General features: G+C 39.5%; 2 protein-coding genes across 2 annotated transcripts; one reads left to right on the top strand and one right to left on the bottom strand.

The window, feature by feature from the left end:
- The first annotated feature begins 25,242 nt into the window (after positions 1–25,242).
- On the top strand, positions 25,243–57,945 carry LOC150076341 (uncharacterized). The gene is made up of 5 exons (XM_090387326.1): positions 25,243–25,267; positions 47,784–48,025; positions 49,634–49,754; positions 55,473–55,602; positions 57,304–57,945. The coding sequence occupies exons 2-5, from the start codon at positions 47,815–47,817 to the stop codon at positions 57,943–57,945; spliced, it is 1,104 nt and encodes a 367-aa protein (XP_090243452.1). The 5' UTR covers positions 25,243–25,267; positions 47,784–47,814.
- Positions 57,946–63,510: 5,565 nt separating this feature from the next.
- LOC150076340 (uncharacterized) lies at positions 63,511–66,403 on the bottom strand. The gene is made up of 3 exons (XM_090387069.1): positions 66,382–66,403; positions 65,766–65,836; positions 63,511–64,238 (listed from the first exon to the last, which is right to left on the bottom strand). Exons 2-3 carry the CDS (start codon positions 65,824–65,826, stop codon positions 63,700–63,702), a joined length of 600 nt encoding a protein of 199 aa, XP_090243195.1. The 5' UTR covers positions 65,827–65,836; positions 66,382–66,403; the 3' UTR covers positions 63,511–63,699.
- Positions 66,404–72,089: the final 5,686 nt, after the last annotated feature.

The following is a 72,089-nucleotide window of genomic DNA, read 5'->3' as shown; positions in this document are numbered from 1 at the left end:
TGTCACAGTAAATCCACATGCCACCCTAAATACATCCAAAGGAGTGTTGTCTGAGTAGGACTTAATAAATGTTACTGAAGAGGAATTAGTCCAAGAGCTACAAGACCAAAAATTTGTACAGGCAAAGCGAATTAAAATCAAGAAAGACGGTGAACTGGTTCCGACACGCAATGTGTACTGACCTTTTCAACACCAATCCTTCCAGCTACAGTTAAGGCTGGATATCTGAACTGGCATATCCGACCTTATATCCCCAATCCCCTCAGGTGCTTCAAGTGCCAAAAGTTTGGCCATGCTCAAACAATGTGTGATTTCTCGAACTGCGGATCCAAGGAACAAACACAGACAGACTGCCCAGTACAAACACCAGTATGTCCAAACTGTAAGGGTAACCATCCAGCTTACTCAAAAGTCTGTGAAACCTGGAAAACAGGAATGAAGATACAGAAGTACAAAAAAGAAAACAAAATGCCTTACCAAGAAGCAAGGAAACAAGTTTTGCTCACTGTACCGAAACTCACATATGCAGATGTAACACAAAAATACAAATCGGAAGAAACTCAAATTGAAGTGTCCATACCACCAGCCACATTCATTTCCGACAAGGGCTCTGGCTGTTCTAGCGAGTTCGCAGGAGTCCCCTAAAGAACATGTAAAAGACCAAGCAAATAATACCCCAGTCACCGTTCTACCAAATATTACTCCATCACGTTCAGATACTGAGAGTCTGAGAAATCTTAAACCGCAAGACTCTAACCGCAGATATGGAAACCGATGACAACACTAACATTGATGAAACCGTCTTAGAAATACATGCTGAGGAAGATATGGATACTGCACGACCCACTTTCCTGAGTAAAGATAAAATAAAATTGGAATGCTATAAACAGATTGGCTCTAAAAAACAGTCAGAAACACTTTCTATTTCAAAAACTAAATAATGGATCATTTGATTCAATGGAATTGTAGAGGCCTCCATAGCAACATAGACGATATTCACGATTTGATAAATCGGCATCATCCAGTAGGCATCTGTGTACAAGAAACGAATCTCTCTTCACAAGTGGCACTTTCAGTTAAAAACTATACCTTGTTCAGGCAAGACAGGATCACTACCCATGGTTCACATGGTGGTGTAGCTATATTCATTGACAGTAAAATCCCTTCCAGACGTATTCCTGTACAAACCACTTTAGAAGTAGTTGCAGTACGCCTTGTTCTTGGCACGATGCTTACTCTTGTATCCATATATATCTCACCAAATCAGAACTGCTCGATAACTGAACTAGATGATCTTATCCTACAACTACCCTCTCCTTTCTGCATGTTGGATGATTTTAATGCGCATCACCAGTTATGGAGATCTTTACAGACAGATAACCGGGGTCGCACGATAGAGGCTTTTCTTGTAAAGCATAATCTCACACTGCTGAACACAGGCTCCCACACTTATGTCCATTTTCCAAAAGGCTCCATCTCTGCTATAGATCTGTCGATATGCTCACCCAAGTTATTTCCAGACTTCGATTGGAGAGTTTCAGACCACCCATTAAATAATGACCATTTTCCTATAATCTGTAAGCTCTGCACAAGAACAAACTTACCAGTAAGCGGTCGAACTAAATGGAAATTCTCAAAAGCTGACTGGAATAAATATGCATCCAGCATTACACTAGATGATGATAAAATTATCTAGCATCACTCCATAGATAACGCCGTTATACACATCACAGAACAAATTTTGGCAGCTGCTGCTATTACCATTCCTCAAACTTCAATTAAATGATCCAAACATACAAAAATTACTGGTGGAATTCGGCGTGTAACACTGCTAAGGGAGAAAACAATAAGACATGGAATCGGTTCCGAAAAAATCTAATCAATCACTGTCAATCTGATTATCTACAATAAACTTGAAGCCCAGGCCTGTTAGGTCCGGCGAAAAGCTAAAACACAATCCTGGATTCGTTTGCTTCGCCTGCCACTAAAGACACAAGTGCAGGACTAATCTGGCGGGAAATAACATGCCATAGAGTTTGCCGAACAGTATCAACTCCAGCTTTACAGACTCTTGCAGGCACCATACCACTTGACTTGCATGTTGTGTTTAGAGGGCTTTGCTTTTACATCCGCAAAGGCATTTCCGTGGAATTTCAGGGAATCATTGTTAACCCTCAGACTGATCCCAAAACTGAGCGAACCAGATGCTGGAATTTGTTAGTGAATACCTGGCAGAATAGATGGAATTCTACCGAAAAAGGAGCTATCACCAAAAACTTCGTTCCCGACGTAACTGCACTACTTGCATCATCCACCAGAAAATGGTTTTCACCCTCACTGTTTACCTCCTACATACTAACTGGGCATGGTTCGCTTAACGCAAAACTCTACCAATTCAGACTTTCCAATACAGTCTCCTGTCGATGTGGGCTACCGGAAGACTCTCCTCACGTACTTTTTGAATGCTCCATTTACGATGATCTAAGATCGGCTCTTAAGGCAACAGTACCAAACTTGTGTCCCGGAGGTGAGAAGATACTCATTTCTGTCAACAATTTCCAGGCCCTTCAAACCTTCTGCAATGCTGCTTTTAATCGCAGGAAGGCTCTCAACCTCAATGTTAATTCAAGAAATGAAACTGAAAATGCATCATAAATCATAATACAACTGTGCGCTGCCTCGTCGTCCTGATGACGTCATATACAAAATTGTTGTGGCTTTCAAGAACACACAAAGATTTTGACAGATGCTGCACTTCTCTGACTCATCCTTTATCAAGACTCTCTTCAACTAAACCTCTGCTCAGTGATACCGTCATCTACCAGAGACTTCTGACACCACTCCAGATTAACAGAATTCAGAATTATATCTAGAACTTGTTCCTGCCGATCATGATTGAATGACATTACAACTTCTGTTTGACAATACACCTTTTCTCTTTGTGGACCACTTTGGGCAGCACTGCATACAGATGTGGGCAAGAAATGGATAAAGATTTTATTTTTATTTTTTTATTTTTTTTTTTTTTTTTACTTTATGCTATTCTCATCCTTATTTCTTCGTCTTCTGCTGTCCTTTCTCCTGGGAGTGTGTGTGTGTGTGTGTGTGTGTGTGTGTGTGTGTGTGTGTGTGTGTGTGTGTGTGTGTGTGTGTGTGTGTGTGTGTGTGTGTGTGTGTGTGTGTGTGTGTGTGTGTGTGTGTGCGTGCGCGCGCTGTTGCCGGCTTGCTGGCGCGGGGTTCTTTTGAATGGCTCCAAATCCTCTTTGGACATTCAGTACGTGACTGTTGAGGTTGGCCATGGTTCTTGCGCAGTTGTGGCCTACCTCCCCGTGGTGTAGACGGACACTGGGCAGGCTTTCCAGGTGATCGCCTGCCTGGTGACAAAACGGCCAGAAACAACTAAACAACACAACAACACACACACTGCACGAACATAACGTTACACACATTTCTGGCCTGTTACAGTGCTTTCTGTAACCATCACAGTGTACAAAGACGGAGATGAACTTTCGTTCAGGTGCCGTCCTACATAAGATACTATACATGTCTACATGTCTACATGCCATAGAGTTAAACTTTTCCTTCCTGAAGTAACCTACATCAACAAGCAACGTTCCACTTGGTTCTTCCCTAACGTCTATGCTTCCTTCCTATTAACTGGCCACGGGTCCTTCAAGAGACGCCTTCTAGAGTTCGGCCTAGTCGAGGATGCCCTCTGTACCTGCGGAGAACCTGAAGACTGGGATCACGTGATGCACTCATGCAACGTATACTTAGATCTAAGAATCCAACTACTCCTAGACCTCCACACTACATCACTTCGGCCAGAAACCAAGTTATTGGAATCTAATGATGCCTTCCGTGCACTGACCAGTTATGCCAACGAGGTCTTTCGTCGTCGCTGGCATCACCTGCAACTCCCGAACACTACTCCTGGATAACCTCCTCTAGACAGCAACTGATACCCAGCACCGGAAACTTCCAGACATGAAACTGCAAATGGCAGACAGCCCTGTCGACGCCGTTCCGTGATTCTCCATTGTGACGATCCTGGACTCTTTAATTTGAACTTTACCTATTCTCTTCTTCCTACCCACAATCTTTCTCCAGGACTCCCACAACTGCATCTAGCACTCTTCCTGCTCCGTTTCGCCTGGGAGGATGCCTACGCTCTGTCATCCTCGCTATCTTGTCTGTCTTCCACTTTCCTGTCTCTTCTCTGCTCTTTCCTTGGCCTTCCCCACTCTCGCTCCTGCAAGAGTGTGGACGGCCCGTCAGATGTCTTTTACTCCCTGGTCCGGCTCCTCGTGCCAGTGGACGGATGCTGGGAGGCTCTTTCCTGGTGATCGCGCCTCCCAGTAACGAAGAGGCCAGTCAAACAACACAAACAACACACTACTCACACATAACCCACACTGACTGGCTTTGCTATGTTAACAGAGTATTTAACACGGATTTGTGGGAAACCACGGGAACCGCATAACAAAAAACACTATGTCCACTATGTCCACTATGCCATAGAGTTAAAATAGCTACGTTTCGGGCTAAACTAAATTCCATACAACGCATCATGCTTCTTGGTGTTCTAAGAGTGTGCAGAACGGTGTCCACTGCCGCGCTGCAGGTGTTGGCCGGAGCGCTACCCTTGAATCTACATTTGTTGTATCGTGGTTTTTGCTACCGTATTAAGAGGGAAATTCCTACAGAACTTTTTGGTATAGAGATAAATATTCACTCTGACTGCAGAGGCGAAAAGAAAAGATGTATGAATGAAATAATCAATTTATGGCAGACAAGACGGGATACCATACCTACTGGAAGAGTGACCAACTTGTTTATCCCGAACGTGATAAACAAGTTGATAAAAAGTTGATAATCTGAATGATAAAAAGGTTCGCAATTGGTTTACACCTAGTTTACAGTCGTCATTTTTGTTAACAGGGCACGGGTCAATGAATGAGAAATTATATGCATTAAGACTAAGTAACACGGACCTTTGTTTTTGCGGGGCCAGGGAAGGCTGGCGGCACATACTATATGATTGTCGAATATATGACAATGCCAGGACAGCGATACGTGAAATTCTTGAGAGTATAGCTCCAGGAGAAGAAGCTATATTTTTAAGAGACTGTAGTAAGTTTCAGATGCTCCAGGTATTTGCTAAAGAAGTGTTTGAACTAAGGAAAAGTATGATTCCAGTGATAGGAGGTTGATCAAATCCATCTGGCTGGAGGTATCGAGTGTTTGGATGCTGCCGTTCTTAATGGTTGCACAACTGGAAGATTTACTCTTTTTTTTTATCTCTCCCTCTCTCTTCCCCCCCCTTGGTTTTTCCCCCTTTCGCTTTTTTGTATGTATGTTTGTATGTATGTTTGCGTATACAGGGCGATTCACTACCAGTGCGACAAAATTGCGGGAGGTGTGGGGGGGGGGCACAAAGAGGAATCGGAATCACATAGCATTGCAGGGTCTTAAATGCCTTCGTCATGCTGTAGAGGTCGCGTGAACAGCGATCCCTCTGGAAGTCAGCATTTGCGAACCGTTTCTGTTGAAGAAACCAAGTAGCAAAAGTCCTCCGGAGTGGATAATCCGCAAGCTCCAATGATTGGACGCGTTGCAGATGGTATGAACTCATTTGGTTTGTTGACAGTATCCTCCATACAGTGGATTGGAAAATACCCAATCGTTGGCCTATCGCTCGAGTACTCGTACTCGGATTGCCTTCTGCAAGACGTAGGGCATTCACCTCATTGTCTGGCGTCCTCGTCGTTCGCTCTCGATTCATGGTACCTCTCGTCAAACAGTCTCACGTAACCTTCTGTACACACGTGCGAAAATCGTATGATGAGGAGCACGCCTGTGCGGGAAACGTTCCTGGTACAAGCGCAGAACGGCGCGCCCGTTACAGTCCGCAGCTCCATACGCGAGGTGCATGTCGGCCAGTTCAACGTTTGAATACTCGTCCATCCTGCTGCCTCGGGAACCGGTTCGCAAATGCGGACTTCCAGCGGGATCGCTGTTCACGCGACCTCTCGTTCAACGTCCCTCTATCGCATGACGAAGGCATTTCGGACCCTGCAATGCTATGTGATTCCGATTCGTCTTTGTGCCCCCTAAACCTCCTGCAAGTTTGTCTCACTGGTAGTGAATCACCCTGTATACTTAGTATATATATTTATTTATTTATTTATCTTTTTTTTTTTTTTTTTCGTTATCTTAGTTAATTATTTTTATTCTTTCTTTTTCTTCCTTTCGGTTTTTTTCCCCCTCTGGAGTGGACCTCCAGAGAAGGAATTTTTTTTTGTTGTTGTTGTCTCATACTCTGAGACCATACGTGTCCCATCTACTGGAACAGGCCCACCTTCCCGTGGTGTGGACGAGTATCCAGAATCATCTGTCAAGGTGATTGATGCTTCTGGGTAGCCAAGTGGCCAGAACATAACAACAGAACACACACAGAATACACACAAACCTCCGTCACACACATATCTGGCCCATTTGTAGTGATACTGTTCTTCACAGAGATACGAGGCGGAGCTGAACTGACGTTTTTGGAGCCGCCCCTTACATAAACACATGTCCAAGTCCACATGCCTTACTGGAAAGATTCCATCAATTCCTTCCTCAATCATCAACTATTAAGGACAGGAGATAACCTTTCCCAAGGATATTGCAAACATCCTCGCGGAATCTTTTGTTTACCACTCTGCATCAACCGCATATGATCCAACTTTCCTAAAAGCCAAATCAATAGCTGAAAAATATAAAATAAATTTCAGAACGAAGTCAGCCCTTTCTTATAATTAGAAGAATCTTTAAAAAAATCAGCCAATAGTGCATCTGGTCCAGTAGTATAATGTTAAATATACATTAGGTAGTATATTTAACATTATACTACCTAATGTTAAAGAATCTGAATAAGAGAACTCGTTACTCTCTCCTAAAACTTTTCAACCGAATATTTGTCGCAAATTACTTTCCCCGATCCTGACGACATTCTGCAGTTCTACCCATTCAAAAGCCAGGAAAAGACCAATCAGACCTGCATAATTATAGACCAATCTCTCTCTTACTAGCTGCTTAGGTAAGACTCTAGAAAAATTGGTACATATTCGCCTCACCTGGTATCTGGAAACTCAAAGTACTGTGAACAACGATCAGTTTGGATTTCGTTAAAACAGATCTACCCTGGATCTTACGATAAAGCCTGAGACAAATGTGCGAAATGCATTCATAAAGAATGAACATTTGGCATGGTGAGCTTAGATATAAAGAAAGCCTTCGAAACCACGTGGCGTCATGGCATCCTTCGTGACCTACATGCCCTAGGACTAAAAAGACCTTTACCAGCATTAATTCAGAGCTTTCTCAAATATCGAACTTTCCAGGTCCGTTATCGAAGTACAATCTCCAAACAGGAGGAAGGAGTCCCACAAGGGTCAATCCTCAATGCCACACTCTCCGCAGTTAGAATACAGACTCTAACAACAACCATCCCGAATTCAGTAGAAAGTTATCTTTCTGCAGATGACCTCACTATATCCAGTCACTCACAAAATATGTACTCTATTGAAAGGAAACTCCAACTATCAATAAATAAAATACAATCGTGGATGTGACAGAATGGTTACAGACTATGTCCACAGAAAACATTTGCTATAAACTTCAGCAAGAAGCGAAAACTGCACCCTGATCCTGAATTGCGCCTGGGAAGCCATGATATTCCAGTCAATGATAACATTAGTCCCTAAATACCATTCAACACAATGCCCTAAGAATAGCTCTAGGTGCCTTCCGAACGTCGCCAGTCCAGAGTCTTTATACTGATGCACATGAACCTCCATTATCCTTTCGGAGACAGATGCTGCTGCTGCTGCTGCTTACGTACGCAGACAAACTTCGGAGTATGCCCTCACATCCCATCTGGCCTTACATGTTTACTCTGCCTTTCCAAAATTTCTACAGAAATAAACCAAATGAAAATAAACCTGCTGGAATCAGATTGAAGGATGTTGCACAGAATTGGAGTGTCCCACCAGACAATATCCACCCAGACACCGGAGAAATGGAGCCTCCATGGTCCACTTTCAAACCTTTATGTGATGAATTTTTCGGAAGTGGAGAAAACAAGCGTTGGACAATCAAAACAATCAAAATCAAGCAGTTACATTCAACTCATGCATCAGCAAACACACACTGTCTGAAAATATATACTGATGGATCCAAATCTGATACAAGTGTAGGTGCTGCAGTAGTTCTTCCCACTTGTGTTATCTCTGAAAAACTTTTCCCTTGTTGCAGTATTTACACCGCTGAACTCCATGCAATAAAAATGGCGATCGAACACGTCAACAACAGGTCTAATGAAGAGATAATAATCTGTATTGATTCCTTGAGTGCAGTAACTTCTTTACAACATAAATGTCCGACCTCTCATCCTATTTTGAAATAAATCGGAGCACAGTTAATTAATCTCACAGAACATAACATAGAGGTAAGGTTCTGCTGGATTCCTGGGCATGCTGGAATCCAGGGAAACGAGAAAGCAGATCAAGCAGCAAAAAATCCGTCAACCCCGTGTCTTCTCTTGCCTCGATTCCTTATATGGACTGCAAACTCATCATAAAACAGTTATGTATTGACCAATGGGCATCAGTATGGCAGAAACAAACTCAAACAAACTTCCAAATAAAGAAAAAGCCACATTACTGGAAATCTAATTCACGATTAAACAGACGAGAAGAGGGTGTCCTTGCAAGGACACACATTTGGCATTCCCATCTGACCCATCTCCACTTGTTGACAGGTGATGGACCTCCTCACTGCCGTCATTGTCCCGCCCTACTAACAGTGAAATATATCCTCCTCGAATGTCTCCAAAATCATGCTGCTCGTTTGATAAATTTTAAATCAGCTTTAACCCAAAACAATTCATTAGAGATGAACCATATTCTCAGTGATGACGCAAATCTGTCCAACTTATTTAATTTTTTAAAAGAAACTCATTTATATGAACTTATCTGACACATGAATGGGAAAAAAAAAAAAAAAAATTCAATTGCAGAATTACTGTGACAGGCACAATTTGGCCTTAGTTGCCCTTGTGCCGATAAACTTCCATTAAAACCAACCAACCATCTCAAAGTATATTGGGCATTCAGTGATCAGGTGTTTTACTGTGAGTTGAGTTTGACAGTTGCTGCATGGTCCCGCCAGTGGAGGTTGTTGTTGTTGTTGCTGTTAGTACTGGCTTAACGACACAAGAGCTACTGAGGCCAACTTGTGTCTGTTCATGATTTATTTACAGGCAACGTATTGTCATAGATGTTAAATTACAGTACACTGGTCTACTATTGATATACGGACACCCTTCCATTGATAGGAGGTTACATCGTACCTAAGCGTCATGTGTCGGACAACTATAAACATGCTCATAGGCATTCGAGCAGATAGTAGTACGATTGTGAATGCAAGATGACGTGAACTGCGGATTTAACGGACTTACAGATCTACGTTACATTTCAATGTCACCAAAGATTCCTAAGTCGACGATAGGTGATGTGATTGCAAATGGAAGCGGACTAATGCTGAAACCGTCAATAAACGATCCGGAAAAACCTACGAATAATCATCCGCTCGGAAAGTACGTCGCTTTGTCACAGCACACACACACACACAGTCCCTCAGTGAGGAAACATGTCAGCACCAGTACAGTGCACAGGACTCTGCATAATATGGGTTACAACGGTAGTGCAGCTGTCCACAAGCCACTAATCCCCCCCCCCCGACTAATGCCAGACAGCGTCTAGTTCGGTGTAAGACCCGCCGTTCTTGGACCGTGGACCAGTAGAAAGCTGTGCTTTGGAGTAACGACATATAGTCTACCAGTCTGACGGCTCTGACTGGATGTGGTGAGTGCCCGGAGAAAGCTATCTGATGAACTGCACTGTCCAAACAATGAAGTTTGGCGGAGGCACAGTAATGTTCTGGGACTGTTTCTCATGGTTCTTTGGACAAACCCATGAATTCTAAGGTCTAATTAGTCGTCTTGGATAATATTTCTTTGCGGCAAGACAGGCCAATACCTGTATTAGCAGGGCGACGCTTCACGTCATACAGCTTGCATTCGGACGGACTGGTCTGAGGACACGAGCGTCGAAAAGTTGGGTCTTTGGGTGCGTGTGAGAAGAGACTGCCCGAAAATCAGAGCTGAACTGGTCGCCGCTTTGAAGGCCGAATGGCGGATAATATTGGAGGACATTTGTAAAACTGGTGGAGAGTGTTCCATGAAGACTCGAGGCTGTCATAAAAGCTAAAGGTTTCAGCACACGTTATTAGTTGTACTGTAAATAAAAGTTATTTGTAGATATGCAGATGTCCAGATATTACTGGTAAGTCAGCATATTAACTTTATGTAACTGTTCTTATCATCCGGAATTATTTTGCTGTTTCTTTGAATGAGATAAGTATTCTGTGAAAGATAATTGTCTTAGCTGCAATATGGGCTGTCTGAAATATCCCACTGCTTTTCAGCTCTTGAAAATCGATAGGAGAATAAATTAGGCTGTTATGCACAAAACACGAAATGCTTGATGGACTTCCAATTAGCTTTGCTTTTAATTATGGGAATTACTCAATTCAGACCCAGCGTGATTGAGAGATAAGTCCGGAATAGGTGTTACGTGATCAGGGTAAGAATAGGCGCTTAGAAGAGACAGAAAGGTATAAGGATCAGTGGCAAAAACAAATTGGATACGATAAAAAAAAAAAAAGAAACGATATAGTCTTGCTGTAAAATATTTAAGCTTGTATGTTATTCCAAAGAGAGCTAGGATTGATACATATTTAAAAAAAATAAATAAATCATAAAGCAACTTTAAGTTATTGTCACTTCCTGCCAGTGGCATAGCCAGGATTTTCTGTCAGCAAGTACATTCACAAAAAATGGCGCCAATTGCCTAACGCTAAAAGGCGTCACAATACCAAATTTCAGCGCCAGGGGTTACAATGTACCTGGCTACGCCACTGCTTCCTGGTCAGGTACTTTAATCTCATTCCCATCTTTCTGATTATACTAACCATGCGACATTGACTCTCCTTTGCATTCCCCATCCAAAAAAATCTATTCCGTTCCCTGTTGTCATGTACAGTCACCATTCTCCAGTGATAAGATGCCACGAAGTGATACAGAGCAGACACGTGCTGACAACAAGATTAATAATTCACTTTTATCTCTGTGTGTGCCAATCGATCACACCTGTCTTAGACAGTACGAACTTCGAAGCATTTCAGTATGACGTCCTAGTACAATCAACTTGATTACAAAGGTTAGTCACGGTTAAAATATACGAAAATAGTAACAGTATTTCTGGGTATACGTGTCGTGTGTTGCTTTAAGAAATATCTCATCAGCAACCTGAATGTCCTGTCTGTTTAACTTTTATACGGAAATTTTTTAATTTATTTATTTCGTTAAACAAGCTCAGTACCAACGTGTTGTAGCTGATTCAAATCCTGTTAATGGACAGTGTTTGAAACCACTCAGTATTGCAAAAAAAAACATGGCCGCCGTTCACTATTGAAACATAGCAACTCACTGCCGAGTCAATCAGACATGCGCAGTTTACAAAAACGAAATTATTCAAAGAGGCGCTGTATATTAATGCAATAATGAACCAAGGCTTGTCATGGAAGCTTGGTAGAAATTTCCTAAAAGATTGTCAAAAACATCTCTGCTTTAGAAAAAGAAAAAAATAATGAAATAAAAAAAGAAACATAATTTTCTATCGATTGCCATAAGTTTTCATGAATTCTAATTGTTTAATAAAGGCATTTTCACAGAAAATGTTTTGGGACTATTTTAAAGTCAGACAGCACATTCTGCATAATTTACAGAGCCAGAAAATTAAAAATAAATAAATAAAACTGCACGTTCTCTGTTCTCGAGGGTACTTCAGTGATATTGTACTGATGTACATGTTTAAGTGGGTTGGTTCGGAAGTTTATAAACCATAACTACCGTTCTTTTGATTTTACAGTTACTCTGTTGTACATCGAATACTGCTTATCTGAGCATAAAACGCGTTATGAGTATTGCGAGTGTCATGAACTTTCTGGTGAATGAGTCGACGGAAAAGGGGAGGGGACAAATGTTTATAGCAGGTGTTTGAACCAAGTGTCCGTGCATAAAATTATGCAATTTTACCTACTGCGTTTTAAATACATGTGTGTATACCGATTAGTAAGTGTTATATTTAATTCTATATGAAGCCTCTCCTAACAGCTCCAACTCCTCTACCTCACACGCAGCATAGATGCGTCTAAGCGTGCCACCTGTCTATCCTCAAGTTGAGGGAAATAGAGAGTGTGAGATATCTGTTTGGCTTTGATGTTGCTTGTGTTACATTATTTGCTATCTTATCGAGGGTTGAAGTTCAAGCGTCGCTTCAGAAGTAGCAGGTATTGACAACACACAGAAAGGCTGGTAAGTTTGCTTATTATATAGAAAATTAGAAAATATATAACTTGACATGTCTGCCCTTCCACCGTCACTTTACTAATGATGTGAGCATTCGATCCTGGAACTCATGCGCAATGTAATTTTAAAAGGCACTGCTTTCTATAGATGTAATTATTTCTAAAGTATAGTGTGCAAAGGGGAGGCGTTCCTCTTATCAAAGCGGTATAATCGTAAACCTGGAGTTGATCATGCATGGTTTTGAACAATACGAGGGGTGATTAAAAGATTCTTGACTTGACGTAGAAGGGATTTCAATGTTCGCTTAATGTTATAATCTTTTGCAGTATTGTGTACCAAATATTATACATTGGACTAATGCTGCCTAATCTATAAACTTTCGTGTGCAACCTACCAACGAACAAACCGAAAATAGAATCCTGCTACGAATCGTTGGTCGAATTGTCAGATATGATTGTTCGCATTCTGTATTTATTCATTCACCCATCTAAAACTGAGAAAGGTATCTACGAGACAAATGTCAAAACATCTATCTTGAAGCCTGGTCTATCTTACGACAATCGATGAATTGGCATGAGTTCATCTCGATCGTGAGACGTAAATATCTTGCAAACTCCAGCCCTCTTATTTCTGAACCTAAGAAATTTCTGTAAACAAAATCGCATTTTCAACTTCCTGGGCTGCTCGAGGTCTGTAATAAGTAACCATTACCAGAGCTGTTAAACGCTTAACTTGGATTCCCTCGCCACCCAAAAGTAACAGGCAAAGTGATAGTTCAGGACGTTGCAAAGTTATATTCATGACTATATGCCTATCCACAATTCGTTAGCTGTCAGAGCAGTAGAAATGTGACACCCTTCCTCGGGTGCATAAACTTAACTACTCGATGATTGCCGTGCCGTGAACGCCTGGTTATACAAAACATACCTCCCCCCCCCCCCCCTCAAGTAGTTTCCAAGCTTTGAAGCACCGCCAGTTCAATTTATTTCTACTGGAGTAAGTCATGGGGGAAATTTAAAAGATTTTCACTCTAAATTAAATATCTTTTAATTAATGCAATTAAAATAGAAGCCTCGAGTGACGTAGCAAATTATATTCACGCATCTAATCATCAGACAGTGGTAAAACTGAAGGGTTCCGTTAAAAGATCATATAATTTGTTTGATAAAGCCACAGACTCTGATTCGTTCTTTTTACGCCGAAACACTAAAGAAGCAATCCCTTAAACTGTCAATTAGGTTGTCTGGAGAAGCCACGCAGATATTGAATCATGTTTACTGAAAAGGTGGGAGGAGGGTTATAAATCTATTTATTAGCCTCCTCCAAAATAAATAATCCATTTTGACTTTTAAAATAAAACAATGGCTTGAAGAATTAATACTAATAAAAAATGACTTGGATTAGGTGAAGATGCCCTACAGTAAATACTAAAAATATTCAATAACTTTCTTAGTTTTAATGTTATATAAGTATAGTATAACAAGGTTACGTACATCGTGCTAATATGACTCAGGTGTCTTCTAACCTTACGAAAATTAGGTTTGAATTACCTTTACCATTATAAGTCCTATAGTATGTAATAAATATTGTTACATATTTAATAATAATATAATAAAATACTCAAGAAACATATGGTTGCTCAAGGAAATAGAAATTTAACCTTTGCATTTTTTTATCATTGTTTTTAGTTTGGCTTTATAGAGTGAATACAAACGCTTTAAAACATGTTTGTAAAAATATATTTTCTGTATAAAATATGCTTATTTGCGTTGAAGTAATGCTTAAAATCTCTTGATTATTCGATGACAGATTGTGAAACTTTTTTTACTAAAATTTAATAAAAGAATAAAATTAATCCTGCTTTAAAAATTTCCCTCTAAAGTAAATTATTTTATAATGTTGAAAGATAATTGAGTCTTTTTGTTCAATTTTTTGTGGGAAATTTAGTATTACAAGGAAGCTGAATTTTTTCTGCAAAAAAAATAAAATAAAATATGCTTTCATTCTCTTCCCATCGGGTCAACGACCTTGGAAGCATAGTGTTTGGGTAAGGCGCCACTGGTGGTTCGCACATCTGCGCCATCAGTACTCTTGTGATCTATACAGAACCTCTGTAAAAGCCAGAAAATGTATACTGTGTTGTATGGGAAAGGTGTTGTTGGGTTCTGTTGTAATGTTCTGGCTGCAGGGCCCCTAGTGCAACTCCACGTTGCCCTCCAACACCACTGGGAGGTGAGCCAGGCTGTCCACAGTACTCTGGTTGCTCTCCGTCAGGGGTAGCCTGAGCTTCCCTGACGGAGAACAAAAAAAAAAAAAAAAAAAGAGATGGTGAGATTGAATGGGAAAGATAGTACGAGAAGTGTAATCAAAGGGGAATAAGGAGGAGGATGAGGAAAGGAGGCATCCTCGCGCGGAACAAAGAGATGGAGGGGAGAAGTGAGAATCACCCTTGGCATTGGTAGCTGAACCATTGCCAGGGGAGGGAAAACAGTTTGCAGAATAAGGGAGATTTGCAAAGGAGATCGCCATGTTGGCATCCCACATCTGGCAAGCCAGATATCAGCAGCACCCGACCAACCCAAAGGTATTCAGTACAAAAAAAGTGCGAAGAGTTAGTGTCGTCAGTTGGATTATCCTGGAATTGGTAATGTGTGCCGATCTGGAAGATGATTTCTTATAGTACGCTGCCTGAAGGTGAATTTTGTAAGAACCCATCTTGTATTACTCCAAAATAACCACTAATTCTTCGCCATAAACTACTCGTACCTTTATTCTCATTTTTGTTGGCATATTTCATTCCATACTTGTAAACGCTCAGAATCATTTTCAATCAACATGCATATCCTAGTTATGATCATTAACGAAATCTTCCTCCAAATCTCAGCTTTCCCTAACTCCCTCGCCAATGTCATTAAGGAAGATTAGAAACCGGAATGACCTCTGCACAGATACTCAAGATATTCCACCTATGGATTTCCCTTTAGGTGGAATCTCTCATATAAACAGACCGTATGAAAAGCTTTCCTGAAGGCCAAATTTACTGTATTGTAAAAAGGATCCATATACTTGTGGGATTTGGGAAATGAAACACACAAGCAAGTGTCAAGAACGTATTAAACCAATTGCATTCATACTATGAGTAAGGAAGATCAAAGAAATATTCGATAGGTTGAGGCATTAAGCTTAGCAATTTTTAATGTGAAAATGATTCTAGCTCAAAGGCCAAACTCGTCGTGTGTATGTTGATTCTGGACATGGTAAAGGCAGTCAGTTAGCGTCGTGTTATGTTGGTTCGCGTTGATTGGATTCTTAGCCTTAGTCCTCTCCAGGGGATGACAGACAGAAAACTGTAGACACCTTAACAAATATGCTTAGACTCAAAACAGCTTTTGACACAACGTGCAAATATCGGGTCTTAGCTTTCCTGCATTACCTATAGCTTTGGTTTGTCTACTAATGTTTTTATAGTTTTATATCGGAAAACTTTCCCAAGTCCATTATAATTGTTGTATCTCACATCTGCGCACAGGAAGGAGGTCCATAGGGATCATGCTTAGTTCTACCTTATTTGCAATCAAAATAAGACACATAACACGACAAAAACGACTCTGAATGGAGAAAGAGAGAGTTACATGCAGATGACCTAACTATATCAAGCAGCTGTTAAAATATTCGTTTTGTTGAAAGGAAACTACAGTCTAAATTACTTATTGTTAGAATTGTGTGTCAAGGGCCAAATCAACTATGACTGCGAAGCGTCAATAAATTGCATGTACTTGTAGTCGATTAGATAACTACAAAATTCAGAGTTATTAGATTTCTTGGTCTAAAATTGGATTCCAAATTAAACTTTCGAGAATGTTCTAGAAATATTTGTGGCCTACAACGTGTATTTCTAGGACTTAAAAGGTACGTACCAGCTGTTTAAAGGCCCTAAACACATCCTCCGACAGTATGTGTGTAATGACACGGAAAGCAAGTTGATGCATTCTGCTGAATTTATATCGGTCTATGATGGGACACCAGTTTATGATTCTGCAAGGAAAAGGCTGAATCCCATACAGCACAGTGCTCTGCGAATAATGACAGGTGCATTTACATATCACGTATATAGAATTTTACTCATTCTGTGTAGAAATAGTATCTCCGTTTACGCAGACAAATGCTCTTGTTGAATTATGCAGCAAAATTCCTAGTTTCATCAATCGTCCAGAATGGGAATATTTTCACTAACAAAAAAAAAAGAATTTTTAGGTATAGTCACAAACCAATATTCAATAAACCAGCAAGTACGTGGGAAACTTGCATATGAAGTCGCAGATTAAGACTGACAATGGCACATAAGGTAGCAAAGCACCGCATTCCCCTTCACCGGAATGTCTGGCCTTCATGATTTCTTTCAGCAGTAGGCAAAAAATACCATCCCAAATCAGAACCTCCAATAGTTACATAATTCATAGAATAGAATAGAATGGAATCTTTAATTGCAGCAATGATAGACATACAATTAGTCCCGTCAAGGCATGGTGGTGCCAGGGGTTTACAAAACATATTTACAAAAGAGATATACATGAGAAAAACATAAGTTACATCAGATTATTGGAAGGCAACAAAGCACAGTTTTACATTTTCAGTTCGACGAGGATTCCCTTCCTGTATTTTTTATTGTTGACCACTTCTCGGAGGTCCCCGTCGATGGCTTGCAGTGTGGGCAGCATTTGCTTTGCCAAGCATCTGCCGTTTAGTACTAGCCGGTTATGGTTTGTTAGCAGCTCTGCTGAAGACCAGAGATAAGGGGAAGGGAGGAATGCGCCAATAGCAGTGATCCCAGAAGTTCGGCTCTGTAATTTTACCGGTGGCCATCTTGGTGGTGAACAGCAGCCTTCTTTCTCCGATGTAGGATCGGAGTCTGCGCAGTTGAAGGGCATCTGCTAACTGCGTTGATCTGAGAGCTGGGGGAGTTTGGTGTTAGCCCATTTTAGAAGCCAGAATTCGGCAGAGAATATCCTTTTAATGTTGGATTCGGCAGCCGAGGCCCATATCTCTGAAACATACAGTATTGTTGGGTATAGGCTTGATACGATGTATCTTTTTACCAGGTGTGGGTCGGTGGTGTGGAGCAGCTGTTGTTTGGCGACCCAGCGTAGTGAATTCAGCCTCGACTGTGAGGTTTACGTGATCAAGTGTTCTTTGTGCGTTTGAACACTTGGAACTGAGGAGCCGTTAAGCACAGGCTCCAACTTTGTTGGGATGCCCTTTAGTGAAATAAATTATTTGTGCCGATTTTAGCGGATTGATTTGGAGGTTGAAAGTATTGAAGTAGTCCGCCATGTCCTGCAGTTTGCTAGTGATTTGCTGAGTGGTTTCGGCTGCCGAGTTGGATGGCGATATCCTAGTAAGGAGCTTGACATCGTCAGCATATGTGATCCAATTGCACTTGTTGGTCACAAACGGCACCATGAATGCAGAGAAGAGAATGCCAGACAGGACCCCCTCCCTTAATGCACACCGGCAGTTATGTGACGCGTGAAGGTCGTTGTTCCGATCTTTAGAACAAGGGTCCTCTTCGATAGGAGAGATTCTAGGAACCAGAGAACATCGCCGCGAAAATTGAAGTAGTTTAAGAATTTATTACAGTATACACAGAGCGTACAAATAAAGGAAGAAATATATGAGCTTTCGGCTATATGGTAGCCTTCATCAGAATTAAAAATACATGAATGGCAGTTGGAATGAAGATGTGCACTGCCAGGTGCGTGAGACGCGAGGTTTAATTGTTTGTTGACGTCTGTGGCTGTGACGCATGATGACGTGGCCAGCGCTTGTCCAATGATAGAACTACTGACTCTGTGATCGGGTTGACTTGGCAACCACTGTTCCTGTTCAAGGATTTATCCGAAGATTTTATATTTAACGATTCCAACCAGGTACGTTTTAGGTAATGGTGGGATCTGTCTACCACCACGACATCGCGGTGTGGGTCGATGTCGTGGTGGGTTGTCCAGACATGTTCGGCGATAGCTGAGTGTTCTATATCCGCTAAACGGATCGCTCTTTTGTGCTCCGAGAGACGTTTCTCGAGTCGACGTCCAGTCTCTCCAAAGTAGCAGCTAGTGCAGTCACGGCAAGAGATGCGGTAGACCAAACCGCTCTGCAGAAGGGTGGGGACAGGTGTTTTCACGTTGGAAATGAAAGAACGCAGTTTCTTGCCTGGGAGTTGGATGCACTTTATTCCGTGCGTTCTCAGGATTCTACTGATCTGTTGTGACAGGTTGGGGTAGTATGGGATGAATGCCCTCGTGGATGGCTCGTCACTGTTGGTGTTGTAGCTGGTCGTCACGATGTCACGTGTCTGTAGATCACACCTGTCGAGGACGTCAATGGGGTAGCCACACCTCGTAAGGTCTACTTTGACCCTAGTGACCTCTTTGCGTCTTTCATCAGCGGAGCTGGAGTGTGTCCAGGCGCGAGTAAGCAAGGTTCGGGCAGTGGAGAGGAGGTGGCCTCGCGCGTGTGCTGACCGGAAGTTGGTGAACTGTCCAGCACACATGGGCTTACGATAAACTGTAGTCCTCAGGTATGTGCCTTCACGTCGGACAAGTGTGTCTAAATATGGTAAGGAGTTGTTCGACTCCAGCTCAATCGTGAATTTTATGAAGGGCGATACCTTACCATATTTAGACACAACTCCTTACCATATTTAGACACACTTGTCCGACGTGAAGGCACATACCTGAGGACTACAGTTTATCGTAAGCCCATGTGTGCTGGCCAGTTCACTAACTTCCGGTCAGCACACGCGCGAGGCCACCTCCTCTCCACTGCCCGAACCTTGCTTACTCGCTCCTGGACACACTCCAGCTCCGCTGATGAAAGACGCAAAGAGGTCACTAGGGTCAAAGTAGACCTTACGAGGTGTGGCTACCCCATTGACGTCCTCGACAGGTGTGATCTACAGACACGTGACATCGTGACGACCAGCTACAACACCAACAGTGACGAGCCATCCACGAGGGCATTCATCCCATACTACCCCAACCTGTCACAACAGATCAGTAGAATCCTGAGAACGCACGGAATAAAGTGCATCCAACTCCCAGGCAAGAAACTGCGTTCTTTCATTTCCAACGTGAAAACACCTGTCCCCACCCTTCTGCAGAGCGGTTTGGTCTACCGCATCTCTTGCCGTGACTGCACTAGCTGCTACTTTGGAGAGACTGGACGTCGACTCGAGAAACGTCTCTCGGAGCACAAAAGAGCGATCCGTTTAGCGGATATAGAACACTCAGCTATCGCCGAACATGTCTGGACAACCCACCACGACATCGACCCACACCGCGATGTCGTGGTGGTAGACAGATCCCACCATTACCTAAAACGTACCTGGTTGGAATCGTTAAATATAAAATCTTCGGATAAATCCTTGAACAGGAACAGTGGTTGCCAAGTCAACCCGATCACAGAGTCAGTAGTTCTATCATTGGACAAGCGCTGGCCACGTCATCATGCGTCACAGCCACAGACGTCAACAAACAATTAAACCTCGCGTCTCACGCACCTGGCAGTGCACATCTTCATTCCAACTGCCATTCATGTATTTTTAATTCTGATGAAGGCTACCATATAGCCGAAAGCTCATATATTTCTTCCTTTATTTGTACGCTCTGTGTATACTGTAATAAATTCTTAATGAATCCAGAGCGCGTAGGCCTGTTTCGTTATTGAAGTAGTTTTCTAAGAGACGTAGGAGATTAGGTATATAAATGGCATCAAATGCGAAATGGATGTCAATATATATAACTGACAATTCCTGTCTTTGTTCAAAGGCTTCTAAGATATGCAGAGTGGTTGTTGCAAGGTTAGTTATAGTTGACCTTCCTGATATCCCATAGTGTATTTGCTGAGGACTGTTACAGAGAATTTGATGGGTGACAGACGGTAGCAGTGCTTTCTCCAGAATTTTTAGCAATACAGAGGCGCAAGCGATGGGCCTATGTTGGCTTGGGAGTGTCGATTGTTGGTGCTTAGGAAGGGGCCAGACAGAGTACCTGTTCCACTGGGGTGGAAAGAAATGAACTTCGAGGCATCTGTTGTATAGGTTGAGGAATGAATCGATGATGAAGACGCTTAAACATTTGATTATGAACTGGGGGATGCCGTCGTCACCGGTGGTTGCTGTGAGAGGGAGAGTGTTAATGGCCTGCATCAGTTGTTGCTTGGAAATTCGGATCGTAGCGAGACTATCAGTGAGATGAGAGCGGTTGAGTGGCAGTTTAGGTAGAGCTGGAGATTGATTAGAAAATCTGGCAACATAGTTGAGCCAGTCAATTGGGTCGATGTTGCTGGAAGAACTAGCCTTTGTTCTGTAGAATGGTTTTCCCCTTTTTAGGGTTCTTTCGAGGTGCTTTTTAATTGCAGCTGATTTGTTTCTGTTGAATTCGGCCCTGGCTTTGGAGAATGAAATGCGGTCCTGGACATCGCCGGAAGCTTTCCACTTGGCGTGTAGTAATTGTTTGTAGTGGAAACTTTGATTGAGCTGGGGAGTCCACCATGCTATGGAGCGCGGAGTAATGGTGACTGTCTTGGTAGCGGTGTGAAGGGCTATGGTATTGATCCTTTTGGTCATTAAATCGATTGCGAGGCTCAGTTCACATCCATCTAAGATGTTCCATGGGACTGTGGATGCAGCTTCAATGCAGAGTGCTGGATTCAGAAATTTTGGAGCGGTGACCTTTTTCACAGATTTGGTTTTGGGGGTATTGAAATATTTTTTTGGTAGAAGAGCTGTAAATATGATTGGTTGGTGGTCTGATTGAAACATGTCGGCTGTGGTTTCTTCGAGTTGGCATATTGCTGAGGAATAAACTGTGTCCAGTAGGTTTTAAGTAGCTTATGTAGAAAGCTGTGCAGATCATGGCCACAATTACACAGATGGATGCAAATCAGACTTACTAGCTGGTACGGCAGTAAGATACTGTTATTTCCCAAGAGCTTCCAGTAGAATCGAATCTAGAGTATGCACTGTACAAATTTACTGAAAATGGAACACCGTTCGAATATATTGTAAAGCACTCCTTCATGAAAATCGGTATCTTTTCGAACTCCCAAAGTGTAATTCGTGCAATTCAACATTTGGTTACTATTTAACCAACCTCAGATAAGTCATATCCATATCTGGTTATATCCCAAGAGAAAGAAACTGAGAGTAAAACTCTGAATACATGGATTTGCATGACATTTAAACAATGGAATTGTAGCTGGAACGGTATAGGCGAAGAATCCGGCATGCAGATCAGCATCGCACATTTCTCATATCACGATTATATTTCTCTTATTCAAGAAGCTAGTAGAGATACATGAGAAAGGCAAATATCTGGAAATGCCAAGTGGGGAAATAAATTATTGCAAATAAAACAAGCACTACAACCTATAAATCGAGCTTACAGAAAGACAGACACGCAGAGGTCGTTCTTCCAAGACTGCTCATTGGGCACACACATTGCAGGCATGCTTATTTACTCCAAAAAAAAAAAAAATAATAATAATAATAAATAAAGCAGCCGAGATGTCTCCCCCAAAACTGTATTGTGGAGTTCAGGAAAACCCCCGGCGCCACTTGACCATATACACTGATGGGCCAAAACATTATGACCACCTACCTAATATAATGTTGGTCCTCCACGTGCAGCCAAAACAGCTCGTATCCGGCGAGGCATGGACACTACAATATTTTTAAATGTCTTGTAGTATCTGGTACCAACGCGTAACCAGCAGATCCTTTAACTCCTTTCAGGTCTGTGGTTGAGACGCCTTAGATCGGAGTTGCTGTTCCAACACAAACAACAGATGCTCGATGGGATTGAAGTCTGGGAATTTTTTAGAGGCCAGGGCAAGACCTGGAAGTCTTCCTCATGTTCCGCGAACCAGTCTTGGACAATCCGGGCGGTGTGGCATGGCGCATTATCCTGCTGAAAGACGGCACCGCTAGAGGGGAAGACCGTTGCCATGAAAGGGTGTACCTGGTCAGCAGTGATGTTTAGGTAGGTAGTAGACGTCGGACTGCCCGGCACGTGGATGACTGGACCCAGGATATCCCAGCAGAACATCGCCCAAAGCTTGACGCCGCTACAACTGGCTTGGTTTCGCCCCACGGTGCATCCAGGTGCCATCACTTCCCCAGGTAAGCGACTTACCCAGCCGTCCACATGGTGCAACAAGAAACGTGATTCATCAGACCAGACGACCTTCCAATTACTCAAGGTCCAGTTTCGATGCTCGCGCGCCTATTGTACGGGCTGTCGCCAGTGAACCGTGGTTAGCATGGGCACTCGGAGCGGCCTGCGGCTATGCAGCCCCATTTTCGACAGGGTTCGATGTACTGTGTGTTGTGACACATTACTCCCGTCACCCGCATTCCAATTTCCGGCGAGTTGCGCCACAGTCGCCCTTCTGTTGCCACATACTATCCGGGAGAGCCTTCGCTCACCTCGAGCATCGATGAGCCGTGGTCGTCCAACACCTCGCAGGCGGTTCGTGGGTTTCCCCTCCTCGGACCACTTTCGTTAGGTACTAACCACGGCTGACCGTGAGCAGCCCACCAGCCGTGCCGTTTCGGATATGCTCTGACCCAGTCGTCTGTCCATTACAATTTGGCCTTTGTCAAACTCGCTTAAGTCCGCTGCCTTTCCCATCTGAAGAACAAGAGTAACGCTGATTAACGGAGCTCAGTATCAGGTGCTTTTTATACCTTGTTCCTATCCGCGCACGCACCGTAGTTCACCTTCAGTTGCTTCGATTTGCATAATTACTCGCTGGTCATAATGTTTTGGCTCATCGGTGTATACCATGCACAGCGTCTAGTTAGTGGATCGCCCAATTTATCAAACAAGACGTAACTAACACAATGCAACTACAAAATACGCAGCTTACAACCAACTGTAATGGACATTCTCAGAAGATGCATATCTTCAAATTCTTTACTTAATGAAAACTAATAGACTTTTATCACCATCTTTAATATAGTTTTTAACGCTTAAAATTCGAACAAGTAGCAAACAGTAGAAATGCAAAAGGTACAACAGAACCAAGAAAGCTATTGTGCAAAAAAAAAAAATAAAAAAACCAACAACTTCAGGGAGTTCAAGAGCTGTATTGGGCAGCCCGAAGCCTCGACCTTAATCCTGTTTAATACCTTTGGGGACGAATTGGAACGCCGTTTTCGGATCAGGCCAACATGCCCTCAATCAGTAGCTGAATTTGATCGCAGTGATGAAGAAGGAAAGAACCAAAATGCTGCCCTCCTGTAATAAAATTTGTTTTAGAGTCTGCTGACGAGGATCGGGGTGTAATTAAGGCCGGGGATGGGGGAGGTTGCAACACGTTATTAAATATTGTATTAATAAAAGGTTCTTTGAAACATGTCGGTTTCCGGTTGCTCTGTACAATATAGTACATGGAATTTAAAATTCTTTTTGGATCCAACTGTTGCTGTTTCTATTTCATAGCCTTTTTAAAAAGTTAACAATTAAATATTCGAAAGTTTGTTACTTCTAAATTTTCTCAAAAATAAAATTTAGATAAAATGCATACCGAGTTCATTTAAATAATAAAATCGTTTGCTTTATATGTATTTATTGATTACAAATGGATTATTTTAAGAAGGAATTTCTGGTAAAGACTAAATTGTTAAATGTGCGTAAAAGTAATTCATTTAAAAATTATTTTTAAATAAAAATATAGAATTATTGTACCTAAAGAAACCGTAGGGTATATGTAATTAGCTTTAACGTGTCTCTAGATCGATCAATCTCAATTTTTTATAAATATATTTCTATTTTATATAAAATACGCTGGTTGTAGTACTTTTATTATAAAAAACGTATTAGGTAGGTACGTAAAATTCAGGTAAACTTAAATGAAATCAGGCAAGTAATTGATGGTATTGCTGTTCACCAGAAAATTGCATTTTTATTCTTTTTGAATAATAAGGATACTTAATATATATAGTGGGGTTGTTTAGGATTCACTTGTTTCGAATAAACGTCTCCTCCTTGCAAATAGGACTGCTTGATCTCTACAAGAGACATCGGGTAAAATTCAAGAACCACAGTTGCTGCAACAAACTTCATTCCACGTTTCCTCTGCATTAACCAGAAACAAGAAAACATTCCGAATAGAACAAAGCTTGATCTTGCAATTAAAGCCGTGAGGGATCAATACATACTCTCTAAGTTGCATGTATTCTGTGATTGGCTTCTCTGTTATACGGAACAAAAAACTGAAGTTGCCATAAAGAAATCCCTAAATTTTCTACAGAGATTTGATTCGGGTTAATTGCAATTTATTTTTGTTTAATGTATGAATCTGTCGTAGAGTTCATTTTCAGGTACCATGCAAAAAAGGAGAAATCAAACGTCTAGGAAAAAAGAAAAATGAGCCAGATCTCCCCACTAAATTCAACCAACTATATATTCCTAGATTCTTTATGAAATATTCTGGTGATTTGCGTAATATGAATTGGAAATGATATTATTACGTCAGCACTTTATCAGGTTCAAAAAGCTTTATTTCTGCAGAACCTCGATGGAAACACGCGCTGTTCGCCCTGTTCAATCAAATTCCATTATGGGTTCAATCGATTTCATTCTTCTCCTTATCTTATTCTCACGCTCCACGATATCTGATTGATAGGATGACGTAATAAGCTGTTAGCTTCTATATCTAACTGTAATTGGCTCCTTCTCGTCCTCTTTGATCGTAGATTCACCACTACCTTCTTCACCTCTTCGGGTAAGTGCTATAATTTGTCTGTTAATAATCAAACTCTCTGCTATCCTTCCTACACTCGCAGGTGCTTAGTTTACAGGATTTTCTCATGCAAACTGTCTAATGATCAATAATTATGCTTCAGCTTTTGCTAGGATAACTTCATTTAACTCGACCTGGTTTTTGTCGTGTCTTTAAGTGTTGAATTATGTTTAACTCGTACTTATCCACTTGCAGATCACCCTGAATTTGTAACAGGAACTTATTAACATAAATTGTCTTTTAGTACAATTGAATACCGCGCTGATCCTCGCGTTCGTGAATAATATTTGTAGGAAAGAAAAGAAAAGCCTACAGAAGAAGAAAATGCATTACTAAATATCAGATTTTTCTGAAAATTAGATAGTCTACTTCGTCTTTGAGATCTAACTACGATGTGCTTAATACCTTTAGGAGGACATGTAAAATCTACCAAAGATTCTTTTGGATATTCAGATTTGTCACTCGTGAACATTCGTCATTTCTTGTCGCAATTCAAACAAAAATCTTTGAAAACGTTTTATAAGAGGAATTAATTTTTCTTCTGTGCACAACACTAGCTGCCCTTAGAGTTCTTATCTGATATAGCAGGGCGAAATGTTATCCTGCTATCTGACGAATTTAATATGTATGGATTCTTAAGTCTTCTTCCACCAATTCTTTCCCTGTAGCTCCACTTTTCTTTAAAATTAAGTTCTTTAAACGTGCTTGATCAAATCACGTCGATGATACACAACTAATATCACTGAAACGGAATGAATAATCGAAATGAAAGTAGCAATCTAAAAATTCGATTTACTTTTCAGTAAGAAATAAATGAATTTCACAGAAAACAAACTTCTAAGTGAGCTTTGCCTTTAAAATCGTTTCTTTATTTCCCAAAACTTTGAGTTTCAGTAAAAGGGATGGATAAAATTGAACGTTGCGCTAATAGTTTGTGTGCGCGCTATTTAGTTTAACTCAAATTTAAATATTTAGAATACCGATTCGCTGACTGAAAGCCCTCAGATATTGAATAAGCAGCTGTTTTGACAGTACCTGTTTTGCAGATTTTTAAGCATTTTTTGTTAATAATATGCAAAACAAGTACTTGAGGGCTCGTTTATTTGTGTTGAGACTTTGATGGCCCTTAGGTCGGAGACCCTGGTCAAACGGGAGGTGGCAGGATGCTTATTCACAAAATTAAACCCAAGGCGAGACGCTCCATCGAGAGATACCATATTTGAATTCCTTGCCATCGATATCCAAAATGATAGAAACTGCCCCACAAGAACCGTTTTTGTTTCTATTCCGCTAGCCATGGATGACAGGATTATCGAAATATGGAATGAACAGCTTGGGCTGTCCATTTTTAGCTGTATCCTATTCACTTGGAACGTTGGTGTGATAAATTTTCAACTCAAGCCTTTTGGAGTTAATGACCACTTCAACCTTGCCCAATATCTTAAATATTTAATGCTTTCTCGTATCTTCAAAGAATCCAACTGCTTTTTTTTTCAATCAATAATAATATTTTCTTCAGTTGGTCTCTTTATTACTCTTTGGGAACTACTTTATCACTAGTATAGCAGTTTCTACGAGTGACTAATAGTGGGAGATATGAGTATCTCCGGGTTCACTGTCCCTCGGGTGATATTCTAAGTAGTAATCGAGTTCAGTTCTCAGATAATAATTACATCAAAGACGAAAAATGACAAATTTGGTTAAATTTTCAAAAATCCGTATTTCCATTTAAAGTCGTTAAAAAAAAAAGTATGTTAACTAACTAAGCATTATAGCACAACTCTTTCCTGCAATGAGTGGCACCTGAAAGAGATCGGGTATACCATTGGTTTAAACTGTTTGCCTCTATCTTTAACTGAAGCCAACTACTATCCTGATAAATCCAAATTACTTGGCTAAAAGCTGTTGAATATAATGAAATCTTAGATTAATTCTAAAATTCCAATAGACAGTATATTCCTGTATGAAGAAATCCCTATTAGATTTTCAGAAGTACACAAACTCATAATAAACTCCTTAAAATAAATCAAAATAAAAATCGCCCAAGTCTTAAATGAATGCCTGTACAGTATCAGATGAAATATTGACGAATGTGCTTCAGACAAAAACTACTTTTGCACACTACAGGATTTAAAAAATATATATATTCTTCTTAAGAAATAATTGTAACAAGGTATGTGCAATCGTTATTAATGTACATGACCCACCTCCTTGTGGGGAGGAAGGGTCCAGGGACGAGCAACGCCCTTGGTTAGATCGACATGAGGAAAGATGCCGAATATGTGTAGGCTTCAAAGTTTGGAAACAGGACAAATTACGGTGGGGGGGGGGGAGACTGGATTGAGTTGAAGTTTTTCTTTTTACCAGCGAGTTGTTAATTATCGGAATGAATGGTTTAGGCTGACAGATGGGGAAAATTCAAAGCTCAGCTGGATAGATACCCACGTGAGGAGGGAATCAAATAGGTAGTTTATTATTTTTAATTTTTTGGCCGGTGCAGCATGACGCCAGAGTTTCCTTGCACCATACATAGTGTCATTTTAACGCCATTATAAGTTATTACGCAACTGATGAGCTCTATGATTAGTTATAATAGCCGCAAAAAAATCTTAGTTGTGAGGAATTAAATCTATCGTTTATACGCGCCACTGTTTGTGGAAGAATTTAGCCATAGACTTAATGAAGCATACAATTTTCTAGCTATACCCACATTGGGCATCTTTTGTCTCTTCGCTCTTAAGTAATCTATATAAAAGTCCTGCTGTTCATCAGCTCGTACAAGAGCTGTGTGACCAACTACATAGCTGTAATTTACAAGAGCAGATCGCGCTTAAGTTTCTAAGATTGCTGGATAAGAGAGAGAAGGCTTCAAAAAAAAAGTTACCTTTTCTGCATGGATTCTTAAAGATAAATGGGGTCGTCTATAGGAGTGCCTGGTCGCTTTCTTAATACTTATGGATTATAAAAATGCGCCGGATGTCGAAGAATTAAGATTGAAAGTGTGGAATTTTTACAGAGATTCTTTTAAATAAAATTATTTTTTTTTAATTTTCTGTTTATATTTTGGAATGGCTACATAGATTACAAAATATTACTGTAGTTCGTAATATAAGGTATATTCCAACTCATGGCGTGCACAACTAGAAATCCTTATTGCAACAACTAATCAAATGCAGTATACATTACAATATAGTTCTACACGGCTACAAGATCCTTTCTTTGCATGCCACCATCGACTACAGTTAACGTTAAGGAGTTAATTTACTCCGATAATAATGAATGAAATGCTTGTATTAAAAAGGAATATTGTATTCGCTTAACAAAAATGAATGTTGGAAATGCCTTCCGCGTTAGACCAAGGGCTACCTTATTAGGAATGTAGAATACAAATACAAAGTTCTTTTTTCCGAACCTTTCACCAAAATAGTAGAAATTTATATTACACCTTCATTAGTCTGTATCCATTACTGGTATACTGAATATCTGTACCATTCCCAAGATTTGTTTAGTATGCTATGTTGATAATGTTATTTCTCCACTGAATAGTGATACAGTTGAATTTTTTGAGGATTTTTTTTAAGTTGCATCTGTAATCAGTATGCACATTGTTCAACACACCATCAGCCATTTTCAATCCACTGCAGGATGAAGGCCTCTCCAGGAACTTTCCAGTTCCTTCTGTTTAGTGCAATGGCCATCCATTTACTACCCACAAACTCGTGAATTTGATCTGTCCATCTCCGTTGTTGTCTTCCGGGTTTTCTTTTAGCTCCTCTTGAGTACCATTCTGTTATGTTCTGGTCCATCTGTCATGTCTTCGAGCTTAGTGTCCTACCCAAGGCCATTCCAGTTCTTTAGTTTTGATAAGAATGTCCTTTATTTGTGTTTGCTGCCTAATCCATGTTGTTCATTCCTTGCTATTGTATGTATTGATTTTTTTCTCCAAATTAAAAAAAAAAACAGTCTTGTAACGGGTAGTCGATATGCCACTTTTGAATTTTATTTCTGATATTCGGAGAACTAGCAGAATAATGTAATAAGCGAAGGTTTAAGTGAATAATTACAATGTCCGTTCTCCCTTCCACTGTTTTTGTTTTCCTTCTCCAGAAATACAATGTTTCAAAGTTAGAGGACCACTTTGAACGATAGACCTTAAACTGAATTAATTAATAATAGTGAGGGGGGGATTAAAACAGTTTTGAAGCTTTCGTGCAGATTTTCATTAGTTCATTCTTTTTCTCTTCGGGACGGAGGAAATTGGCAATCACTGCTTTTGATTGCACATTACGTAGTCATGACGAGTCGATGCACGAGAATTGAAATGCAACCAACTATCATTAATTTTTGATTGAAGCTGAATTAAATTTCAATCGAGACAACCTGTTTCAAAGACAGTTAAAACATGTTGTTCAAGACGTACGTAGTTCTCTCCCAGAACTTAAACGATCAATGAGAAGCCATTGTCACATAGACACTCAGTCCAATCCATAACCAGCCATGATAGCAAGTATTTCAGAAAGTTCAACATCTCCCAAGTTACTTTAAAGACCTTTAGCCACGATCGCAACATCGGAACCAAAAGCGAGCTGATTAGACAGTTATTTTGAGAGATTTCTTGGGTCAACGAACACTTTAGTAATAGGCGCACTATGACCAAAGTGTTCAATGAAAACCTGGATGTTCTTTTTAACCATGTATTATATCACAAGAAGTTCCATACGAAGTTCGTATTAACTATTCTCATGCTGTTTACTGATCTAACTTATTGCTGTCCTAGCTTTAATTTCTTGTTCATCAAGGTCTTCACTATACACAGCACATCTGTCTAATGTGAGAAAGGGTAACTGGTTACCTAGAGGTCTGTGCAAATGTTACTCTGATCCACGTCAATAAACGTCTGCATTATCCATGTCCCTCCCTCCCCCATGACTAGCAATTTCCCTTGAAGTCTTAAAGCCCTTTCGGTGATCAGCATCGACTACTTCTGTACAAATGTATCTTTCTATTGAAAACAAACATTCACAGCAGAGAAACCAATAATGGTTATGACAACTTAAATAGGTGTGGCAGTATAACAGAGAATAAAAATTAATATGGGATACAATAAGCAATATAGAACTATAAAGATGGCTAGGATAACTACTGGAAATAATTGATTATTAAAGACAGGGAATCTATATCGTTGAGCTGGAAAGTGTGCAGATGTATACATTATACATCTTTAATGTTGGCGAAGAAGTCCATCTGTAGTTCATTTGCAAGTTGGAAAATCTTGTTCAGAGAAAAATGTTTTTTATATTATCCATATTTGACTTGTATGCGTGAAAGAAGACGATTCTTGGCCTGAGTGGAGCACAAATGTTTATACTTTGTGAGATATCAGGCGCGTCATATTGCCTGATAGGACATACTAAAGGAATTTGAGGTATACGCTAATTCTTCTCGCTTGAATCGATTGGATATTTAAATAACCACAGACAGATCCGTAGTATATGCTGTGGTAGTAGAGGGGAATCCAGACGGCTAGTAGCGTACCAAATTATTCCGGATAGCTTGTTTTGTTCTCGAAGGTATTCCGAAAGATTTCCATTCAGGAAAACTAAATTCCAGTTGCATAATATAAAGGATTTGTATAGAATTACGGCATAAGTGTGGTTTTTAAACCGCAGTTGTGCCTTCCTTAAGCGCTTCTCTTGATGAATCAGTTTTTAAAGTCTTGGTAACAATTTTAGAATGTGTAAATCGGAACGACCTTCGTAAACGAAAGTAACACTCAAGTCCTTCATAGTCATACTTTCAGGGTGGACTGGTAATTATTATTAGCCATATGGTGCAAGGAAGCCTGACGCTTATGCTGTGCCAACCAAAACAAATTGAGTTACCCTGAGAGAGAGAGAGAGAGAGAGAGAGAGAGAGAGAGAGAGAGAGAGAGAGAGAGAGAGAGAGAGAGAGAGAGAGAAGAATGATGATATCCAGCTCAGGACCCTGAGTGTGCCAAGCCCATACTCACCAGATGTGAGTCCCTGGGTTTGATAGAGAACGAGCCACTCGCTGAGGTGAAGATAAAATGAACATTTGGAAGAATTGTGGTTATTCCATTCAAACTTCTCCAAACTGAACCAGTGTCAGAGCTCATCGGGTGCGAGTTGGAGCTTTAAGACATCCTTTGTTTTTGATGGAGGAGTACATTGTCAATGGTTGTCAGTAAAAAGTGCTATATAGACTCCAAGAATAATGAGAACTTCATCTCCTCAAAAAAAAAAAGAAAAGAAAGATTTCTGCCTACCACAGTGGGCAGAAAAAAAAAGGGGGGAACATTGCAAAGTTTCTCTAGCCTTCAGTTATTCCATAAGCCTTTCAGCATATAATCCTTCATGTTGTGTTTGAGCAGAATCGAGGACAAATATATATTTTTAAAATAACTCTATAGTTATCCACAATATCGTCGCTCTTGACTAATATATTTTTCAAAACTCTTAAAAACTGACAGCCTGTTATTTATATCATCCATTCTTGTTCCAGCCAGATAAAGAAGTTGATGGATTCATTCTGGTGTGCGTGCATTCCGGCACTTTTATCAAAGGACCTTGATGAATCTTGTTTTTCTATTTTCACAATTTATGTTCGGTTATCTGCTTGATGAGCAAGATATTGGAACAGATAGCAAACTACAAGGGGGTTCGTTCAGATACCAAGATAATTGACAGTGTAGTATTTCAAATTCCATAAGCCTTTCAGCATATAATCCTGTGGTCTTCCGTCAAAAGGATATCAGAAGGATTTTGATGAATCTTGATGCTAAGAAAGCTCCAGGTCCTGATGGTATTTCTCCACTTGTTCTCAAAATCTGTGCTCCTGAACTTACTCCTATTCTTTGCCGCCTTTTTTCACTTTCTTATTCCAAAGGTGTTTTTCCTTCTGCTTGGAAATTTGCTCATATCCAGCCAGTTCCTAAAAAGGGTGACAAATCCCTCCCATCCAATTATCGTCCCATTGCAATTACTTCTACTCTTTCTAAAGTAATGGAGAAATCAATTAACCGCCAACTCTTAAACTACCTTGAAACCTTCCGTCTGATCAACGATCGCCAGTATGGATTCCGTCGGTGTCGATCCACTGGTGATATTCTGGCTTATGTTACCCATTTATGGACTACTTCAATGGAAAGGTTCGGTGAAACACAAGCAGTTGCTCTTGACATCTCAAAGGCTTTCGATCGTGTTTGGCATAAAGGTCTTCTAAACAAGCTTCCATCTTATGGTTTGCCAACTGTTTTTAGTAATTGGTTATCCAGTTTTCTCTCTGATCGCTTACTGAGGGTGATGGTAGATGGCTCTCTGTCTTCTAACTTCTCCACTAATGCCGGTGTCCCCCAAGGTTCAGTTCTTTCCCCCACTCTTTTCCTCTTGTATATCAATGACCTTCTTCCATTGACTGGAAATCCTATCCATAGTTTTGCCGATGATAGCACATTGCATTCAACTTTCCATTTTGAGAAACCTTGCCCTGCTCAATCAGCTTCAACTTCACGAAAATCTGCTACCAATTCCTTAAATGCCGATCTTCAGGTAATTCTCCAGTGGGGCAAAGACAACTTAGTTGATTTCAACCCTTCTAAAACTCAGTCTTGTCTTATATCTCGCAAAAAGGATTCTTCTGCTCCTATGCTTATCTTTAGTGACACTCCAATTTCTAGGCAAAAGGATATATCTCTTTTGGGGATTACCCTGACTTCTAATCTCTCTTGGCACAAGCACATTACAAATATTGCTTCCTCCGCATCTAAAAAACTTGGTTTTCTCTTTCGCTCTCAGCGTTACGTTTCTTCCAAACAGCTGCTCACTCTGTATAAATCGCAAATCCGCCCTGCCATGGAATATTGTTCCCACATTTGGGGTGGTGCCCCCAAAACCTCTCTCAGGCTTCTTGATTCCATTCAGAAGAGGGCAGTTAGGTTAATTAATGATTCATCTCTAACAGAGTCTCTCCACTCGCTTTCTCATAGACGTACTGTTTCTGCTGCATGCCTCTTCTACAGATATTTCCATGGGCACTGTTCTTCTGAATTGGCTTCTATAATTCCCGCTCTCTCTTTCAAAACAGTCCGAACACGTGCCGCCACCAGCCAACATCCATTTACTGTCCAACTTCAAACCCACAGAACCAACTTTTCATCTTCCTCATTTATTCATTCAACTGCCGTTTTCTGGAACAACCTTCCTTCATACGTATTTCCTGAAAATTACAATCTACAGAAGTTCAAGTCCAATGTCAACAAATATCTTCTTTCGTCTTCTCAACCTCCAACCCAAGCACAGTACTAAGTACTATAGGTTCTAATACCTCTCGTGTTTGGGGTTCACATAAAAAAAAAAAAAAAAAAAAAAAAAAAAAAAATTGGTATGAAGAAATTTTAAAGGTTTATATCATTTTGTGATAAATAAAACTTGCTACTTTGTCTCGTCCCATCAAACCTGGCAACTATAAAATGAATGTTCCCAGCCACGACAGTCAATATCGGGGTAGGGGGGACCAATCTCTGTATATATACAGAGGACTAAAAATACAAAGAAGAGATTCAGAAAAACACATGGTTCGGACCCGAAAGCCGTTGAACCACTTGAAAAGCTACCAGCAGATCTTGAGGATTTGTAAATTTGTGATTCATTCGTTATAAAACAGGTTTTATTCTACGTGGAATAGATTGAAATAAATCTTGAACTGTTTTAAGAGGAATATATGGGCCATTCTTCATGGAGGAACGTTTCAAGCTCCTTCAGTGATGGTGGAGGAAATCTGCTTCTCGCTCTCCTTTCCAAATATGTCCATCGTGGCTCAATAACGTTTTAGTCTGATTGTGCAGACCATGGTAGATATTTAGCCGCAGTTTCGAGCTCCACAAACCGAGATTGGACGTTTGTCTGTGCGCATTGGCAATATATCTTGAAACTATGTTTACACCATGGGATGAATCTGGTCATTCGGAATATCAGGGTAATCAGTGGCAGTAATTCGCCGTTCAGGGTGATGACAGGACCTAACGAATACCAAGATATTGCTGCCCAAACAATTGTTGATCCTCCTCCATGTTTAATGGGCACAAGACAGTCAGGATGATGCGCTTCCTTTGGCATTCGCCAAAATTAAATTGTCCTTGATGTTGCAAAAAATGTGAATGACGATTAGTCCGAAAATGACTTTTTTTTGTTCTTACACCATTGCGTCCTCTTTCTAGCATTTTGGACTACGGTTCTTTTCAGTTAGCTTCGATTTTTCTGCCACAACTCGTCCTATCGGATTTTGTTTTTCCATACTTGGTGAATGCAGACCATCACTTTCGATACAGTTTCTCTGGATACATTAAAGGTAGTTTTAGTCATCGATGACCCTGCTAACGCGCACAAACAATTTGACCTCTTTGGAATTATGACAGGTCAATCATTTTCTTCATGTACCTTTTTTTTATATCACTTCTCTAAATAAATATCTGCTCTTATCATCTTTCCTTTACAGTAGCAAAGAAACAACCAAAATCATCATTTTATGTTTAAGTACGTCACACAGCCATTATAAAAACTGCTACTTTGATATTATTTTCCCCACCAATATATATATATAATATGGGTTTATACCACAAGCACAATTTGTTAATTTAAATGATGCACACCAACAATCTTATTGTAATTTTATTGGCAACTATAAATCTGCTGTTCTGGGGCAAAACCATTTGGTTAAATAAATATATACTTTTTTAATTACGCAGGGAAATAATTTCATAAATTTACCATGTAATTTTGAAACTATTATTATTTTTTTATTATTTATTTATTTTTTTATGTGAACCCCAAACACGAGAGGTATTAGAACAATGGAAAGAAGATATTTGTTGATATTGGACTTGAATTTCTGTAGATTGTAATTTTCAGGAAATACGTATGAAGTTGGACAGTAAATGGATGTTGGCTGGTGGCGGCATGTGTTCGGACTGTTTTGAAAGAGAGAGCAGGAATTATAGAAGCCAATTCAGAAGAACAGTGCCCATGGAAGTATCTGTAGAACAGGCATGCAGCAGAAACAGTGCGTCTATGAGAAAGCGAGTGGATAGACTCTGTTAGAGATGAATCATTAATTAACCTAACTGCCCTCTTCTGAATGGAATCTAGAAGGCTCAGAGTTTTGGGAGCACCGCCGCAGATGGGGGAACATTATTCCATGGTATGGCGAATTTCGATTTGTACAGAGTGAGCAGCTGTTTGGAAGAAAAGTAACGCCGAGAGCGGAAGAGAAAACCAAGTTTTTTAGATGCAGAGGAAGCAATATTTGTAATGTGCTTGTGCCAAGAGAGAGAGAGATTAGAAGTCAGGGTTAATCCCCAAAAGAGATATATCATTTTGCCTAGAAATCGGAGTGTCACTAAAGATAAGCATTGGAGCAGAAGAATCCTTTTTGCGAGATATAAGACAAGACTGAGTTTTAGAAGGGTTGAAATCAACTAAGTTGTCTTTGCCCCACTGGAGAATTACCTGAAGATCGGCATTTAAGGAATTGGTAGCAGATTTTCGAGAAGTTGAAGCTGATTGAGCAGGACAAGGTTTCTCAAAATGGAAAGTGGAATGCAATGTGCTATCATCGGCAAGCAAAACAATGGATAGGATTTCCAGTTAATGGAAGAAGGTCATTAATGTACAAGAGGAAAAGAGTGGGGGAAAGAACTGAACCTTGGGGGACACCGGCTTTAGTGGAGAAGTTAGAAGACAGAGAGCCATCTACCATCACCCTCAGTGAGCGATCAGAGAGAAAACTGGATAACCAATTACTAAAAACAGTTGGCAAACCATAAGATGGAAGCTTGTTTAGAAGACATTTATGCCAAACACGATCGAAAGCCTTTGAGATGTCAAGAGCAACTGCTTGTGTTTCACCAAACTTTTCCATTGAATTTGCCCATAAATGGATAACATAAGCCAGAATATCACCAGTGGATCGACGCTGACGGATTCCATACTGGCGATCGTTGATCAGACGGAAGGTTTCTAGGTAGTTTAAGAGTTGACAGTTAATTGATTTCTCCATTACTTTAGAAAGAGTAGAAGTAATTGCAATAGGACGATAATTGGATGGGAGGGATTTGTCACCCTTTTTAGGAACTGGCTGGATATGAGCAAATTTCCAAGCAGAAGGAAAAACACATTTGGAATAAGAAAGCGAAAAAAGGCGGCAAAGAATAGGAGTAGGTTCAGGAGCACAGGTTTTGAGAACAAGTGGAGAAATACCATCAGGACCTGGAGCTTTCTTAGCATCAAGATTCATCAAAATCCTTCTGATATCCTTTTGACGGAAGACCACAGGAGGCATTGAATGGAGCGTGTTGGGAATGGTGGGAGGTGTTTTACCAAGATCATTAATACATGAGCTGGAAGGAAAATGGGATGCTAGCAGGTCAGCTTTATCCTTGGCTGAAGTGACAACAGAACCATCTGTTTTGGATAGAGGTGGGAGCAGAGATGGGCAAACGTTGCGGCCAATAGCTTTGGCAAGAGACCAGAATGCTCGGCTACCATTAGGGCAAGAAGCAAGTTTTCTACTCTTAGCCTGTTCAAACTCTAGTTTGGACTGATTAATAACTGCTTTACAATTGTTGCGAGCTTTGATGTAGGCAGAAAATGAAACCGAAGAATTAGAAACAAGCCTATTACGATATGCAACATTCTTCTCTTGAACAGCCTTAGCACATTTATTGGAAAACCAAGGTTTAGATAAAGGACGAGATTTTAAAGTGGAGTGTGGGATAAAGGATTCCATTCCTGCAAGAATAATTTCACTGACACGATCTTAACAAACGTTGACATCAAAAGTTTTGAAACAGTAATCCGACAGGCGCATTATGGCCAAAGTAGCCTATGCGCCATCAAACCTCCATATCAACAACAACAGTAATCCGACCAAGGAAAAGAAGAAAAGAAGTCTCGCAGGTCATCCCATTTTGCATTCTTGTAATGCCAAACAACACGAGGTTGGGAATAGCCATGAGATAAAGGTTCCACTGGAGAAGAGACAATCACCAAGTTTTGATCTGAAGTGCCTAAAGGACCTCTCACTTCGACCGTGTACTTAGAAGGGTTGTTTGCGAAAAAAGATCAAACGTATTGGCTATATGATTAGGATTGTCCGGAATTCTTGTAGGTAAATGAACAATCTGTGCTAGGTCATTAGTAATTGCAAAAGCCTCAGCATCTCGACCTACTGGGTCGGTGTGATTAGAAAACGGAAGCTAGCTGGAGTTGTGAACATTAAAATCACCAAGGAAAATTACCTCACTGTTAGGAAAGTTGGACTGGAGAAAGTCAAGTTGCAAAGAGAGGAAGTCAAAGAGCTCCAAGTGATTAGTGGAGTTGGGATAACGGTAGAGACAACAGATGTATTTGACACAATGAGGTAGAGAGATTTTAAGCCAGAGAAGATCAAAGAGAGGAGATTCCAAATTGCCAAGTCTCTGACAGGCAATATCAGAACGGACATATGCACAAATACCACCGTTGAGGCGAAAGGAATCATACAGCGAATAATTTGGGTATCTGAGATGAGCAGTAGTTGAATCAACCGATAACTGAGATTCTGTCAGAAAAAGTACATGGGGTTTGGCAGACTGCAAGTGGAAATGGACATCATTGAGATTAGAATTGAGACCACGTATGTTTGTGAAATGAATTAGGAAGTCCTTGGGAGGTTTAGATCTTTTCGCAGATAAGCTTGCTCTATTATTTTGACAATTCATGGTGTATTCAATAGTAAGAAAAAGTGAGTGGGACATGCTGTATGAAGTAATGAAATTTTTGGATATGGCGTACATGTGGTAAGAATATACCCAGATCCTTGACATAACGTGGCCTCGACAATGCTCCCCGCATACACACTACTCGGACTCCCTCCAGTCACTATCTGGCAGAGTAGAGGTAGCAAGATTATACATTAGCTGATCCGGAAGTCTCCTAGAGAGTTACCAATAGGTTCGGTCCAGTGTACTAACTAGCGGCCGGCCTGCGAACACCGTTTTAGAGCTGCACCCTCGAAATGTAAGGAATATTGGATCTTGCCACGATGTTCATCATAACCTCAAAAGTCATCAATCATACTGCATGATGGAAGAGATAGGGAAGGATTGACCGGAACTTAGCTCTAGAGACCAAACATGGGTTCCACCACTTCAAGCCTCCAATAAGCAAAGTGGTGGTATTTCACCGGTTGATGAGAGTCATCTTCCACCTAGTACTGCCTGGTAACATAGAGGGGCGGCGTTCCTCCATGTGGTGTGGGCGCCACACCTCGACCCCTAGTTACGTTGGTTCACACTTGGGTGGTCACCCACCATGTACTTGTGCATGGAGGTTATACCCAGGATTACTAACAGTCTCACCATCGTGAAGGTGCAAGCAGAGGATTTGGCTGTCACAGACCGTCCGGACTTCGCCGAAATTGGGTCCACTTGACTTGAGTGCCACCCGAATATCAGTTCCATCAACGTTTAATGTTTCTTAACTAAATTCCTTCGCTGCATGCTGATTATACAAAATCGAATGTGGAAAATATCTGTAAGACTTATGCCGGGAAATCGTCACGATTTTGCTGAAGCATAATTTGATATAAAACCTCGATTACATTTACCAAAACATCTTTGAGTGAATGCATTCGAGATTTTATACCCTTTTACCATATGATGACTGCATCGATCTTTAAAATTTCAAAAAATATATAAAAGTATCGTGTTACTCTTAAATTTAGTTTTAAAATTTTATTTTAAACATTAAAACATATCCTCCTTGCCAGAGACTTCAACATTCACTTTATTCTTAAGTGGGAATTTTTTACAACACTTTTATCGCAATCTTCTTCAGCTAGATGAGAATAATCATCTTCGGCTGAATAATCTTTTGTTGTACGATAGGGCGAACCCTGATAAAGAATTTTGACCAATGAAACAATCTTCCAAGCATTTACCAGTGCATTGATAAGGAAATCAGAAATGTCTGTGTTTCACCAAAATACTCTAACAAACAATAACTTTGATTAGACACTTGTCAGTGTAACTGGGCCCTTCATGTTTTCATAACGTGCCTGAACACAAGTACTTCTTTATACAGTTTTACGTATCTGGAATAAAAGTTCTCCTAGAAGTAAAGCAAACAAGGTAAGCTTTAAGCATTCTTCTCCTTTGATTATTATGTTGGAAAATAACGAAATATTCATTTCTGATACTTCATATATGTGTGTTGTAAAGGATTTTGTTTCTGAACTAACCGATGTAATATCGAGATATGTCAATAGAAAAGAGGTACAATTTGTAATTATATATTAAGTATTAAATTACAGAACTTGCATCAGTTTGAAATGAGACACGTTCCTTAAACTTAAAAGTATAAAATATTTGTTTATTGATACATACACTGTAATTTAAATTGTTTTAGGAGATTGGAATAATAGAAGTGCAATTCATGAAATTATTAATCTGTAATCAGTCTTTGGCCTTCGTGAGAGCCGTAAACCGTACAGAGAACCGCCTAACCAAATCGCTACAAAAATATAGTGACACTTTTTCGCTCTTCTGAACTTCAAAAGCAGCTGTCAGCCATACAGAGAAATAATTAAATTGACTGTCCTAATTCGGCACTCCCAAGATTCAAGACGGAACTGTCTACTGGCCAGACCAGTTGTGGAATATCGCTTCCTCATGACTAAACCCCCTAACAAGCCTCATTTGTGTTTTTTGAGCTAATATTATCATACTGATAACACACAGAATCTGTACATGGAGGATCTACTTCCATAAAGCTGCCAATAGTTCAAAATGTCACTGTGAGGTATGGTCTTGAAGTTCTAGCAAATTTCCGTAATCCGAGCCGCGAAATGCAGCCTACACCAAAACAATTATCTCTCCTTTGGAACGTTCTACTCCGATAAGCAATGTTCTCAGGGGATTCACAGTCAATTGCAAAGCAATTCTCAACTTATTCATTGAAGTGTAATAGTGCAATCCACTAAGGCTGGATTTACCATGCAGTGACGCAGTTGATCCACGGCCCCAAGCTCCAGGAGCTCTGCAACAATGCAGTTATTGTTGTTCCAGGACCTCTGCAACCATATTTTTAGGACCTATAAAAATATGCGAATCAGCGTCCCCAAACTACAAAAATCCCGCATTGATAATTCCATGCTAAACTTATGGGGTTTTCTTTATACTGTGGCCGAGGTACTCGGTCTCTAATGAAGGGTGTTTAATTTTGCTTCCATAAATATGCAGGTTTTTTTGTCTCAAATAATGCACAAGGCTTCAGTTGAAATGGCTTATATTCAGAGGTGACCCCAAGTGCCAAGCGATTTTTAAGTTCTTACATTTCTCTTAAAGTCTTATTTTTGAAACCGTTCTATACTTGAAAAGCCACAAGTTATAACACAGAAAGGAAACCCACCTTTCTTTCTTTATCCATATTTCCAGGTCACTAACCAACTAACATTTTAACCGCTTGGCCTCCTAGCGGCACTGCCTCCCTGTGGCGGGGCCGGAAACCTTGACAGATAAGTCCTTGCCAAGGGTTAAAAAGGAGCAAACATGGCAAACACAGACCATCAGGATATTGAGAACGATAATCCAAAGAGACAAAGACTGATCGGATGGAGCAACCTTGCCCATCGTTCTTAATCATCCACTCACTTTCTATTCAGCCCATGAATACATTGTCTCCTTTTGTCATACAAAAACATCTGGAGGGTACTGCAGGATGAGAAGCTGTTACAACTTACAAGCTTTGTTAACATTCCAGTTAAAATATCTCCTCACACAACACCAAATTCATCTAAGGTGTGATATCCAGTTGGGACCTATTAAATGTCATCGAGGAAGAAATAACCCAAGAGCTGCAGGGACAACGCGTAATTGAAGCAAGACGAATAATGATTAAAAAAGATAATCAACTTACACCTACCAGAAATATTATTCTCACCTTCAATACACCCAACTTACCCTCCTCTGTAAAAGAGGAGGGTAAGTTGGGAGGGTACTTTGCCGCATCCGCCCTTACATTCCAAACCCTTTAAGATATTATAAATGCCAAAAGTTATAGCCACTCGCAAACTGTATGCAGAGGAGTTCCTGTCTGCCCTAATTGTGGATCCTCAGATCACATACAAAGTGACTGTACAACTACAAAAATGACCTGCCCAAATTGCAAAGGTGACCATCCTGCATATTCTAAGACATATGGAAAACCGAGAAGGAAAAAAAAATTAAATTCAAGGTTGAGAATAAAGTCAGTTACCAAGAAGAGAGAAAACTAGATGCACCTATTATAACCAAAAATATGACCTATGCCAATGCTGTAAAAAAGTACCAAACAGTCTCCACTCAAAGTGATGTAACAGTTCCCACTAACAAATCAATTTCTGATTTGGGCTAGAAATGTTCTTTCTAAGCAACAATCGAAGTTCTCTGACCAGGCAAATAATACTCATCTGACAATACCAGCGGCATCTCCTACTACAGTGACAGATACCATATCTCATAGTTCAAACGCAAATGTAGTGAAAATATTCAGAACACAACCATGGACACAGATGGGACATCAATACAGGAAGATCTCCTTCTAGAAATCTACGCAGAAGAAGAAATGGACGCTGGTCTTTCTCTCCAAAAAAGATAAACCAAAATTGGAAAGTCATAAGCCAGTAACCTTCAAAAAGTAGTCAGATACAGCTCCATCAATTAAACACAAATAATGCCTTGTATTTTACAATGGAACTGCAGAGGCTTTCGTTGCAACACAGATGATATCCGTGATCTAATTAACCGATATTCTCCAGTTGTCCTTTGTCTTCAGGAAACGTACCTATCCTCGCAAATTTCTACTTCGATAAAGAACAATTGCCTTTATCGAAGAGATCGTAATACAGCAAATGCTGCCCATGGTGGTGTAGCAATCCTGATAAATTCAAAGATCCTAACTAAACGTATTCCACTTCAAACTGAAATAGAAGCTGTTGCTGTTCATATAACCCTCCATATTTCAATAATACTTGTCTCAATTTACCTACCACCAAACCGTACTTTCTGTTTAGAAGATCTTGAAGATCTCTTTATACAGATACCTCCACCTCTCTGTATATTAGGGGATTTTAGCGGTCACCACCCCTTATGGGCCGATTCTAAACTAGACAGGCGATCCTAAACTCATTGAAAGCTTTCTAGAGTCGCAAAACCTCACCAAACTCAATACTGGTGCACACACTCGCAAACAGCTCCCAACTGGACACACCTCAGCAATAGACCTCCATTTGTTCTCCAGTACTGGTCCCGACCATTTGTTCTCCAGTACTGGTCCCGACCGACGTTATAAATGATCCTATGGGCAGTGACCACTTTCCAATCGTATGCAATTTTTTAATAGCACAAACTCCTTCAACCAAACTTTGTAGGAAATGAAAATTTTTCCGAGCAAACTGGGCAAAATTTCGGTCATCAATCTCTCTTGATGAGGAAAAAATTCACCTCCAGTATATTGATACAGTAACAGATTACATCACATAACACTCCTAAAAGTGGCCAAGGTCACAATACCATTATCAAATCCCCCGGGTCGAAAGCATTATAATTACTGGTGGAATGAGGAATGTACAACAGCAAAGAAAGCAAAAATAAAGCCTGGAATTTATTTCGGCAATGCTCAACCACAGCCAACCTCATTAATTATAAGAAGTTAAAAGGCAAAAGCACGTTTCATACAAAGGCAAGCCAAGAAAGAATCCTGGACACGTTTTGCATCGAGCTTTAACAGAAACACTGATCCCAAAATAATATGGGAAAAAAATTAAACAGTCATCTAGTAAGTTTCCTACCATACCCATCATTCCAAAGAATTAAAAACACTAGAGAAAAGCATGCTATTAACTTTCAAACTGCCTGCCTTCTTCCATATTACAAACCTCTGCAATATTCTGAAATTTGCATGCCATTCGAACAGCCCACAACGGTGCTGCCCGGCCAGATGGGATTTATTATGTCATGCTAAAACATCTTGATGACAAAGCTTTGCCCCTGCTCCTGGTTTTTTACAATCGTATATTTTTAGAAAATGTTTTTCCAGCTTCCTGGCATCACTCTACTGTTTTGACATTCCTAAAGCCTGGGAAAGATCCAACTAACCCTTAAAGCTATAGACCAATATCTCTCTCAAGCTGCCTGAGCAAAATCCTAGAAAAAATTGTCCACAGAAGACTCGTCTGGATCATTGAATCAGAACATCTAATGAGCCCTAGTCAAATGGCTTTCGTCAAAATAGGTCATGCTTGGATCTTATGGTCAAGGCTGAATTCGCCATTCGAAATGCCTTTGTTAAGCGTAAACATCTCGTAATGGTTTCAATAGATATAGAGAAGGCTTTTGACACCACCTGGCGGCATGGCGTACTTAGTGATCTTTACTATCTTGATCTGCGAGGCAACTTTCCTATATTTGTTAAGAACTTCATATATACTAGATCGTTTCAAGTTCAATACCAACGTGTCCTATCTGCAACGTTCATGGAGGAAGAAGGTGTTCCACAGGGATCAGTACTGAATGCCGCCCTTTTTTCTCTTAGAATGGATTCCATCACCAAACAGCTTCCAAATACAGTTGAGACTTACCTTTATGCAGATGACCTTTCCATCTCCTGCCATTCCAAAAACATGAGGTCTGTTGAACGGCAGCTTCAGATATCACTTAATAAAACACAACAGTGGGTTAGCCTCAATGTCTATCGACTCTCCCAGCAGAAAACAGTTGCTATCCATTTTTGTAGGCAACGCAAACTTCATCTGGATCCTGAACTTCAAATTTCTAATGTCTCCATCCCAATCACAATAACATCAGATTTCTAGGATTAATCCTTGACAACAAATTAAATTTTATAGACCATATTAAAAATGTACGTGCTTCCTGTCTAAAAAAGTTACACATACTCAGAGCTTTATCCTCCCAAACATGGGGCGCAGATCGTACCTCTCTGCTTCGGCTATACCGGGCATTAATCAGATCTCGTCTTGATTATGGAGATCCCATGTATGATTCAGCCAGATTGAGTGCATTGCGCTGGCTTGATCCATTTCAGCACAGTGCCTTGAGGATTGCACTTGGTGCTTTCAGAACATCACATAGGCTGTACATTGATGCCCACGAGCCCCCACTAACTTTACATAGGAAAACACTGTTATTGGAGTATGCTGTCAAGATTTGTGCCACGCATCATATTCAGTTATACCTTTTCAATCCACCATTAGAAAACCTCTTCAGAAATAAACCTAGCATAGTAAAGCCAGCTGGCCTTCGCCTTCTTGAACTGATGCAAGTTTGGAATGTTTCCATCCGTTCCGTACAACAGGTAACAACTTGTACTCGACCACCACGAGTTCTACCTCCCATACCGATCTCATTTCTTTATATAATAAATGAATTGGCTCATTATAGCCAAAGTAGCTTATGCGCCATCAAACCTCCATATCAACATATTCATAGGCATTATACGGCTTATGAACTTCAACTTTCTAGTTGGAACTAAGAGTGTTTAGAGGCTTACTCTGTGGAATTTTCGTATTGCAATAGTAGTGGATAACGAGCGATCCGATCTCATTTTACTTAGAGCCATGAGCTGCTGTTTAAACTGATATTAATATGAAAGGACAGTTCCCAGCTGTTATTTGACTTTTCTATGAACAAAAAAAAATAAAAATAAATAAAGCAGATGCAGTGGAACCCAACAGCGTTGCTCCCTCTTGCGCTGATCTGAGCACCTTTCCCTCTGTCACCTCATAAATATTGATAAGGGAGCAATGGACCATATGCTATTTCTAATAACCTTTGACGATGCGTGTTCCGTGTTCTTCCAGTTACCAGTAGTGGCGACACTCCCTTTGATAAGATAGCTGATCAACTCATCGTTTACCACATGTCAGGAGGGTGAAGAATTTTATATAATGAGCATAGCTGGCAATGTCACCTGAACAACAAAGTCGTTCACGTGATTATAGCACCCCTCCCACCAATCTTTAGGATATCGGAAGTGTGTACTAAAAGCAAGCGATATCAAAGGTGTCTTAGATAATAAAATTTTCCTGGAATTAGGAATTTGCACGATAAAGATGGGAGATTCAATTTACTGTCATTCTAATGTGAACACAAGGGCTTCGCAAAGAATTTCCATGGAAAGTACGATAAAGTTCAAATAAGAAAATGAGTAATTCATACGAGATTATATGATTGAGTTTTATAGAGAACAGACAGCGACAACCCCTTCCTGCCCTCCACCCGCGAAACCTGTGCATGCAGTTGTCTTTAATACCTCTGATCGTTATTGACTGAGATAAAGGCAAGTATGTATTAAGCCTTATCTTGCTCAGGCTTTTTTATGTAATCTTGCCATTTTCACGATGTCAAATGTGTTCCTCGTGTTACAATCCTTGGTGCATTTATATCAGAATTCCTAGACTTCCATCACTCAAAGTGATACCTATGCAGTGAGCAGTTTACTAAATAAATTTGGTCGAAATCTAGAAGGCTTTCATCCATTGTTCCGGAAAATTGTAATTTGTGCCATCAATTATACGCTTCCGCTTCGCTAATATTTTACGATTCTTGTTATTGGTTTTAGTGTTATTGAGACAATCACAAGTCAAATATTTTCGTTACAATTTTCGCTCGATTTCAACGATTCAAGCATTTTTTTTTATTGGAAATACGATAATATTTTTGTTGAATGATTAGATGTAAGCTCCTGTGTGATTTCACAATATAAACAGAACATTTTATTTGCTTATTTTATTTTATTTTATTTTTTTGGAATTAAATTCAAATATCAGTATATGAGAATACAGCTCTTTTTGTTCTCTCTTGCTTTAACAACACTTTTTTTTTTTTAAAGTTAGTCTGAGATTGTTGTCTTGTTGTAGATTCCGGTTTCCCACTATCTATAATAAAGTTTGTTTTTTTATGATATTGAGGAAGGTATGCCAGGCTTAATGTCGGCCGAGTGGGTAAAGTACCTGCCCGGCAACCCAAAGGTCGCGGGTTCGATTCCCGCCTCGGGCTTGGATCAAAGTACTGCAAAAACCTTGGGAGGTGCAATATGGCCACAGAAGCCGATGCGCCAACAACTACCAAATCAAGCTTAATGTCGAAGTTTGCAGATGATACAAAGGTTGGCATGGATGTTAGTGATAGTATGCTGCTGCTGCTGCTGCAACAGGACCTAGAAAAGGTGAGCAGATGGGCTGAGAGGTGGCAACTGAAGTTTAACATTGACAAATGTAAAATGCTGCATATGAGTAGAAGTAATCCCAGAGGAACGTAACCACTGTGCGGTACTGTTCTCGGGGTAATGGAGAATGAAAAAGACCTGGGAGTAATTGTGCACTCAGATATGAAGTTTTCTGAGTAGTGCTGCCAGGACAGCTCATGGGTTTTGTCAATGATATACAGAAACTGTGCTGTATAAGGAAGTGATTATCCCTTTGTATAAGACAGTGGATATAAGACTTTATATAAGGCCACACCTTGAGTAATGCATACAGGCCTGGAGGACTCATTTTGCAAAGTATGTAGAACTGCCAGTACGGAGAACGGGTACAGAGAAGGCAACGAGGTTTACAAGGGGAACAAAGAGGTGCTCTTACTAAGAAAGGCTTCAGTTCTGTAAATTGTAGCATCTGGAGACTAGGCACTTGCAAGGCAAGCTGATTGAGGTGTTTAAGGCTTTGAACGGCTTGATAAAACTCGGTGTTGATGGGATTCTTCCTCTTGCTCAGGTTACACACATGAGGGGGTATAAATTCAAATTGAGGAACGATGATTGCAGAACAGGAACTTTGCCTTCAGCCGATGGGTGATTGATTCCTGGAACAAGCATCCATCCGTTGTTGTTGTGAAAGCGGATAGTTTGAATAAATTCAAGGAAGAAGTAGACAAACTATTGGAGGAGATGAATACGTGAAATGGATTTTTTTCTGATGTTGTATAAGATTGCTTTCTTGCATCATTTGCCAGTACTTAGCTCGAACGCCCTACTCCATGACCTCATTTTCGCACCTCAAAAAATATGTGCGCCAAGATCTCGGGCTACCTAATTCCGGCATTGTACCCCGAGAATCTTTAATTAGCAGTAGGCAGGCATTATGATTATGAAATTTCATGATGTGTATTTCTGATTGGTAGATTATAATTACGATATATCCGCAGTTCGACTAACAGAAACTGTCAGTCAAGTGTACTTCAAATATTTCGTAAAATGTAAGTTTTTTTTTTTTTTTTTCCTTTATTAATTACGATTAGCTAAAAGCTTAGAATTTTAAAAATACCGTCAACGTAGTTCTTTCGCGTTCAATTAATACAGCATCAGAAATGGAGCCTACAGAAAAGATAAATAGTGTATATTGTAAATAATATAGTAAATATATCGTCTTTCTTTCTTCGTGTTTTTAGAACAAACTCGATAAAGAAAAAAAAAGAAAGAATGGTCACACTCCAGTTCACCACCACTCTCCTTGCCGTAATCCTACACATATCCACAGTTCGTGCCCCTATCCCCGTCACAGACGAAATAAAGTGGAATTGGAATTGGAATGTGTCTGATATCCCGAGTCCTCTGCAAGATCCGCTCCGATGTGGGCGTCTCACCGAATCGTACATCTGCAATCCTGACGCCATCCTCACCTGGGAACAAGGCAAGTGAAACTTCACTTTAATTTTAAAATTCTGAGCAATTTTTGAACTTCATTTAACTTAAAAAAAAAACGAAATACACTCATCTGGAATAACTATTATTTTATAGCTTAAAAACTTATCTGCATTTGGAATTAAGTATATTGTCTTGTAAAATATAACTTATACGGTCGCAGTACTCGTCCATCCTAGTAACATGCAGATAGCGTCTAAGCTATAATGATGGTACTACGCAGCCTAGCTGCTTTATTAGGACCATTAACTAATACCGTGATGGTCTGAAGTTGGTCCGAATCACTGCTTCAAACGACATAACATAGTCAACACGATGTTGAAAAGTAACACGAATATATCACATTCATATAGATAAAAACGCCCTCAGTTCTTGGAGGTTACTTGGGCAGTAGCACACGCTCTTTAAGTGGACCGGGGTTCAAGCCCGTGACTGCTAAATACTATTAACATTTGTATTGATTGATTTATTGTAAACTCCACTGACCTGGTGATCGTGCAGGAGTATAAACAAGAACATAGTGCGGACGAACAGGCATCCTACATATGCTCAATGGGATTAAGAAGCGAGGTTTGGGTTGGGCAGGACCGGACCACACAGCCTTCAAATAAAGTTGATTAGAGGGCATCCCTTTCTGCAGGATCCAACATTACTTAAACAATAGAGGACAAATGGATATACTTTCCCTCGATATCAATGTGCCATGGGACAGACTCTCCAACCATGCGCTACTTATAATTCTCGAGAACCACTTCAGATTTAGAGGCCCATACTTGATATTTTTAGAAGCTACTGACAGGAAGACAAATTCTTGCGATACAGAATAACAGTAGCCTGAAGTACACCATAAATAGAGGCGTATCCCAAGGAGCATTCTGTCAACATCCCTTTTTGTAGCAGCCTTCGGCTCTTTCATATCGCTTAATATATGTCCTGAGATGTCTCCCAGCTTGCAATCTACGCATCTATTGTTTGGTCCTCTGCGTCGTCTACTAGACTCAAGAGATTCCTTGGAATAGCATACTGTATCCTAAGGTGGCTAAACAAGACACTGGGAAAACCTTTCACAATGTCAAGAAGCATCCTATATATATACACCACCTTTTAGAGGTAGAGGAGTTTGCAAATTACGCGTATTATACTTGGATTTGAACAGTTAGGCAAATGGCAATGTGAAGATTATTGTAATTTTGGAACGTATTCCATTATCCAAGAACATGAAAACAATTTACTTCAGTTTTTATTAAGAGAATGCCTCTGAATGTGTTTTAGGGCACTTCCAAAAATTTCAAACAAGCTATGACATCGTCTGTGTACTATCCCCTTCCCTGTTGAAAGAAAGATCCATTTGCTTTACTGAGAACTTCTGTTTTGTAATGTGAGGCAGAGTTTTGTTGCTAAACATTATGCAATCATTATCGATAAATTGATCTTTGGAGAACTTAAAGCTGTCTCAACTTAAGTTTACTACAATCATGGTAATTATATTTATAAGTTGCTCCCCAGTACAGTGTTGCATCTTTAATAATATGTCATATATGTATATGAAACTAAGAGAACTTGAATATTAACCAAAATCAATTCTTTTTTTAACCAGTGGATAAATTAGACAACATCTCGAGAAATATCATCAATACAACTGCTTGCATATGCGAAGTATGCGACGGCGGTATCAAAATCGGAATTGTCATTGTAAGGAACGTACATCGACCCTATAGGTAAGTGGCTTTTTAAGGTGCCTTAATTATTCATATAATGCTTTTAAATTTAAATACAGTGATGCATTTTCCTTCCTATATTGATATTTTGATGTTTATTACTTAAAGCGGTCCAGCCAACCAATGGCAACCCCGTTGTCAGTTACACATAATTTAGCAGTACTCTTATATACTCCCTCTCCTGTTTGCCCAAGTACAGGGAGGGAAAAATCCTGCCATGACCAAAAAAAGATTGATATGAACAAATTGAAAAATAATCAAATTACATAAAAAAATAAAATATATATATAATTAAATTTCAGACAAAGTCCAAACTTCATTGGAAAGATCTGCATCTGTTCAGTCTGTTGGGAAGCCAGCAGCGCTAGGAGCTGCCGAGAGCAGAACTTCCAGCACAAGGAGCTGGAGTTGCAGTGGATATAGCAGACTCAAGCCTCCACGATTTCGCAGAATTCTAGGTAATTCGGCATACACCATACCGCATTACAAATCCAAGGATTCCAGATGCAGAAGAATCTTCCACCTAAGAAATATTGCAGTTGGAAAGCCAAGAAGTTCTCCTGTTTATCAACTAGAATTGTCTCGCTGCCTTCTGCCATAAGATTGAGATTACTAACCCGAGATACCAATTCAATTCGTAGATCGCTGTACTCCTCACAGTTGTACATAATGTTCCCATGATTCGCTTTTGCCACAATGGCAACTGGATCTTTCATTAATTCCTAAATCATGCAACTTTGCATTAATCGAACCATGACTAGTTAATAAGAACATAGCTTGTAAGTTTGGAGCAAACCATTTGAATTTTATCGAGGCTGTATTTCTTAAATCTGGGAAAAAATTTTGTGTAATCTGCCCTTTATCACAAACACTCCAACGCTCTTGCCAGACTTTTACCAAAGCATCCCAGATTCTTGTCTTTTCCTTCCTGGGATCTGCCAAAATGTCCACCTGTATATTCAGAAAAGAACAGGGAATGCCACGACGGATGAAGTAAGCCAATGCACAATACAATAAATGCAGATCAATAGGCAATTTCCAGTCCCAACCTGCAAAGCTGGGGTTGACACAGTTCTGCATGCCATGCACATCCTAAGGAGCATTACTCTTTGAATGTAACTGAGCCTTCTAGTAAATACTTTTCCACTTACACGTTCAAACCAAATTGGTGCGCCATACGTTACCATGGGGATAAATACACATTCATATAGCAAATTGAGTGATTCGAGTAATCATCCCAATAAATTTCCTCACCTTTTCTGATAGATAAGTAACATGTGAGTTGAAAGTCAAAGATCCGCCTAGATATTTTAATTGCCTTGCCTTGCCGATTTTAGGCTCGACCCATTCATTCTAACAACTGGGGGTCTTCTACTCAAAATTGATCCTTGAAGACCATTGTCCTTGTTTTGGTTCCTGATACAGTCAGTTTATGTAACCTACACAAGTTATTAAGTTCAAATAAAGCCTGCTGCTGTGACCTGGTTTATAGTTGCATCCGTGTATTTCCTTCAATAAGCAACACAAGATCATCAGCATATGCCACCATCTCTGTATGCTCGAAGTCCCTACGCAACCAGTCCTCCAAAACTAGGTTCCAAAAACCGATCCAAAACTAGGTCCCAAAAACCGATCCTTGTGGGCATCCCCTGGTCATCTCTTGTACAATAGAATCAACCGACGACCAAGTCACTGTACGGTGCGTGAAGTACTTTACCACCCTAAAGATCTTAGTTGAACAGCCTGCAAATCTCAACATCATAATAACGCTGCTCCATTGAATAGAGTCAAAAGCTCCCTCCAAGTCAATAAAGATTGCAAGGACATACTTACTGTTCGAGCCTAATATATAGTTTCGCAATGCCCGAAGCGCATCTTCTGTTCCACGACCTGGAGTAAAACCATATTGTCTGCCAGACCAGCCTAAGTTCTTTTTTCAGTATAGTCAGTAATCCGTCTCGGCATCCTTTCAAACACCTTTACTAATCCAGGGAGTAGGGCAATAGGTCGATAAGATCGTGGATCATTCTTTGGCCTAGATGGTCCCTTCAGTATCAGCTTTAATAGGGTATCCTACCATGGTAATGGAAAGGCCCCGTCACACAGGCAGCTATTAAAAGCTTCAAGAAGGATCCCTGGTATCAGTCGATGAGCCCGTTTAATGACTTCTCCTTCAATGAGGTCCATCCCTGGGCATTTATTGTTTCTTGTGCATTGTACTGCAACGCATCCTTGTACTGCATCACAAAGGGATCCTCGTCATGTACCCCAGAGTAAGCATGATTAAGCCTTTTCATCAACATCTGTTCCTCATCGTCTTGCTCAGAGATAGTATCTCCAATCAGATGATCCAAAATCGAAGACATACTTTCTCTCCAACTCGTACTTTCCTGGTCAACACTTTCAATAGAGTATGCTGTATCTCCATTATATATTTTAGTCTTGCCAGTATATAGCTTATATACAATTCCCCATGGGTTCTCATTGCCCACTGTTTTAATCAACTTTCTTCAGGCAGTTAATTTTGATTTAGATATCATACGCATGTATGCACTCCGTTCTGATACTCTACTTTAAGTACATTTACTTCCTCCTCCCCATTGTTACGCTTACTTCTTTGGTACCTTTTCCGCGCTTTATGAACCTGCTTCCGAAGTTGGCTTAACTCACCAGTCCACCATTTAACTGGAATCCTATTACAGTTCTTTTGCTTCATAGATGTACTGGAAGCCTCAAAGAGAGAGAGAGCGCTGAAGTAACTCCACTGCATTCTCTCCAGACATCTGACTGAATGCCCAAATACCCAGATTCCCAAGTCGGACGTGAATATATTCGTCAAACCTATTCCACTTTGCATTTTCGATAGCAAATCTTCATAACTGTTCCTGAGACGGAGCTAGTTTTGTTATGTCCCTGACAGAAAATACAATGGCCCGATGATCAGAGCAGACCCAGTCTGCTCTTAATCGCCAATCGTCCACGATACTAGCTGCCCTTACATTACAGATTGTCAAGTCAATATTTGATTCAGTGAAGAAACAGTGAAGAAAGCACTATCTGAACTTGGTAGATTTTGTATAAACAATCCACAGCAAGCCAAGAATTCATCTTGTTGACGACCATGATCATTTGTAATTCTATCAAACCACGATGCTGATCTTGCTAGAATCCATCCCAAATATTACTGAATTACTACCCAAGCGATTTTGAACCAGTTCCATGTACCTGATGTAGAAGTTAATGTCTGTTGAGTGATGACAATACATACAACATAGATAGAATGATGCAAGATCTGACTCCACTCCTATGCACACCATCTGTGAAGAGCACAACGAATTTATAACAGTAATAACCATGTCCTTATTAAACACTACAATTGCAGTTCTTAAGTCTGGTTCATCCGCACAGAGTACACGTGCTGAAAGTGGATATCGTGTAGGCCGACCTTTCACTAAGTGTGGTTCCTGTATGCAGGCTATATCAATATTCTCTCTGCTGCACACTAGTCTAACTTCATCAGCCACCGATCTTGATCTCTGAGCATTAATCTGTAGTATACGTAGGTTACTATTTGATTTTGCATTGTACTGATTAAGAATTAAGTGATTATCAATATCTGCCATTAACGTTATCAAATTTCCGTCCTCTTTCTTTGACCAACTCAAGTGCATTCAAGTATTCTGGACACTGTTTATTCCTTACAGAATGATTTGCAGCTCGGTTTTTTTGCCTTGCAATTGGAACAGATCGGTTGTTCTCGCTGATGAGTACAGAATGTATAGGGGTGTCCTATACCTGCGCAGTGACTGCAGACAGGGTCTGTGCGGTAACATGTTTTGGCTGTATGACCAAATCTCTGACAATTGTAGCACAAGGTAACTAAATGAAAGTCATTGAACTTATACGACATGAAGCCAATGAAAATCCTACCATGCAGTAAAAAATGACTTCTAATACGCCTTGACACCTGGAGGACCCAATTATTTCATGTTTTTGCTTTATTAATACTACAAAAATGGACAAATATCTTCATCTTCACTTCCTCCCTAGAGATGTTCAAGTTTAGTAAATTTTTGTTGTATAAGTCTTCTAACAGGTCTTCCTTGTTGATCGTTTTTTCCACATATACAATATTATTTTTCGCCCTGGCTGTTTTGGAGTCGAGAGAATCACGCCCAATCGTTTAATGCCCTCGCATTCCTTTACCTCTTGTAGCTCCTTTTCTGTTTGCATCTCCAATACCACACCATTATCCCTAATCTTCCGAAGCCTCCTTATCCTAATTTTCTTTAAGTTGCTTTTAAGCTCTTTAGTTACTGCTAAACGCACCTCATCACTATTTTTCAACCTTGATCACTCAGCTGCTTTCACTATCAGAACATATCCTCCTGTCCATCCAATGACGAGGAAGACAAGCACACCTGACTTTCATTTCTGCCCTTAGTTTGCCCTCGTCCCCTCGATGTTCACCTGATTCTGAGGTGTTCTATGCTGGATTATCTTACTATATAGTTCTCTTACCATATCACTATCTTTATTTTTCATTTTCTTTCCTATAAGAATTCGGTTTAACTTGAATTTTTTTAAAGGTCTGAGTGGAAGCCGTCAATTAACAGTAAGTTCACTATTTAAGACAAACTGCTGATCGAAAAATAAGACAAATTACTTATCACTCCCACTGAACTGATCCAGAACTGGAAGTACGTCCAAAATTTAACAGGTTTTCGCGAGCTGGTGAATATAATCTTCGCACACCCTGAAAGCATTGAACGCGTATCTGCACGGGGAATTTTAATATATTGTAACATTTTATTATAGTATAAAACTACGACAGATATCCATAATATTTCGAGAAAAATTAAATCACGAAGTGTATCCGAAGAACGCGTTATTATGCTAAGAACAGAAGCTGCTTTAAAACTTTCTATTGGTTCACGACCACCGTCCTAAAAGAATGATTCTCTGCAGATAAGATCACGAGCGCATGATCTCCATGCCCATCATTAAAGATCTCCGCATTTGTTGATGAATTAAATGACACAGAAACGATAAATATTTTTCCTCCAAGTTTTTGGCACGGTTCTTGCACGTGTGAAAATATTCCACGATTGTGAGTTTACCATAGGGAAGGAATGTTTATTCCTTCCCTACGGTAAACTTTTCTTGTTAAAGCTGACATAATAAAAATGCCTACTGTCCGGCCTTGCATACACTGATTTGCGTAATCTTAACTGTAAAAAGATAAAGAAACGAAGTGGTCGGAATGATGAAGTAATCGTCGTTGGTTTTTCCAGTGCACGTAGAAATCTGTATAACTGGAAGACACTGCTTTGGTAGTATGCGTGGTCATAGTTCTGTCTATGTCACTTTAATGGTCGAGGCTTTCACAGGGGGGATAAACCCTTTTTCAGCGACATGGCCGTCTTTTACCCTCACAAAACTAGTAACTGGATCCTGGTGTGGATCCTAGCTAAGAGCTCCTTAATTCGGCAACAGTAAGAAGTAGGAGCCTGGTAAAATGCCAGAAACCGTCCACAGAGAACAGAGTTCATTTACGATGGTCCCCAGTCCACCAGACATTATAAAAAAATCGCAGATGGCGTCTCTCTGAAGATTGAGCAATCCCTCGTGTTCTCCTTGAATTACTTATTACCATTAGAATTTTTTGATAAATTACTATGTAAGAAGATTCGAGACATTGAAAGCTTTCTTTTTCAGGCAGTCCCTGGCTGATGCAGCGAAGTTCTTTGCCGAACAGCTTCGCCGTAATTGGAGATTGGGGCCGTGTGAGGATGACATCTTAATCTTTATCGCTACAAGCAATGCGCAGGTCGGTGTCAAAGTAGGAGTAAGTGTCATCAAAAATAAATAAGAATTTACGAATGCTATTTTATCTCGCTAATATGCATTACTTTAACTTGGGTATGCTATCAGAACAAAAGGAACAACTGCTGTGACTCCTGGTCTTTTTTTTTTTTTTCTTATAAACTTTTCTTGTTGACTTTTGTTACTCTTTTAGCAAAATTCTGAAGGCTTTTCTACAATCTGAAAGAATATGGCACTCGTGAGAGTTTGTTCTTGCATTCTATTCAAAAAGAACACACTGTCGTTCATTGGCCTGGCGTGCTCTCAAGCAGACAAAATATTTTGTGCTTCCTGTTGATTGTTGCCAATTAAGGATCACTTAAATCAACACAACTTGGACAATTGGTTGCAAATTAAATATTATCTGCATCGATTTGACTTCGTTAAAATTTTAAGATTAGAAACATTATCCGGAGAAGTGAGGTAAGCCAATAAAAAAAATAATAAATAAATCAAAAAATTAAAGATTTGAAAGAATAGGCCCAAGTACGGAAGCTTATCGAATCCCTTCAAACGGAAAGAGCTCCTTTTGAGATTTGCTACCAGTCCGCGTAGATTGTGATGACATCTATGCGGATTGGTAGCATTGTGATGGAATAAAAGAGGAGTACATCGACAATGTACAAACCTAATATGAGAAAGATATGGTATCGCCCCCCCCCCCCCGATTAAGAAGATTATCAATTACAGCCAATCTCCAGTAAAGTCATGTTAACTTGTGAGCCTTGGCATATACTCATATCTTAAATTAATGAGCAACAAATGCATCCCAAATCATACCACGGATGAAAACATCATGCAGTTCTTGGCCTGGCTTGTCTACTATCCCTTCAAAAGAAATAGTGATCAGTGCAACTTAGAACTAGATGATGAATCATCCGAGTGAAACAGTAATTACCACAGTTCGGGTAATTCAGAACTTGAACTTGACTGTGTGCGTGCGTGGCCGCGCAGCAGCCAGGATATCATATGCTGAAGGAGTATCTTCTGTCGTCAACTTGAATGTAATATTCTTTCTCTAAGATTAAGATTTATTTGCAGCACAGCAGAGGCTGCAAAGAAATCTTAATTGATTTTTTGTAATTGTTTTAACTATTAAGAAAGATGTGAGAAGTTACTATTACTACTTTTTTTTTTTTTTTTGCTTTATCAAAATCTAGAAGTGGACAGACCATCTATGTCTTCCCTGCTAACCTCCGCATTTTATTTTTTCTTTTCTTTTATTGTCCAGATCGAGAGAGAGAGAGAGAGATTCTGTCGTAGTTTGAAGCATCGATAAATGGAACAATTTTTGTATATGTTAAAATAACTGACCCGGGTTAAGGGTTTTTCTTAAAACCCTAAATAGAATCACTTCATGGGTTTCGCAAAGTCAAGCTGTCTGCTTTTAGATTTTGAAGTCGTCTTCCAGAAATACGTCTTAAAATTCCAGAGATATGAATTGATGAGGATATTTGGACGTTACTGGAATTTGCATTAGAAATAACACCACCCAGCTAAATCTGTTATTATCAATAATATTTTAAGTTAGAAACTTAGAAAAGAACTAATATTTCTTTATCATAATAATTGTAGTCTAACATTTATTTCTGATATTATCTGCACTACATTTACAGATAAAAAAAAATAGCTTATTTAATAAAAATCTGAACTAATAACTGATTTCCTTTCCTTTCTCCTGCAGGCGTATATCGACGTTGGCAGAGGCGCTTCCCACGTTGTATCCCAAAAAATGGCGGACGAAATATTTCTAACACACAAAGCTCTGTTCTCTAGAGAACAGTACTATGAGGGGTTGTTAAGCATTTTATCCGAATACGAAGTGCGTCTGCAGTCTGTTCAATATTCCTCAGTGTACCACGAAGAAAGCAACGAAGGTCTAAGTCGTAAAAACGTGTCCTTAATTGTCGGTTTGGTAGTAGGCATCAGTGTCGCCGCTCTGCTGGCCGTAGGGGTCGTGGTTCTCATTCGAAATCGACTGAACCGAAGAAACTTCAGCGCCACAAACGAAGAAGGAGTCGGGTGGGTGAAAAGGGGCCAAACGCCGAGACCGTTTTTCGTAGGAACCCCAACCGACTCCGTTTATCAACCGTGCCAGAGTGAAAGCAGAGAGGTTGAGGTCACCGACACTGAAGACGAGAAGCAGGTTCAAAACAAGAAATACGAAGAAGAGGAGGATGAGGTAGTGGTGAAAATGCCTTTGTCCGCAGAAGAGAAGGAGGAAGAAGAAAATACAAAGAGCAACAAGGAGAAGACGCCAGAAACAACGCCACTGGCTAAACATTCCCCATCTGAAAGAAAGAGAAGTGATACGCATATCGCCTGACGATCCCTTTCTCCATATATGACATTTCCTCGTTGTTAATATCCATTATTTTTCTCTTTATGTAAAGAATAATAAAATGTCGTTATTTATATTGTGTGTTGATTATGAATGAGGACAATATCCAAACAGTTTGAATTACAATTAGAATTTCCAATGTTCAACAAGCCACTGTCCATCGGTGAAGTTCATGAAACCCAATCTTCTGTTATTCCTTGATTTTATATTTGTGCACCCTTGTTGTGTTCCACCCACGAAGGAGAACAGACCTTACTCACTCATTTTACTGAGTCCCTTTAGAACCTTGTACACATCAAGTAGATCTTCTTTTAGGAGTCAAGCTCTGCAATCCACACCTTCTAAGCTGTTCCTCACATTGCACTCTTTGTCAATCTGATGGCCCTCATCTGAGCCCTCTCCAGCAGCTCTTCTTCTTTTAGGTGCAATTCTAGACCTGAATACAATATTCAAAATGCGGTCTAACCATCGCCTTGTAAAGAGGAATAGTAACATCCTTCTCCCTACTAGCAAAGGCTCCATAAATCATAGAACAGTGTGCCTTCCTCGCCCCCTGTGTACATTCCATGGAAAATTTCATATCAGATTGAATAAAAAATTACCTTACTCTATCTCGTCTTGAACCACTGTTAGCTCCTCTCCCCCTATTTTTTACGTGACTCCAGAATTCCTGATCCCCAAATGCATAACCTTATTTAAAAAAACATTGAGCCTTCGTTGTCACTTTTCGGACCGTACGTGCAAGACGATTCAATCGAGGAATGAACTGTACTTGTCCAAATGATCCGATTCTTCTGATATTTAACCACGTTATATATTGATTTCCAGATTTAATTGTAGAGTTATATTTCAATGATATTACCTCTGTCGAAGTGGATGTTTAGGGGTGAAATGGTCACTGAAACCATTAATAGTGTAAAGTGATATATAAATATGTTAATAATATTGTATGAATATACATCTATAAAGATATTCTAATAGAGAGGGAAAGTGACTGAGATAATTGTGAAAACCTAAGGAGCGTAATATGTACAGAACGGCTGACATTTAGATCATCGCTACCTGAAGCGTTTTATTTCAAGATGAACGCCAATACAAAGGTTAGTTCTGAGCATGCGCTGCTGAAGAAGTATTAGAGTTTAAGGGACGCTCTTTGGACTCTGAGCTTACATTTCTCGCATTAAATAACGTCGCTAAGAACAGTGAACTTGATGTTAAAAGTAAGAAACATTATTTTCGAGTTGATTATTTGATTTAAAATGTAATCGTGTGAACCCAACTTCTCAGCCTTCAGTAGAATAAATAAATACTCTAAGACTGAGTTGGGAATTAATCAGGGACTCCCAGTCATACTTACAAGCTGAGGAATAGCTGATCTCAGGTAGAGATGCTTAGAACAAGTTCAAGTTAGAAATGACTGATGCCTCGTGGCTTGTGTTGTGATGAGGTTAATCCCATCAATCTTCGCATTCAAAAAACTGCCTTCCGTGAACAGAACTATTCGGATTGAAATTGTGTTCGTCTTTTTGGACAAATCCTTACTTATGGGCTCGAATATGAATTTTTACAGTAAAAATTGTTAATGTCCTTATTTCAGTTAAGTTGTCCAGCTTTCTGTCAAGTCGAAAATCCAGGTTCCTTAACAAAAACAAAATTTTACCTTGACTTTAGTAAACCTTTTGATACAGGTCCCCTTGAAAGGCTTTGCAAACAGAGCAAATTTGGATTCATGGAAAGATCCTTCAGTGAATCAAACGGTCTGAAAAGTGGCAAATGAAGTCTAGTGGTTCTAAATGTTAGTTTCTTTTGGAGTTAAGTGGTTCCGAACAAAAGCGACAAAGTGAGGGTTACGATGAAAATTTCCATGCATTATAAGCAAGTAGTGTGGAAGGCACGTGGTGTCGTGTCTGATATATAGGACCTTCGCAAGTAGATAAAAGGATTTTATCGTCCCTTCGTATAAGACAATGGTGAAGCCACATTTAGAATATTGTATTCGGCTCTGGAGACATTTTGAAGACAAAGGGTTCAAAAGAAGGGAAACCAAATTGGTAACGGGGTACTAATCGATTCCAATTTGAAGGATAGCGTAAAAAGTGTGGACTGCAACGGGGCATATTGAGGGACCTGTTAGGCGTATATAACGGCCTGAAGGTAATCAGTAAAATGAACCAGGGAGGTATATTTTCACTAACAAAAGAGAAAAGAACTAGGGGGGAACACAACTACAAAATTTTGGGGAGTAATCGAAGGCTGGATCTCGTGAAGATCCATTTACTTGCGTGCCTGCCACAGTGTTCGAGACGGAGATTTCGGTAAAGATCAAAGCGGAATTGAATAGCAACTTTTTGGAGACCGGAAAATTGTCAATAACAGATTTTTAGGAGGTGGGGAAGATGCAGCAGAAGTTCGTTTCTCGTGTCATATAGCCATTACAAAGCTAGTATTAAAATTTAGTAGGATACAGACATGTGTTGCGTCTATAAGGCGGCCCCTGAACCTTAGTTCAACTTCGCCTTGTTACTCTGTGATGCGATACAAAACTCTGTAAAATGGCCAAAAGTGAGTGTAGCGCAGTGTGTGTTGTCTGCCCACTTTGCTACTGCGAAACAGCGATCACTAGGAAGGCTACTTCCCAATAACCTCGTCCACGACACGAAGGGGCAGACAATACACACGTACTGTCCTTTGGACTAAATCCCCACCCATAGGCTGGTTGTACAGTTTTAGGCGTACAGCGACTTGAAAATATTGCACCTTGTATAATATGTCTGTAAATTGCGTGAGTTTTGGTCAATTTGCTGAACGAAAAACCAGAATTTCTGGGAGAAAAAAAATCATGCTGCCTGAGACCAACTCAGCCACGTTGGTAGCTAAAAACTGTGCTATTAACGAGGCACCGTACCATCGTTGTGGCCCTCTAATACAAACAGCGATAACACTGAGAATGAATATTTACATAGCGATATAAAATGTTGAAATTTCGCGTTTTTTCAAATGTAATACACGAAAGTAAATTGTCAACTTCTTTGAATTTTCTTTATTGGACACATCGACTGTTAATTAAAGACAGTCATTATTCTAATAATCTCTATAATAATAACAATAGAAAGCCGTTGGAAAGAATTTTAACTGCTGAACTTTGGAAAATTGTCCATCTTATCATCGACTTCCATGATCCTGCTATTGCATCTGCCGATTTAAACCTGTAAAATTCACAGCGCAGAGGAGAAAAGTCTGGTTTTATGCTGTCATCATCATCCTTGTTCGTAAGTTTAGTCAGTAAAGGCCCGTTTTAATAAATTAATCGAATCAGATGGCTACGTGTTTTATCACCTCAATGGAGATGAAATGTTATAGTAAAATGCAATTTCAATACTGTTTTTACTGACTTTATAATGCGGGTGCTTTATCTCTCAATAGTGGTGTAAGCTGTTTTTTATTGGTTTATAATAATTCGTACATTAGCTTGTTTATTTTGTTAAATTAATTTTCTTCATTAGTAAATCGGTCTTTAAATTGGATTAGAATTTTACGCCTTTACAGGTAGTATGATTTTTCCCAAGTGTATTCCTCTCAAACTGCAATGGCAATTAGAAACAGAATCTTATTTGAACCAGCCCTTGTCCTATTAAGTGCATGGACGATAGTAATCGTGTACCTGGAACCAACGCACTTATTTCTGAAGGTAAGATCTTTCAAAGTTTGGCATTATTTGCGTGATGACCGAAAAGTTTACATCCAGTGTTATTCGGTTTTGTTATTGTCTTGTCCGTGCACTCAAGTTCATTGACACTGAGCTACTCTTCATAGTGCTATTCTCACTGAGCTACCATATATATTTTTTTATTATCATTCCTGTGAACCTTTTAGGAATATTGAAAGCGATTACTATTGGTGCGGCGTTTCTCTGAAGACACTCACAGAGACAATGACACTATCACAAACTCTTAAGAGACACTCCAGTTGTTTGGCACTTATTTTCATAAGTGCCAAACAACTGGAGTCATGAGACGTTAGTGTAACATGCCTGTAAATTGTATTCTATGATCAGTTCCAAAATTTTGCGGGAGAAAATCCTCAAAATTGGGAACTGATCAAGGAATACAAATAACTGTGCTCCCATGGGGCTTTGCATGATCTACAAGATTTTGTATGATTAAATGAGTGATACTGTTTTGTTTGTACGATAGGACTTCATTCAAAACTACGCAAGTCCACAGATCATTACTGCTTCTCGCATTGATTTTGACAAGTATCGAATCAAAAGTTAAATAGTTTTAACTAGTTCGATCCAGAATCTCTCATAGATGGTAGTATACTTTCTTCTTATACTCGTAATTTACTGGAGATCTGTTAAATCTCCAGCCTCAAAGAGATTGATACTTTGATAAATATGATTTACTTATTTCATGATTTTTCTCCTGTAAATAACGTTTTGAAAGCACTGAACTGTCCTTATGTTCATTATAAATGCTATGGTAGGGCACGTTTTAGACAAGACTAATTATATAGTTCGGGTTCGGGAAAAGATTTAGAAACTCCCACGTGTGCCATCTTATCTAGCTTATGCTAGTGGAGAAATTTTTGTTGTGAAATCATTTTAAAATTAGTCTTATCGGGATGTATTGTAATATGAACAATAGAAATTTGATTACACGCGTTCGTTTGTGTTCCAATAAGATTATTTTTGGTTTCATTTTAAGAAAGTGGCTGCTCAAAGCATTTTAAAATTACAAATAGCATCATGAGCGAGATACCAGGGAACTACCAGCCTGATAATGTCAGTATTTACACAATTTTCTTTAATCTGAAATCAAATGAAAGTACGTTGTTTCTTTTAAATAACATTGACGAAAATAGAACACTCTACCTTGCGGAGTCTTCAATTGAAATAACCATGGACCTCTTAGTAGGATGTCTGGGAAGAAAGTGCTCAAACTCCATAGTGGATAAACTCAAGATGCGTCGTAACTCCATCCACAAGAATTATCCACTACTGCTATCCGCGGGATTAAGCTTTTAAATGGAAGGATTGAGGGTCATTCAACGCATATGGAACGCGAATTTGGTACCATATATAAGTTTTCATGTGCAATTTTAGGAAATTGTACTTAATTTCTCTAAAAGGCCAGTAACATGTCAACGACGCACCTTTCGTATTGGACCCTGTTCTTAATAACCATTAAGTAACCATTCCTACAAGCACAATTGTACTTCCAACCTCACATTAAGAAACCTAAATGCGCAACAAAGTATTGAATAAAACCTAAAACAGTACTTTATTTTCTTTCATTATATACACAAGATGTGCTCAGTATCACACTCAACAAAACTTGTAAAGCTGAAAAACTATATTCCATAGATTATACAAAAATTCTGAATCAAAATAGCCAAAGCCAGGTATACAAAGCGCGCACCTTTAAAATCTCCTGCATTTCATTAGCACCAAAGAACTCTGCAGGTCGACGGAAAGGTAAAAAAAAAAAAAAAAACCACTTACGGTAATGCAGCAAAGTAAACTTATTTATGAAACTATACATTCAAACTAATAGAGAATGTTATCTAATGTAATATTAACATTTTAACTTCAGTGAGGATATATCTTGTCACGTTTGACTGAAAGTCCAGCATAACTTTAAATTGGTATGATATTAATTACGGAAATGACTCAAAGAATTCTTTAAAAGTGCTTAAAACAGACAAATCCTGTTTCAGATATCATCACTTCAAGCTCCACTAATCATTGCCATTGATGATATCCTTTGTCTCGTCAAGTAACTTATTGATGTTGATGAGCCTCGTGAGATGAGTTGCGATCCAGTTGAAAGGACCAAATCCTGTCACTTTCCTCTCGATATCATTTAATTTCGAAATAGTCAACGTACGTATTTTCACGGAGTTGGTGGACTTTTTGGCCAGTAACGACAAATAAAGTTCGGGATCTTCTGTGTATAGTTCGAAACTGCCGTGCCAGCCGACATTAAGTACCATCACCTCCCACAGGTAGGACACGTTAAGGAAGCGGAATTTTACGTTAGAGGAAAGCACCATACCCTCTGGGGTGCACTGGATTGATGCTTCTCCGCCTCGACGGATTGTGGACAGTCCTTTGAGATAACCATCGTGCAGACTTATTCTGTTTTTACTGTCTGGTAGTTTCAGTGGGTCTGGTATGTTCTGGCGCTCGCGGTTGATGAAATCATCAATCTCCTGATTATTTTCTAAATCGTCGTTGCATTCGTTGAAAGGGAAGGTTTCACGCTTCGACCTTGAACCTGAAAAACAAAACGTAAGCATTACGAAAAGAAGTACATGGGTAATATGATTTTTGTAAAAGTAACGAACGGAGAAAAAGAAACTCTTTGCTAAGTGCTAGAACACATCTTAAGGAGATGTTCGATGTAGCACGGTGGTTATAAAGTCCTTTCCCACTTTTAAAAACTAATAATTCAAAAAATTTAGGGAGGTACTGAAAATCGATATATATGGGATTTTTAAAGAACGAAAAGGTTTGAAATTTGATTGCCGATGGGAGCAAAGTGATTCATTTAAAAATAACACAAAGGTAAATTTTTTTCGCTTATCTTTGTCCACTATGAAAAGCTCCACGTTACCACCATTACTTTCTGGTAAGTTATCAAACATCATGGTATTCCCCACAGCTGCCTTCAAAATTTCCGATTGAATCTTTCAAATCGGACAGTTTTAAACCAGCGTTGAAAGCAAGATGCTGGAGACTAAGGACTGCTGAAAGACATCGTGAAACAACGGGACGTGTTAAAGTACTAAGTCTCTTATCGCTCTGGTGGTGAAATTTCAAACATTTTATTTGCAAAAAAAAACTCCCACGTATATTGATTACAATGCAAAGATTAAAGCGTTTTTGGATACCACCTATAGTTTTGGAATCGGTGGGAAAATACTTCATAACGAACCATTATTTAAAATAAATTATATCATTTATTTTGAAAAATTTATAAGTTTCTAGAAAACGTCCAACGGTTCAGTGTAAAACATTGTATGAGGAGATGGCTAGTTTCTTAATACAGGAAGAAATGATTAAAAGGAACCTTTTATTGCTACGAGAAACATTCCTGTAGCTTCCATATGATTGTCAACAGATAGATAATCTCACCATGATGTTCTTCTCTCGCTGCAGTCTACCAATCATGACTGATAGTCGCTATCAATCAAGCTTTTTGATTGATACTGTTAATCAAATTTTTCCAATCTTTAATGAATAGTTTCCGTTTATACTTTGTACGGCCAGAGGAGTTTGCAAAGTCATTGTAACCGTACAACTGCACAGCAAGCAAATAGGCCCGTGCGTATACACGGCCAATTTGCTTGCTCTGCAGGTTGAAAAATGCAGAAGAACTCAGAAGGGGAGCGCCACTCCCTTCGCCTGAGATCGACTAACTACAACTCCGACTGAAGAGTAAATCAACTCGTCTTACCCACATTTATTCTTCATAAAACAGGTTACGTTAGTGTTATGCTAATTACTTTCAATTTACATCGCGAATATTCATCTTGCAAATATAATATACGCACATAAAACATTTGCATGTGCAATTGTCTGCTGTTTAATATTTTAAAAAGCAAAAAAAAAATCAAAGTAATGGAGCGCAAGTGTCACCACCCAATGAGAACAGTTTATGGTTTCCGATTAAACTTCAGAATCTGCGTTACTGATAGTCATTCCCAAACAAAAACTATATTGGAACTGTGCCCAAATAACACAGATTTCTCAGTTTAAAATAACTAATAAATACTGAAGGTAAAAAGCGAAGTACTCTTACCTGCAACACTGCTGACATCGAGCAGAACCAAGCAAAATATCGGCAACATCCACCAGTACATGATCACAGATCTAGCAGACAAAGAGATGTTTCAGTATATTTGTTAATTAAATCTGAAAATATTTAGAGAAAGAAGCGAAAAATAAGTAAATGTGATATTGGAATCAATGACTGTAATCAAAAATCCAGAGACTGTTTTTGTCTTTTCTTATCTGCGGAGGAGCTAGGAAATATTACAAGCAATTTCCCAAAAATTAAAGTAGCGCAGATTGTTTTCGGAGTCTCTTAAGCATAACTGAATTAATTTGAAATAAATAGGAACTCTTATTTCGTATAATGTGGAACAGTATGGTATGCAGATTTTAAACAGTAAACGATTACCTTTTATTGAAGTTCTCATCGAAACGAATATTTTTATACCACTATTAGGGGCAGCAGTTTTCTTCGCAAATTTCTTCTTGCGATAAACACTAATATTGCCAATTCCTCAAAAATGAGTGATCGTGTGCAAAATCTTTAAAAGAAATGCTAGTAACTGTACTTCAGGTATCTGTAAGTCCCTAACGAGTGAATGAAAATTTCTAATAAAGTAAAGTGACAAAGAAATACAAATTACCTAAAATAATGAAATGTCAAGCTTCTACCTCAGAATGTCTGATTAAAGTATGGTGTTTTCCGTGACACTTAAACCCAACCCTACAAATCTGTCGATGAGGATATTCTTGAGCAAACCAACGCCCTCTGTGAACCTTCATGAACCATAATACTTTAAGAATTCACTTTAAATTGTACTTCAGCTCATGGCCAATCATGCACCATAATACTTTAAATTATACTTCAGCTCATGACCAACACGATGAAGATCACTTTTTTCAAAGTTTATGTAGTCCGGGAACGTCAGGCATTATTCTTAAGGGTACAAATACGGGAGAGGAAAATGTTGATATTCGCCATAGATGGAAACTGGTGAATTGAATGCATTCAGTAATATGATCCAAACGGAAACAATATTCATTATTACCTTACAAAGAACCGTAAGTGGTTTATTATGAACTCCATAACATCCATATTGGCCAGGAAATATTGAAACACATAAATAGTGTCATAGCAAACGCATACACGATGCTGTTGCTCACCTGCACAGAAACAAAGTGTCTACTTTTGAAAATTAAACGGTGACTTTGTTTTAAAATTAGCGTTTTCTTTCTCAGTATCATTTCTGTTCACGATCTCTAGTATTATCTTCGAGAAACGCCTCTCTAAGGAATTAACCTGTTTAAGAGGATAATTTAGGTGTTCTGTTTGCATCCTTTCTGAATATGAAGAGTATCAATCCTGGCAGTTGCCACAGTTTTAGATCTTTTCAAGGGACTGATCATGATAAATTCGAAGCAACAGCGCTTTCCAAAGAGTCCGCTTCCGAAACCATATTACTCAGTAAATTCTATGCACGCATTCACAAGGTTTCCACTCTAAAGTTGAACCAAGAATATTTTCTCGTGATTAATGCTGTATTATTATATGGTAATCGCAGTCCACCCGAAATTGCGATTGGAATTTTTGGTCCTTCGCTGATTCGGATACTATTCGATAGTCAAAGAGGTATCAACTTTTTTTAATTGCCAAGTTGTTATCCCGTATACGACGATTTCATCCAGATGGTTCTTCAGTCCCCTTGCAATTGTACCCGATACTCCAATCACTACCAAAATAAGTCACTTGCTTCTCCTAGAGACGCTAGACTTCAATTTATAGATTTCGTTAATTTTTTTCTATTTCTTTTTCTTCAATTCTGCTTCCTCCTGGGACTACCGCACCGATCAGTGTAACTTGCTTCTTCTCAAGCAGTTATCTCTGAGGTATTATATCCCACTTTCTTATTAGTTTGGTTTTAAAATCGCGCAGTAATTATACGTTTTTGATCCAACCAGTTTTTTTTGTAGATGGTAATTTATACTTTTTGCATAAATTCCTGCGCAATCTTACTTTAATTATATAATCTCTACAGACATCGGCCAACATTTTCTCTTTCTTACTCTTGATGTAATCATACACAGCCCTCTTTGTTTCACTTGCAACAAGTCTCTGTCACCGTTTATTTATTATTAATTAATCCATTAGGCTTCACACCTAAACAATCATAGATTAGAAGAGTATTAATTACAAAGTATGGTCCAATTTACCATACACCTAAGATTGCTACAATACCTGTAGGCTCAATCTGACGCATTTCTAAAGATTTAGTTATAACTACTTGCATTTTATTTTATTAGAGTTTTACTTCGTTATATATTACAAATTTAAACAAGAAAAAAATTCTTAGGTGTTGTGTGTAAGGATTCCACTCGATTAATTTGCAAAGCAGCGTATATTACACTATGGCAAAATACTGTATACTTATTTATTATTTTTAAAATTCAGAATTTTCCATATGTATCGTCCACTACTGAGCAATCCAGACAATTCTGTTGAAGCTGAGTGCCTCAGAATAGATATTTCAAGATTTGGCGTTCGACAAATTTCTTGTTGAAAAAAAAAAATATATACACATTAAAAAACACCATTCTAAGGTAATAGTTAGTGAATCTGACTATTGTAGTTCCTTTAGAATGAATAAAGATTGCCTTTGTCTCTTTTTTAAGGTTACATTATTTCACTACGACTTTTAAAAATCAAGTGGTCAGATATTCACGTGACTGTCATTGTAAACAGCAGCCAATGATGAGGTATTCTGTTACTATGAGAACGTAACAAATTGTAAACATATAAGTTGACTTCGACGAAAAGCTCTCGTGGTCCACGGTAGCACAGTTGTAGCGTGCTTGTTTGCCGAGTGGAAGGATCTGGGTTCGAATCCAGTAGAAGGTATTTAGGAAGATTTCCTGCCTTCTTTCACTCGGTACTGAGTTCGTCGGTCTCAGGCCGTGGAGTGAGGTTTTCCCCGGGTACTCCGGTTTCCCCTCGCAGACCTAAAATCGACCGAAGTACATACACAAGGACAGACCACGACACTCGCGTTACTTGACATTTCAATGCCCCGTTTTGGGGTGTTGAACTTTCAAGGTACTGCTAAGGAACTACCCCACGCCGGCAGGGTAGCTCCTTGCTGCCCTCGCATTTATTGACATGAAGCCGATAGTTTGTTTGCTGTGATTCTGTCTTCATGTACAAATAGTTGCCCAGTTATAACCTTTGTGTAGAAGAATGATTTACCCTATTTAAGTGATAAAATATTGCTTCCTTTGGAAATCGATCGAATGGCTCCATCTGTTGGCAGAGTGCAGATATAGACATCCCATAATCCTCTTGTCGAAAAATAAATCGCGTGGGAATTAACGGCAGTCGTGAAAAGCGACATGAGGTCAGTATTGTTCTCAAATGCAACTTGTGAAAAGTAAGTTGGACTCTTTATTTTGTGCAATCCTCGGAGATTTTCAGCTTATGACATTTATTTTATTCAACACAGCAAATTAAAAGGCGACTCTGAGTTCTGTTTTAATTTTTGACTTTATGACACAGATTGTGTTAAAAGCTTTTTTTTGTAATTATTCCAAATCACAGAATAAATGACGATGGGTTAGGTGTACTAGTCTCATGAAATATAGTGTAACCGACTGGCTTAACAGTCCAGCTTATCCTTTTGTTTAACTTATCGGGAAGCTATTGACGATTTAAAGAACCAAATTACAGTGGACTGATTTTATGAACGTCCCATACTTCTACTAATTCTGAAAGTTTGGAAAACCCGACGTTGAATCTTAAATGAGTGGCCAATGTGCAGTTCATATTTCTGGAATGAAATGGTCACTTATTTTCCTGCTATTTTAACAGAAACTCGTACGAAGTGTCTGTCCGCCCCTTGTTTTCTGGCGTCGCACAAGACAAATTTAATTCGCCGTATGTGTGCAACAGACACGTGTCATTTAGCATAAATGTAATCCAACATTTAACTTTAACGGTAATATATCCTTAATAATTAGTGGTTACATTTTCTAATGAAAAAAAATAATAAATAAACCCGAGCGACAATCATATTTACATATTGCGTCCACACTTTTTGAACTTCCCATGATTCTACGCCTTCTGTCAGTTTGGCAAATCCGACGTTGAAGTTTAGACTGTTGGTCACTTAAAATCTGCAATGCTGAAGTTTTAAATGAAACAGGTCTGCAAATGTCAGTTAGTTCGACTCCCAATACGATTAATCTGCTGAAGTGACGGTTGTGAAATAACTCCAACGTAAGTAATTTTTAATGTTAATTCGATTTATCTTTATACAGTGCGCTGTTAATGCTCTCGACTACTCTTTGAGCTAAACAGTCCTGTGTTTGTCGATAATGGGGTCTCTTTTTATTAAAAAATATACAGTAACAGTTCTGTTGAGCCCGAGAGCATTAACTATGAAATAGTTTTGAAGTTTTCAATAAAAGAACGGTTCGCGTGGACTCGCCCTAAGTTTATCACTCTTTACGTGTCTTCTACTTGTATTTTGCATTATGCGTTGAACACAATCGGCCATCCTTTCGAATTTTCCTAATGATATTCTTCCTGTGTTTGTCGATAATGGGGTCTCTTTTTATTAAAAATTGTACAATGTAATAATAGGAATGTTTAACGGAAGAGGTTATTTACAGCCTTACCAACAAAAAGATATTCGGGTTCAAAATTCATAAATGTTTTGACTGAGGGATTGATACTGTACTTCATAATATTTCGATGTTTGTTTCGGCTAGTCCGTCTTTCTCATTTAAAATGGGTTACACAAATTGTTACTCTTGCTAAAGCTGTATGCAAGAAGTTACTTAAGTTGGTTGGTAAAAGCACCAGCAAACGTTTGCTACTGCTTTTGCGAATATTAGATAGTTGGTGTAGAAATTACCATATTGCAGCATATCGATAGACTTTTTTGGCCTTAAATCCTGCTTAGTCGAACTTCCCCCTCATTTCTTTTTAATCAGTTGGTGCCACTACTGGTAGGCAAGCAGCAGAGAGAGACAATAAGAATAGTGACAGATGTACTATTCGTAGAAAGATTTACGAATTTTGAAGGAAATAAGGCCGACTAGGAAACTTCACCCTGTTCTGAAAGAAGAGTTAAACTCGATTTTGGACGTGAGTGTTCTAGACAAATGGGCTTTCACAATCCAAAGGCATGAAATAGTAAGCTGGAGTAGGGAGAGGAAGCTTTACGTTTTCGAAGAATTGAGAAATATAGAACGGAGTGGTCGCATTGTGTATCTTGCCAACGAAATCAGATTCACATTAAACAACTCACCTGAGCCTAGATGTGCCGCTTACTGAAGATGTGAATTCGGTTCGTTCTGGGAGGAACAGAATTTGTGATTATAGAAAATGTAGAAAAGTGAATACTACGCATGTTCCATCTGTTTATCTATAAATCTGAAAGAATGTGCTTCTCGCTTCCTGAAAAATATGTCAGGTGAGAAGGAAGTAAAAAGGGCTGGGACCCAGCTCCTAGTATCTACTGCAGTTCTCGGAAGAACTAACCCACAGTTCTTCCGGTGTAATTTTAAATATCAGTTGTTTGTTCAATTCCTGGCAGCTAAAACAAATGGTTATAATTATCGTCTAACATAACGTCTGGAATACTAATAACTTAATATTTTCACACTGAAATGACTTAAAATTAAATTCCACATGTCGTTGACTTGCTTCGAACTGAGGCCTTTTTCTAAAGTGGCACAGACACTGAAATGACTTAACATTTCAGTGTGGAAATATTAAGTTGCAAAAGTATCTGTGCCACTTTAGAAAAAGGCCTCAGTTCGAAGCAAGTCAACGACATGTGGAATTTAATTTTTTTTCACAACGTGGCTGAGTTAGTCGGTCTCAAGCGAGGATAGTGTGGTTTTTACTCCTGGAAACTCGTGTTCCATGTCCATCAATAGAAAACGAACCATTACAAACGGTATGCACGGGGCAATATGGCCTTAGTTGCTGATGCTCCTAAAACCCTACTACAACATCTATTAGCTGGATGTTTTCTCGTTGTTGGACTATTCTTATATGCACTAGACACTGTTGTGCGTGGTAATCCCGGCAGGGCGACTGTCTATGAAACAACTACTATCATGCCACGGCGCCTCTGTAGCCAGGTAGGCAGGAGCAGCAGTGCGTAGCCCACGCTTCTTGATTAGACCGGCGTTCGAGCCCGTGACCACCAAATATGGAGGATGCGGAAAGGTCAGGGAATGACCACCGCATATCCCCGGAACAATATGTCCTTAGTTGCTAATGCTCCTAAAAACCAAAATAACGACAACATATCATGCCACACTCGGTCATTTAGGTCGTGCTGTTTGT

This window comes from Mastigoproctus giganteus, chromosome 13 (assembly GCF_048544385.1).
Source record: "Mastigoproctus giganteus isolate SK-2022 chromosome 13, ASM4854438v1, whole genome shotgun sequence".
Lineage (NCBI taxonomy): Eukaryota > Metazoa > Arthropoda > Arachnida > Uropygi > Thelyphonidae > Mastigoproctus > Mastigoproctus giganteus.
The sequence above is the reverse complement of the archived record's forward strand: the minus strand, read 5'-3'. Positions and strand labels throughout refer to the sequence as shown.

Coding starts and splice junctions, on each gene's coding strand:
- LOC150076341 (XM_090387326.1), top strand. CDS start 47,815: ATGGTCACACTCCAGTTCACCACCACTCTCCTTGCCGTAATCCTACAC. Junction 48,026..49,633: donor CATCCTCACCTGGGAACAAG/GCAAGTGAAACT, acceptor TTTTTTAACCAG/TGGATAAATTAGACAACATC. Junction 49,755..55,472: donor AACGTACATCGACCCTATAG/GTAAGTGGCTTT, acceptor TTTCTTTTTCAG/GCAGTCCCTGGCTGATGCAG.
- LOC150076340 (XM_090387069.1), bottom strand. CDS start 65,826: ATGTACTGGTGGATGTTGCCGATATTTTGCTTGGTTCTGCTCGATGTC. Junction 64,239..65,765: donor CGATGTCAGCAGTGTTGCAG/GTAAGAGTACTT, acceptor TTTGTTTTTCAG/GTTCAAGGTCGAAGCGTGAA.